Genomic DNA, 72,089 nt, shown 5'->3' with positions numbered 1-72,089 from the left:
AGGACTAAGTCATCCATGATTGATCAAAGGGATAAGTGGATTTTCCCCATTAAATCTTGAAAGACAAAAGCTTGATATCCAGTATCTTACTGAAGCATCGACTCTAAAGGAATAATTTTCCTACAGTTACACTGATGAAATACTATTAAACGCTAAATCAATATGAGTCTACTATTTTATATTTGGCATTAGTCTTCCCATAACATGTAGTTACTATCAGAGTGAAATAAAGGCAATGTCTTCTTATTAAATGGATACACTTTCCAGTTTACCCCAAGATTTCTTATTTATCACCTGCTGTTATGCAGCCTTCATGGGTCATCATCATTGGGTAAGGAAATACATATTTAGGTATTTTAAGATCTTTTGCTGTATACGAATTCCTCTAATTTTGGATAATTTTCTTCTGTTCCTTAAAAAAAGTTCTTCCTACTATGAGTATCTGTCTAGTAACGATGTTCTCAGAACCACACTGCATTAACACATCCACAGGGTAAAAAATTTGCCTTTGTTCCATAAGGTAAAACTTCTGAGTTGAGCCTCAGATCATATGCAGTTTTTTGTTACTGTGCCATATTGCAAGAACAGCTAATCTGCTGTATTCTTTCTCTTCACACTGGAGTACACAGTTGTTTTGCTAATTCTAAAAAATCATGGCTAGTTTCCACAAATTTTGCCAGCTAAGGCAGAGCTTCTAATCTTGTTGTTGGGGAAGGTTTTGTTTAGTCAATTAATTTGTCATTTGATTTAATATAAGTATCTATTTTGTAGAAAATTTTGGTGATGATCATGGGAGAGAGTGAATTTTTTTTTTTTTTTTTTAGCTTGAGGAGGCTGAAGGAATAAGCAGCTCATCCTATCTCAGTCACATTAAGGGCAGGACTGACTCCGCTAGAAAGCTTTAAAAAAAATGCATATAGAGTAATCTGTCAACAGGGCAGCAACCATCAATTTGCTTGTCAGTTAGGAGAGTCATATTAGAGAGATGGGATTTGTTTCTTTCTTATATTAGGAAATGTTAAGGTAGATGGAGAGGGCAGCTATAGCACCAGCGAGGGAAATACCAGATATGGCACATAGCTCCTCATACAAGATATTTCCTGACAGAGCTGCTGGAGGAGAAGTTTCAGGTCCTGGAAGTGTAAATGAAGACAATGATAGACCTCAGACAGAGTTTTAGGGATGTGATAGAAAGCTGAGATGATTTGCAGATACCTGGCATACAAGAGGACCCAAAAGGAAAATTTGTATAGAAGAAAGGGGACCACTGGCATTACGTGGCTATGAGTAAAACACCTGACTGTGTGCAAGAGAACCCAAGCACTGGATCAGGCTCACTCCGTCAAGGAAAAAAGGGAGCAGCATGATATAATGGGATAGCAAGAAAGGAGAAAAGAAATAGTCTGAAGTGAACAGACAACAAGACAATAGAAGCCTTCAGTGACAACATCCAGGAAAGATAGAAGAATACTCCAGAGACATTCAAAGACAGGATGAAGTACGGAAAGAAATATGAGCAGAAGAAAGAATACCAAGGAGAAATAGAGGTGTCTCTTGTTAGTGCCAGTGCATCACTAAAGCCTCAGCACTGAGAGGAGTAAGTAGGCTGTCTCCTGGGGGAGAGCACATTAGCTAGACTCAGGACTGAAGAGGAAGCTGACATAAAGGGGAAAAAGGCCACTGGTTGCTCTTCATGTCAGAGCAGGCAGCCAGGTTCTTGCCATATACAAAAAAATGTTTAATCTGATGGGGAAATATACTCAAGGAATGGAAGGCTTGGGCATTATTCCTGTCCTGAAAGAAGGACAAAAAGGACTCAAGATTTTGGAGAGCAATAGATGATTTCCTGGTGATAATGGTATATTCAAACATTCACGGGTACAGTATGTTTTCTTAAATGAGATTGAGTTTGACATTACTTTTCCAAAAGGGTACAAGCCAGGTAATTGCCAGAGGAAGTTGAGAGAGTCTCAGATCACCTCTACTCCCTGTACAAATACCATGAGAAGTTGAAACAATCTATATGCTGTGATCATATGACTCTATTTCAAAGATTCAGCTGCGAGTAAAGGAACACACAAAAACATACATATTCCAGCTGGGAGCTCAGGTCTGGGTTGGTGGAAACCACTGAAAGGTTTTATGCTTTCAAGGAGACTGAGATTCTTGGAAAGGTTGTGAAACCAGACATTGCAGGAAAAGTGAGAAAATAGAGGAAAGGCAGGGCTAACGGGAATGAAAGCATTGATACATTCAGAAAAGAGAAATGAGAGAGGTGGTTGTGCTGGGTGTTAGTTAAGTAGCTGATGGAATGAACTGCACTGTAGCAGCAAGGATAAAATGAAATCTTTTCTGATAAAGATTACCCCTAAGAAGGGTGCTAAGAACAGTATTACAGATTTTTCAGACCTGGATATGGATCTAGCTAATAATGAGAGCAATGCATACAAAGAAATTGTATCTAATACAAAGATTAGAGGAAATTTCAGCTTCTCAAATACATACTGGAGAAAAAAAAACACAAAAAAACCCAAACCACACAAAGCACCAAACATGATAAGGCCCAGACATCTGGGATATTATATTTAGCAAACTTTTTGACAAATAGTCAGTGAAACAGTAATGCTATTTTAGATTTGGATTTCATGAGCAGCAAAAAAGTCATAGAATAAATGCTTATAGAAAATAATTCTGGGTTGAGTAAATGTGACTGATTTTGATTTTTTGAACACAAAGATAGAAAAATTAGGGCAAAACAGTGTGTGACTTTCTAAGGGTAAATGTAAAGAAACAGGAAGTTAGTTTACAAGGCTGATGGCAATTAAACTCAAGGATTTCCTTGGGAAGGGGATAGAATTGCTTTAGGTCTGCAGTGCAATACTTTGAGTTTTTATTAAGTAAGAGGGAAAAAACAACAAAGAAGAAATACAATTACCCTGGAAAAAATATAGAAAAGGAATGAATTAGCAAGAAAATTATATTTTTATAGTTAAAATGTACAGAAAAGCAAAATGTAAAAGAAACTGAGGTGAGTCTTGAAAGGAAAATTGAAAGAAATTGCTACAAGGAGGGGAATATAGAATAAACTTCAGGCAGTTTTGCATTAAGTATCTTCTGTACAGCAATTTTGGAGGCCAAGACTCTGAGCCAGATGGTCCCTTCAAACTCTCCCTCTCCTTTCCACTCAATTTCTACACTTTCTGTCTGGCAACACGAGGAGGAAAATAGTGGAAAATTAATTCTAACATTAGCTAGCTTTTGTCTCTGTGTCTGGCCCCATTAAGTCAGCCTGCAGACGTGAATGTACCAACAAATTAGAATAATGTTGCTAGCAGCATTGCCAGGAAATACTCTCCTATTTAGGGACAAAAGGTTCATTCTGATGCTAATGAATCCACTAAATATTCAGCCGAGTTGTCTGCATGATACCAATGGCTCAGGTATACAGCACAGCAGCTGCATGAAATAGTCACCACGCCTTTCTTTCAGACAGATCCAAAAGGCCCATCCATGATGGTCAAAAGGCACATTCTGAGGTGCTTCTGTACGCACAGAAGTTTCACAAAGCTGAGTCCTATGTCTTGTCTTCTTCAGTATATACAGTAGCCCTGTCAATGAAACGGACATTACATGCTCATGTGTCCACCAAGTAGCGTCCATCCTCATATCATCAGTAAAATAAGGGTCTTGCCTACCTGCTGCAACTCTAAAAGGGGATCATTTCTTAACAACACACAGTTCAATCCAGTATTACCAAAATATTTACCATTATTTTTCAGCTTTGAAACGGAAAAACAGTGCAGTGGAAACCTAACTCATGTAAGACTGTAGAAACTAGCGAAAAAGTGGTTCACCTCCGGGTCTAGGATGCTACTAAGCTACCGGACTATCCTTCCTTCCCAACAGGAACAGTATGGCATAGGTGTAAACTACTGAGATTGGAGCATTAATGCCCTCCATCCCCTGCTCTGTGTAGTGCTGCTTGTCTTCATAACAATTAACAGGGAGACTTTTAAAAGTTAACAGTTTTGACCACTCCCACAGAATATTGAAACCAGACATAATTCTACTTGATTTGTGATTCAGATTAGGGAGTGGCCGGAAACACCCTGATTTCACTTTTGATTGACAAGAGGACTGTGCGTCTTCCCCTTACTGAAATAAGCACATTATATCTGTTACTCATCAACTGGGAAGCTGCTACCTCCAGCTACTGTAAATTTATGCATGTATATTTTTTTTTTCTTACAGTTACAGTGATCAGGAGCATAACACCGATTTTCTGGAATTAATATTATTTCCACATACAATCCGGATGCACCATATGGTCATAATCTTCATCATTATAGACAAAACCCTAGCTGCTAGAATGGATTTATTTCAACCACCCTTCTGTATTTCACCAAAGATATTGTGCTCAGTAAGATGGGTACATTTCAGAGACTTTAGAAAGAAATTAGCTCTAGCTGAGGTAGAGTTTTATGAGTGGACACAGGCTTGATAGAGCCCCAAAACACAGTAGGAAAAGCTTTATGAAAATTATGAGTGGTTATTAAGGAAATGTCTCATTCTTCCTTGGAGAGTTTAAGGAAAGACACTCTCTAATTAATACCCCCCTCCCCCCCCCCCTCCCCCAGTTTCTAGTTTTGTAGATTCAGCAGTACCCGACTGTACTGGTGAATCCATGACTTTAATTTTTATGCTTATTAAAACAAAGGCTGGATAAAGACCTCTTTTAAAACTATAGTTCAAAATGACAGCTGTTGTTTTGTTGTGTGATTTATCCCCAACACAAACTCTAAACCTGAAACTACATTTTGAGCTGTAATGTAACCAGACAGCTCAGATAATAAAAGATCATCTTCATTAGTGGCTGTATAGTTGATTAGTCTCTTCAGTGAAAGAAAGGGTCATGAATGACATTTACAAGTGCATAAAGGCATTAGCTAGATAACAGAACAAATAAAAATAAAGACGTTCTTCTGTCCTTGTGTCTAAACAGACAACAAATAAATTTGAGGTAAAAAGTCGCTAACATTTAAAGAATTGATTGATTCGCTTTAGGGAATAGATGCAATGACAATCACTCCAGAGAAAGAATATCACCTCAGCTGGAATCTACCGACTCTATTCATATTTGATAAGCAGTGAGACTATATACGGCAGAAAATACTCCCAGTAAGTGGAAGTGTTTCAACTGCCCCTTGACCTTTATATTTACCATGGACAAATAGAGCTGAACAACTTTAAGAGAGTGCATTTGCTACAAAATGTTTACCACTGTTTTATATAGCTTTGTCAGTTTATTTTAATGCATTATCATTATCATAACTTTCATTTCTGGACTGTTTCAGAGGCACTGAATAATGATGTACTACGACGCCAAAAGTCATGTCTTAATCTTGACAGCTGATGTTTCCAATGTCTTGCTTCCCAGAATACTTATACAGTTTTTCAAATCTCCTGGGTTGAAGTTTGCTCTGTTAGTGTATATGTCCATTCATTTAAATCCAGAAAAAAATTACCATCTTCAGCAACATTATCCTGAAATTACAAAGATGAACCTGAGAGCAGAATGAGGCTCACTCCATTTCAGAAAGATCTCCTCCACATAAAAATTAAATTTTATTAATAATATTTTTACAAGACTTCTGTGAGCTTCCATTTTCATACATGGCTGAAAACACTTAAAGTAGAAATGGTTGGGAAAAAAAAAAATCCTTGATAATTCCCCTCCATCTTTTGTCAACAGTTGAATGCAACTGAAATTTTTCCATGTTTGTAAATTTTGGATGGCATATTTTTAATTCTAATAATATTCTCTATTGTAGTACTACAGCAACTCTTTTGGTTTTCATTCTTTACATGATACGAAGGAAAGCCTTCAGGAGTAAAATTTAGCATATTTCGCATGTGCACCCACTTGTACACATTTCACAGCCTCAGGAAGAAAGTGCATTTACTTCTTTCCTACTAGTGAGCATAGGAGGTTTTGATTTTTTTTTCTCCTACCATTGAATAGTGCTTTTGAAACCAAAAGGCAACACAGAATTTTAAATGTATGAATTCTGCACATGCTAGTTGTTTGCCATCAAATCCAGACTTGCTGACATAGGTTTGGTATTATTCATGTCCAGGATTCTGCCTTTGAATAGCTATTTTATATTAAAGGTAAATTTCTGAATGGGTCTTTCCATGCAAATCTCTTGCTGCTATATTGCTAATGCTCACTAGAAGCCAGCTGAATTAATCTCAAGCACAGCAGAACCTTCTGTAATGTCATATGAAGAATTTGTCACAGTGACATTCTTGATTCTTTCCGACAGTTGAATGACACACAGCATTGCTAATTCACAAAGTAATGCTGGGCACTTTTATGCAATGTGACTTTTCATCTTCCCCACAATTGCTTGCTCACATATTTTGTTCCATATTAAATTACTCATATGCGTAACTGATATAATCTCCTTTCTGCATTCACATGTGTCTACAAGATTTAGTTATTATCCTGTCTGGAATGAAGTCTGGACTCCTCTCTTACAATTAAACAATTATTCTGGCATTTTATATCTCCCTACATTAGGTGCAAAGGAACACATTATAAAAATTGCTCTAACCTATATTAAGGGAGCTTCCTAATTTCCATTCCATTACCCTTATATTCTGGATGAAAGCTAGATGTCTTGGGCTACATCCAAGTAAAACAGAGGTGGTGATTACTGGCAGGTGCATATATATGACAGAATCAATATACTTTATTAATGTCTTCCCTTAGCTTGATTTCCTGAAGGTAAAGCTTTGGCCATTTTTAGCACATGATGCAAGATCCATTTTTGTCTAAGCACGGAGCCTGGGACCTCCCTGGTGACTAATCTCTAAATCTTTGCTCATAGCCCTTGTGGTGTGGCTTATTTGATAGCAGAGCAGGCGCATGGTCCGTGTGAGACTCTGGAGAACGTTGAAACTTGGAGAGCACGTTTGCGGCCACATCTGAGGGGAAACTTGAGACACAGTCCTTGTGAAGATTTGCTTAGCTTTCGAGGCATGTTCACTTCCATTACTTTTGCAGGCTGTAAGTGTTTGTATGTCTCTCCAATATTCCAGTGATTCAAATTAATGACAGGAGTGAGCCCAGAACTGCCGTGTTCTAAGTGAACATTACAGCCTAATAAAGAAAAAGGGGCTTCATATTAATAAGGTCTGGTGCAGGCAAAGAGCTTTGAAGAGCCCTGCTTGATCAAACAAGGGCCAGAAAATATCAAGCCGTGGGGAGAAACCTATATATGAAATAAAAATGGGCTGGATTTAGAATATTCACTATGAACTACTCATAAATCAGCCACAGATACAGAGCTCTCGCTCAGCTGGTTTTGAATCACACCATACTGAGGAAAATCACAGCGTGTGCTTTCAGCAGCCTCCAGCCTGCAGAGGTAGTATCTGCTAGGCACCTTCACAGCAGCAACTTGTGACAAATGATGTGTCCATTATAAACTCCTTGCTGTCCTATTAAAAGAGCAAGGGAGAGTCAGGCATGTGGGAAATCATTGTCTGCCCAGTCGCAGTGTCATGGGCTTGGTGCTGAGTGAGAAGGTCTCGTGTATAGACTGGAGGGTCTCTGCAGCAGCGGAATATAGGCTTGGCTCTAGATACCAATACACTCTGGAACCAAGGAGCATTTTCCAGCTCTCAGGTCTGCAATGAATAGTAAGTCCTGGTGGCATATCAGGACAAACTCTTCATGTGTGCTATTCCTCTTTCTCCATCCTTCCTCCCCACATCTACCCTTCCTTTGAAAGGGAATATTATAATAGGGACATTTCAGTCAGTCCCCTGGTCAGCTCCTGCCCCACAGTGGGTGAAACAACATGTAAGTTTTGTCTAATCAGGGTTTAAATTGAGGTTTTACAATGCACGCTAGTGCAATATCTCTCTCTCTCACGTTCATATTTATGGTTTCTTTTAGTTAATCATCCTAATCAATCCACCTGTTTGGAGGAATAAACCAACAGGATCTAAATCAATCCCTAAAATGTCTGGTCATGGTGGGGAAGAAAGGGACTCTGATAATACCTGGTAACATCTCACATGTCTGGGCATGAGGAGTCTCAGCAGAGCATATTCCAGCTGTACCACGTTACCCCACGATGCAAATCCCCACGTTGCTGCCCTGTCTCTGAGTTGGTTGCCTTAGCATTTGTACTTGACAGAGATTTCTGACTGACTAAAAATCAGCTATTGCAAAACTCACGGCTCCCACAGATGGTCTAGTAAAACCAAAGTATTTTCTCTCTCTTAGAGTTTCCGCCAATCCCACCAAGGCTGTGTGTGACAGATGCAGTTACAGTTGAGATACTTTTTAGTGGTTACTATATTTTCACTGTCGGCACCAGTCCCTACTGTGCCGCCACATGTAACTTTTCAGTGGCTCCCTTTGTACAGTGTCGAGTTCATCAAAGGCAAAGTCATGTCGTCATGAATGAATAATGTCTTCACGGCACATGGTACTCTGCATTTTATTTTGATTCTCAGTGAGTAACTCCTGCAAAGGGATTTTTCTAATGTACTATATTTGTTTAATAGGCTTCTCATGGCAGTTTTGAACACATGTAGTTAATTTAATTGATTATGCTCCTATTAAAAATAGTCATACACCAGTGACAGTCTTGACAGCCCAGCTGTAAACAACAGAAGCTATTTAAACCCAGCACTATAATGCTAATTGGTAAAAGACTACTTGTGGCTGCATATGAATCTCTTGAGTGAAATCCTCACACATTCACCATATAGGATGTATTAGGGTAATGGACATGCAATTCTCCTCTAGAAATCCTCCAGGCATGAGGAGCACCTTTGCAAGGCAGGAGCCTGTGATAAAAAGAGGTGTTTTGGCTTGGCTTTGCTGGCTGGTAGCCTTATGCTCACAGAAGCACAGGCTGGTGATTGCTGCAGCATATGTCCAGTACAAGCATTGCCCTTTCCCTTTGGCCGTTTCCCACCCCACACGCCAGCAGTGAGCAGAAGGGCAGGAATACCTGCACTTCCAGATCTGTTGAACTGCCACAATTTCCCCTTACATTATGGTGGTCTTTCTGGGCCAAATAAACAGACTTTATATGGGAAATTTGACTGGGCTGTAGCACAAAGTAGGTACATTGTAACAGTAAAACCCCAGCATCACCCCTGCAGCTCTCTCAGGTATAGTATCACTCTTTTAAGGGAGAAAAGATGACACAAAAAGGAAGAGCTGGACTCTGAACAGCTTTCATTTGACAGCTCCCTTGCCACCACTGGAATGACAATGATTTACGCTGGCTGAGGGTGTAGGACACTGAATTCTTCCTTGCATAACTAACAAAAGATTTTCCTCTTAATCTAATTCCTTCTTCCCTCTTAACTCTCCCTTCACTCTAGAGCTTCTGCTTTGAGAGGGTTTTAAGGTTTATTGAAGAAAAAATGCAAGTGCACAGACTTCATGTTAAAAAAGAAAATTTGATGTCAAGTACCAAGCAAGCACTCATGGAAAGCTACCTCTCTGACTCCTGAACATAAGCTAAGGGACCAACCATGCTTTTGGGACCAAGCCTCAGAGGTGCTAAGTATCTGTGAAACCCACCGAAACAGGATGAGTCAACAGAAACTTCCAGGTTCTAGCCTTTATTTCCAAAATAGTTCTTTGAGGGGATGTCTTCATTTTTCTCCAAGACACTTTTCAATGTTGAAGAAAGCCATAGTTCAGTGACATTCTCTAAATTTCCAGTTTTCAATTTAATTTTGGTTCTTTGAAAATGTATTTGACAAAATTCCTGTGCATGATTTATCTGAACTAAATAACAGGAAACATACCTCATATTTAAAGGAAATCCTTCAACCCCTGTTGGGAGGTACTGACTGATATTGTAGTATGGATCAATACTTCTATTACCAGTACAGTATGAACTGATAAGACATTTCCTGCCTATTTTTTTACATTTCTCTTTTTTTTTGAGTAATATGGAATTGTCACATTACTTACAGAGTCACCAGTTACAACGTGTATTTGTATAGATCCATTTTTGTTTTTCTTTTGCTCACACACACAAGCCACTAGGCAAGCTTTTCATTTTTGTTAGAAATTGGAGCACAGGGAAATTGCATCAGAGAATTTACCACAAATCACCACTGCAACATATCATTATGCTTAAATCCACGTTAGCCATTGTAGCGACTTATTCGTCCATTAATGGCTGACTGCAATGCGTGTGTATCCGGCACTTACAACTTCTGCTTTCTTCTCTCTTTCAGTAATGACTTCATCCTGAACCTTTTCACAGTGTAGTATTATTCAGAGTAAAAAAACTTTCCAATACTTGTCCAGCAGTTGCTGTAGTCTATCATCGCAGCATATGCAAACTATTACATTTTAAAATGTTTATAGACACAAGTGGCCTAAATCTGTGCTTCCCAAGCAGCCCCTAAACAGCAATGAAGCTCTGTATCCTGAAATCTTTGTGGTTGCAACAAATATCTAAAATGCAGTGTATGTGTGGTATTATACCTATTGGTTTAACTGTTTTGCTGAGACATGCCAAGAACTCTAACGGTTCCTCTTATTTCTTTTTCTTTTTAGAAGCAAAACTTTTCTCTGTAAGATAAAACTTTTATCATGTTTATCAAGATAAACCTGAATAGTTGACAACACATTTTTTTGGTTGGTTGGTTCGTTCGTTTTTGTTTTGTCAATGGTCTGTGACACCTAAGACTGCTATAGGGCATGTGATACACACTGACCAGGCAAAGAGTGTTTTTTCTTGATCTAGACGCTTTACTCAACACAGCATTCACTAAAGCTTATATGTCACCTACACTTTGCCATTCAGATTTCTATTTACTTTTTGGCACTTAGCCCCCACCCTTCCACTTTAGGCCCCTGCCACCTTTAATTACCCAACTCATCTGTCAAAGTGCTGCACTTTCTATTTTTTTTGTTGAAAGCTTGCCCACAACTTCTCCCTGAAAGCATACTTATTGAAAACTAAGCCACTATTTTATACAAACACCCCCAGCAGAGGCGTTCCTTGAAGGTTGCTGCCCAAGGACGGGAGCAGCCGATCAGCCAGCTGGCCAGGGCTGGCTGCACGGAGGTGAGGGTTTTCAAAAGTGCCCTAGAGCTGAACGCTCAGATCCCAGTTGAAAGGAATGTTTTGGGCATGTATTTGCTTTTTTTCTCCGTCGAAACTCCAGTCAAACTGATGTATTTAACCAAAGTTAATTCTGAAGGCCTGTGTACACACAAATCATGCCAGTATATTTAAATGGACGCCTTTAAATGAGTCTATATAGATTTAGCTGGCTTTAGTAAGTCTGTCAAGAAACAGTGTTTATTTTTCTACATCCAGGCCCACCAGTGGAAGGGGTTACTTCCTCCTTGCTCCTCATTACTCCTGCATATCTGACCGGGAAGCTGCATCTGTCCTAGCTGACATTTCATACTCCTATGCCAGAAGGATTTTTCCTCTCCTCTCCTACTGCTTGTTCACTCTCGCCTTGTAGCTCCATCCCCACTGTATCCACGTGGTACAGTCTTGGCGATATCCATAACCTGACTTGCAACAGTCCTGGGAAACCTGCTATAGTTGACTCTGGCTTGAGCAAGGACCTGGACTAGACGATTTCCGCAAGTGCCTTCCAAACCAAATGATTCTGCAACTCTGTGCTATCTGCTCTGTGGTTTAGACACATCAGTCACAATCTTCCTGTCTTTCTCAATTCAAACTTCTAGTTTTACACAGATTACCAGAACACAAGCAAAGGATCACATACCTCATGTTCTGTCTTCATGATGTGTGAGGTTTTTCAGGGTTTTTTTGTTCGCTTGTTTGCTTGCTAAGGGAAAGGAAAGATTTTTGGTACTTTACTCTTCCCTCTTTTGGGTCATCTTCCCTCAAATCTAGTAGAGTAGGTAAGGAATCACAGAATCATAGAATATCTCAAGTTGGAAGAGACCCTAAGGATCATCTAGTCCAACTCCCTGTTTGTTGCAGGACTACCGAAAACTAAACTATATGACTAAGGAGTCCTAATAAATTGTTAGGAGGTAAAGGACAAACTGATAGAAGGTGTAATTGTTGAAGAGAGGAAATACCATTTTGAGACCCCTCCCATAGTTCTCTGCTTAGATCTCACATGTGCTCCCAAAAGCACTTCAAGCACCACCAGGCTTTTGTGATGCTGAGAAGGCTTTGTGTGCAATGGGTAGTTTTTATGATATAAGAAAGAATATTGTGGGCACCAACAGATAACAGGCCACCAAGATAGCTGAAGTTGGGGCAGTTGGGGTTGTCTCCCCACAGCTGTCTGCCCTCTATCATGGCATGAAAGTCAGAGCTAGTTGTCAGTGTCTCTTTATGCTATAAGCTTGAAGGTTTCAAAAGCCGATTGACAAGCAGAAGTGGGACGGGTCACTAGGTGTTGGTAACGTCAACAACTGAGAAACCGGGCTGCATAGGGGGGCTGGAGTCATCATCCAAAGCAAGCCAGTAGCTAAACAAGGCAAACAAGCCCATTAATGCCTTACTACTCGATTTAATTGAGTCAAAGGGATCTCCTGCAGGCTGGGGTCACCTCTACGAACAGCCCATTTCCATAACGCACAGAAAGATCTCCTTCTTAACAGGCTTCCATGTGCTCTTCGGCAAGTGGGCAAGTGGTACAAGAGGCTTTACTGAATTTCCCTGAGAAGGAGGAAGGGAACATGAAGAGTCGGGGAAGCCCTGAAGAGTCTCATATATAACTGCCCATGTCTAGGGGTACGGTTTTTTGCGTTGTGCCCATACACTCAGGCTGTGCAATGTTCTGCTTTGGTGTGTCAGGTTTAGCAGAAAGCTGCTCTGGGTCCCAGAACCATTGTGTAGGTCTCTTGGCTGAGGATAAGCTGGGAAGGGAGAAACTGGAAGGGATGACTGAGTACAGGTTAAGTTGCAGGCAGCGCGAGCAATGTATTTCTCCCTTTCACATTCAAAATCTTATTTCTCTGACTAGCAAGTCTTCACTTCTCCATCTTCTGGATGGAGTAAAACTACATTTGATACCTATCTCTGAACAAGTGAGATCTCTGTGGGAAACTGATTCATGCAGGGCATGCTTCCCACGGGGGCAGCTAATCTGTGCAGCAGGCAGGGTGGTCCGGGAGGGGTCTGTCATCCAGCCTGGATTGTAGGTTTGAGGCAGACACTATGCACTTACCATTGCATCATGGTATTATTCATACAAGGCAGTAATCCTCCTCAGAGAATAATTATGCACAGTCTGCTGAGCTCCCAAAACGTAATTACCTCTCTATGGGGCTGGGTTATGTTCACAGGCTGAGCCAGGACATGACTCTCCCTTTCAGGGCCTGGGTGCCCTATACTCTGCCAAGATTTTTTTTCTTTTGTTCCTTCCTGACAGGTAAACAGGGGGAGTGAAAGATAAACATTTTCCTAACACAGGCATCAGCTGTACCGAGACGACTGTGGTGTGGATCTGAATAATATGATTTTCTGCCCCTTATAGGCTTGATAAGCTGCAAAAAATGTGCCATGGTTTGAAATGCAAAAAAAGACTCCCACATAGATTTCACTGGCCTCATCCAGTTGAGAAATGGGGCTTGGGCTTTTCAAGGGACCTCAGACAACTTTCACTTTCCAGATTATGGGATATAAAGCACTGGCTGCAGGGACAAAATACATTATCAAAGCCTGTCGTTAAATCTCATGGGGACAATCTAAAAGGTTTGTGAAAAAAGAACTGGGACTCTCGTTGGATGTTTTGTTGTAACTTTCTCCCTCCTGCTGCTTATCTCTGCTCCTGAACTCTGCCCGTGCTACTTAGCTACTGAAGGAGGGGTATCTGTCAAGTTTCCAGACACAGGTGATTCTGAAGTTTTTTTTTCCAATATCTTCTAATAATTTGTCCCGCTGCACGCACACCGTTCTTGGCTGTGGGCCAGGAAAATCCAGAGTGTTTCCAGGGAGATTTGAGCTCTTCTGAGTGCCAGTAGGCTTGAAGAGAATAAATCCAATATTTTTATGGAACAGTTTAGATACGGGAACAGGCAAATTGCCACACTAACACATTCCCTGTCTCCGAAGGGAGGCAAGTGAAATATTCGCTCAGCCTTTGATGAGCTTCCTATCCTCCATCATTGTAAAAACCTTCCAGTCAAGAAAATGTGCATGGTGCTGGGTCTTAGCTGCTCACCTCTGCTGTTTCTCAGCAGGGAACAGCAGGCTGTCCTACATGCATCCAGGGCAGTCTTGAGGCCATCTTCCCCGAGCAGAATAGCCAAATGGCTTACCAGCTGCTTGACTGCTTTGGAGATGCATATTCGTGATACCCTTAGCCTTATCGAGGGGATGAGAGGACACCCTGGGTAGGGCTGAGCTGAGGAAGGCACCTACTTCTTGTAGGTGGTTACTTGAGATGATACGGAGATCCTCACTTGCTTTAGGAAAGCCAACTGCTTTGGCAATAATTAGGGCATGAGTTTTTGTCCCTCTGCAAGACTCTGTTATAGATCAACATGTTATTAACACAAAGTTGGATTTTTGCATTTCACCTAGACTGGGAGACAAATGATGCCTGCAGATTAAAAATCCCACTTTCTTGCTTTATATTCTTGGTCTTTTGCTTTGTCTTACCCCATATTACAAGCTCTATGGTGATCCATTTTGGTAGTCAAGGTGTGAGTTACACAACTGAATCTCTGAATATGGAAGCATTTCACTGCCATTTTCAAGGTTAACAATTAAAAGAATGGTTAATTCCATATGAAAAAAAAAACAATTGTATTTGATCCTCAGGGAGTTATACTCAGCTGCTAACCGTACAGTGGCTTAATATAAAATGCATCAACTCCTCCCTGTTATTTTTAGCATAGCCAATAAAGCTTTGATGCACCGTTACATGCTTCAGCCACAACGTAAACTCTGTCATCACACTTTTTTTATTACTGGGGGTCTAGCCACCCCTTCCATTGGATTGATGAGGGCTTTTTTTTCCTGCTTCTGTTGCCGCCAGAACTACAGTAGTAGTTCAATTAATAGGGCAGGAAGAGGCCTCCGTGCTGCACCATGTGTTCGTGTGCCTCCACCCGGGTGACAGGCAGCTGTCCTGCTACCATCGGAGAGACTCAAGCTGGCTTGGAAGGAAGGAATAAAAATTGCTTTTTATTAGCAAGGGGAAGGTGTATAAAATTCGCTCGGTATTTTACTGTGTGCCTAGGTGCATGAGAAACTCATAGTCTTCATCTTTATCGCTCTGAAAGAAGATTCTCCAGAAGATGACAAGCTCGGCAAACGATGAGCTATGAGTGGTGCTGAGGCTGCTGGCTCTCCTGGTGGAGCACTTCTGCTGTGTTACGTACCTGCATACTCCCCAACGCACAGCAGACAAGCCTCATCTTCAAGGACCCCTCCCAGAAGTCAACATGGACGTGGTCTCCTGGCCTTGCACAGTTCTCCTCCTGCAACCACTATTCCTCCAACCTCTCCTCTTCCACTGGGCAATCGAGGCCAAACTGCGGGCAGGGCAATTTTCTGCTGCTACATTCTGTATAAGGCTGTGGTTAAAATGAAATAGCACTTGAAATGGAAAATTTTCAGGTCTCGTTTTTTAAAAGTTTACAAAGCTCCAACCTTAAAAACCTCTTTTTTGATTATTGCTTCAGAAATATCTTTTTAACAGTCCTGACAGCTTTCAGAAACAAAAGAGCCTTCCAAGAGAATTTTGAAGAGTTTTTTGAAAACACTTTTGCCTTTGTATTTGAGAGAGGCTTTGGCAGCACTATAGAACAGCAGTGCTTCTCTTCGCTCCCTCTTCTCTTTGTCAATCATCTGAATTTACACTGCATTTAGAGTTTGTCACATAAAGTACTGGAGACCTTAAAATCATTCCTTCCAAACTGGTAATTTTTGTATGGAAAATCTTGCTGTGAGGCCATGCGAAACTGAATCAAACAAAAGAATAACTTGGAGAATTATGACATTCTGAATGTAAATATACTAAAGAGCAAACACTTTTTCTACTCTTCCTTCTAACAACAGGTTTTTTGTTCTTTTACTAAAAATATACAACTGGTAGGCATTGCTGAAAGAAACTGCTGGTAAGGTAACTGCACATGTTTTTTCCAAAATGGATTTTTGCTGTAAAGAATTTGATTGAAACTCCCATATGAAAGCAAGAACAGAATTCCTGATTGACCTTTGTTTGGAGACAACGTAAATGAGAAGTAACTCCACCAATTCATTAGGAATGCACCAGGGTCAGCATTATGTATGTAAGAGACGGCCAAAAGAGGCAATGCAATCAATTGCACTCACTAATGCAAGTGATATTGAACTGGAAGCCTATTTTACAGCCCAGTAAGGAATACGTACCTCTTCCAGCAACCAGTCAGTCCTTCCTTCTTTGTTTCCCTCCCTGTAAGTGTGGAACATTTCTGCACCAAAACTATAGAAAACAGAAGTGTGGTTCAGCTAGTCAAGCACATCTCTAATGTGACTTCATAGCTATCATAAAGAAAAGCTAAACTTTCTGCCTTTGTTCATCTGTACAGTCTTTATTAAGTATACATTTAGCAGAACTTTAAAGCCGTTTACGACATAAAATACTTCATGGAGCATATACAGCTTCTGACAGCATAAACAGTAGGTGAACTGGGTCTGTAAAGCACAAGCATTCAAGTGATTGCATGGAAAATGTAGTAACTATGAGTGTACATCTTGACACTGGTAAACACATTAATACTTATATTTTAGTGTTTACATGTATTCCCACAATTTTTAACAATGTTTTGTGTTAGTGTATTGGTTTATTGAAAATATAGCTTTTGTGCATAATTAATAAAACACAGTAAAAACATTTTTCACATTCTGTTTGTGACTAATAAGACAAAATTACAGTATCACACCAAAAGACGTGCATAGCCAAACAAAAACTGTAGAGGTTAATTTGACCAGAATTTCCTTTGCTGCATACTCACAGTAAGGAAACTGGAAATGTATTCAGACAGGCACACTGGACTGGGATTCATCTGGTTACATGTAGATGCTTACATATGTGCTAGCAGTTTATACTCCCTTTATTGTAAATGAAAAGAAATGGACATTTCTAGGATGCAATTAATCCTTTTTAAAGATGGACATCTAAAAAATAGACATCTAAAATAAGTTAGATTGATTTCATCCTAGAAATGCTTATTTCTGTAACTTAACAGCAGAGGGAATTTAGCTCCAACATAAATATTGGTTAAGCAAGATCATTCTCACCCTTTAAAATCTTGTCTATTGCTGAAGAATAGGAAGGATAAGGTCCTGCCTCCCTTGAAGTTAACAGCAAAAATTCCTTTCATTTTACTGAAGCCAACATTTTACCCAAAATTAATAAATCAACATTAATAAACCCTTAATAGCTACTAATTTTTCCTGCTACTCACCTTAACTAAAGGAAAAATATTCTTTGTATATTCTCTAAATAATTTTTCAGGATCAAAACGTATTCTTGTTATCTCTCTGTCTCTCAGGAATCTGCATTTTGGAGTTCTTCGGGAGATGCTTATTGAAGCCTGATGACTTTCTACTACCATGCTTAAAGAGTCACCGAAACAGGGAATGCAGGCTTACATCAGCTGTCTGGGGGAGGGGGGAAAGATTTGCAAAACCAGTAATGTAATTCTAGCATCTCCACTGAAGCCCATACTCTTGTGTAGGTTACTGTCAGTTTATTAGATGTCTGAAAAAAGTATTGCAATGCAGAACTAAATGCAGATTTTCTGGGACATTTCCGCTGGACCCCAGACCAAGATGTGCAGGATGGCTTGGGTCCTCACTTCTCTAGAGCAGGCTGGCCTCATGCAACCGCCTCACTACATAGCATTCAACCCTGTGTGTCCTCCAAGACCTTTACTTCCCATGGACATAAATATTACTCCTAGGGGCTCTTTCAACTAATAACATGAGGAATGCATTGCAGCCCAACAGACAAGTCGTTTTTGGCATGAACCTGAATTGCATACCCAGACACAGTTGAGATAGATAGCCAAACACAGAGCAGTCTCAGCCATTATGGCTGGTAGGAGGCATTCCTGGACGGAGCTATTCCCACAACTGTATCAGGGTTTGTTTTGGACAGAGATTCAAATAAGAGCCTGGAAATGAACTAACTTCCCTGCACTGTGAGCAGAACCCAGAATTAAACTGTGAAACGAGGTTTTTTGGTGGTGTAGAGTCACCGTTAGCTTTGGCACTTCTGTTACGTGAAATTATTTTTTAGTGAGTTCCTTAAGTTCTTTTTGTTAGCTTGGGGTTTTACTCTAGAGGCAGCTGGTATGGGTATGGGTATCTTTTAGAAGGTCTGACCAACTTAGGTGCTGGATTAGTGGCTGCTGTGGTATGAAAACTTCTGCTGTAGGAGCTGACAAAATGACCAGGTATCTTTTAGCATGGATCCCAAATTCTCTCACCATGTTACACTCAGTATAGTTGAAACACAGCAAATATGATTGCTTTTGCTGTCTGTAGGTACTACACCGGAAACTCATTTCTCAGATCAATTTTCACCCTGTGCAAAGCATTGAGATAACACAATAGATAGAGAAAAAAATTGGTCTTAAGTTGTCTTCTTAATGATTCATATAATGAACGGCATGCCACTGCCGCCTTCTCTCCACTGTCTATACAAGGTGCCTACAACAATTTGTTCATATGTAAATGTCTACACTGTTGACATCTTTATTTAATAAAACAAATCCAACACTTTGTTTCCCTTTCCATGCTTAAAATTTGTGTATTTTTTTGTATTCTGCATATAAAAGACCACCTCTTAATAGTATCTTGCGGTAATTGGTTGATGGATGGACACCTTTCTCTCTGTGTGCTGTGTGATTGTGAAACTGCACAGTGGGTGCTGAAGATCAGAAGTGAACTCTGTAGATGAGCTGAGGAAATCCACAGGAGCGCACAGCAATAGAGTTTTTTTTTCTCATACTGTTCCTGAAGTTGCAGTAAGTAATACTAAGTAAGGTATTTTTAAATAAGTGAATTTTGGGTTTTTTGCAGTTAGAAATGCGGAAGGAAATCAAAGCCTGTGTTCTGATAGAACCATTTTATAAAAAAAGCCTCATAAAACATTTTCTTTGGAAGAAAATCAGGGGCCTCCAATAAAACATGTTACCATGACGATGTGATCACCACTGTCCCACACCTGTGCACATGGTGAACTTTTCAGGTAGCCTTTTGGGCCGTCTGGGGCAGTTTTGCTACATTGGAAAATACTGTTGATCAGCTAGAATAGCACAGAACAAAGGGAGGCTCAGCTCAGCCATCCTGTGTTTCTGCAGGGTTTTTTCCTTTCCTTGCAGAGCCCTACTAAACAGAAAGCGATGCAGGATTTGTAGGGAGGGGTGCTACCTTTTATTAAATGGATGGATGTAAGTGTCTCAGTTCTGTCTGTTTTTAAGTCACAGAGTCCCTGCCGTAAATGCCAAATTTCAGTATCCTCCTTATTGCAGGATATGGAAATTGTTCTTATGAAAATAATGCTTTTCTCAACAAACCTTGCCCCCCTTATCATTTTAGACCACCACTAATCAGCAAGAGGTAAAAGCAAGTATCTTTTAGCAAGAATGCTTTTTTCAAGCAACCTCAGACTTCGTATTAGCAGTGTTACCTGCTCCAATAGTGAGAAATCTGAAACATTACTTCTAAGGAGCCCATTGAGTACCGGTAACAAGCAGTGGTGAGCTGGTTACTGATCCTCCTGTTTCCAGTACAGAAACTGAAAACTGTTCTTAGAGAAGCAAACTGAAGAAATTGCCAGAAGAGTGAGACACAAAAGGCATCACCAAGACAAAATAATTTGAGAGCGTCCCAGTATGCAGAATTACTCTTTTACCATTAATCAGCACTCATTGCTATTAATTATCACTGGGCTTAAAATGGATCCCCGAACAATGTCCCATTAAATGATTTTTCTGATTAAGCACATCCCGATTAAGTAGAGTGCACTGTACCGTACTTGAAAACCGGAACCATTTATCTACAAATCGAATACAAATAGAGTACTTTTCAGATCCCCAATTAAGGAACCATTTGCTGACATCAGAATATTCTCTTATTGGCACTCTGTTGTGATTATAGAAGAAAAAAAGAGAATGATCTGATTGGGATAATAAAGATGAGGCAAAGGGGATGGTGATTTTATTTCTCCTGTCACCTGCCATGGAACAAGATAATTTGCAAGGAGTCGGTATTCAGGGAGCCCTGGGTGGCTCTTTCAGCTGATGAAACAAAGAATAAAATTGCTAGATGATCACACGGAGAGATGAGCTCGTGGTGCAGAACGCTAGAATTTTTACTTTCAATTCTTCAGGTTTAGGCATTTAGTAACACTTTATCAGAACCTTGCAAGTAAGTTGAAGACACTTCTTAAAATGTTCATCATAGCTTTATACTGCTTTTCTAGCAGGTGCTTTTTAAATCACTGTAACAGCTAACCTGCTATTATTTTCATAATGTATTAATAATGGCTATAATATGAGGTAATAAGCTTTTCTCCTAAAAGAGATGAAATTGATGCATAGTATCAGTCTCTGCATGTAAAGACTGTGCAGGGAACAAGAAACACATTATTTCCCAGAAAAAATTTTTGGTGATGTCATTCAGATTTTACAAGAAGCTATTTACAGGAGCTTAAAAGCTTCATGTAATGAGTGTGAAATTTACTTACCTTTTTGAATACAGGTTCAGCCGGGTACTTTACCACTTGATTCATTTACCAAAAAAAGTCCCAGAGATATTGATCTGTGGTTAATTATGTCAATGAAGAAATAATTAGAATGGAAGCTGCCCAACTTCCTAGACCTCTACATATATCCTGTACTGATCACCATTCAAAGTACTATTTCATTCTTCAAGCTTTTGTATTGCTGGGTAACCTCTAATGCTAACGATTTGTTGTGGTTTTCTTTTCTTTGGGGAAATCATATAACAGATATTTTTTTAGTTAATCTTGGCTGTGGTCCATAGTTTTAGAAAGACAGTAATGCCACAGTTCTGTGCAGAGGTATCAGTGGGAGCCTTTGACACAGACTGCATCAAACCCAACACGTAACTTAGAAACATTGTGTGAATTCTAGTAAGCAGATTTTCTTCTGGAAGGTGCTGGTTTGGGATCTGTCTGAGCAAAACACAATGCTGCTTTATCTGAGCGTTTGAGACCTGAAAGTACTGATAGAGCAGAAATGCAGTACGTGACTGGCCTTTGGCATTTTCTAGGAGGAGAATATCTGTATATATGCAAAAACTAGAGTTTTAGCAAATCATCTGCAAGCTGCTGGTGCGTGTGTTTTCACAAGTGACAAACTGAGGACATGGTTGTGTTGGAGCTTTCGGATGATACTTACATGCATGGGAAACAAGGACAAAAGCCCCTCAGTTTTTCTCTCTGAGCTAGATTCTTCTTTGGCTTGTCCTAGTCAAAAGACAGAAACAAACAGTGATATCCTTCAGTCTCCATTCAGCCATTTCTTTAGTTGCCCTATCACACTGCACTCTACGGCTGTCTAATCACTGAGTGCCTTAGAGGAGAAGAGCCTTGCACAACCTAGAATTGAGTCCACCAGGAACTTTTTAAATGTAAAAAAGTTTTAAAAATATCACTTATTGGAACTTCCAATTGCAGATCAAGTCTGTGCCTCAGAATCATTCCTTGCTTCTACCTTTGCCATTCCAGTGACTTTGGGAAGGTATTTTACGGGTAAGGAAATGTGAGCAGAATTTGTAAGAAGAGGCAGAAATGATGCAAACTTTACAGATCAAGTTATACTCTGAAAATGTTCCAGTCTGGTTTTGTAGGCTTGAGAGATTCAGATGGTTCAAGAAATCATTGGGATGTTTATCTAAACCTTCCCAGCCCATCAAAGCTTCCGAGGTGTAGCCACCACTTCTTGAAAACACCCTATTGGAACTTAAAATCACAGGGCCTGACTCTGCCCTTACAGTGTGAAATACATGGAGCAGACAATGAATTTGGCACGGTGTAAAACTAGAGAAATTTAAGACATTGACACAGCACTAACATAACATAATCAAAATCATACTCAAAGTCATATGCAAAATATCTCTAATTTGACTTACAGTTGCTATGGTGATGTACGCTATATGCTTGACTCAAGTAAAGTGGCATGATATGACTGCAATACAGCGTGGTGGTGTACCAGTGCACAGAAACTTGGAAATGTTTTTAAATCTGGAAACAATACAAAGAAATATCAAGCCATAGTAATATCTATGTGCAGAACCTTCTTGTACTGGTCTGCCCAGAACATCTCAGTACTCATAAGCATCGCTGTAAATTAATCTATTTATATGAAAACATTTTACTGCTGTTGTTTTTTAATGTCATAGTTATTAATATAAGAACTTAAAATACATTCATAACTTTTGGCCTATTCTTCGACCTTGGACAGCCTGTCAAAAATACAAGAACTCCAATCAGAACCCATAGGAGTTCAGATATCTCTCAAATCCATGCTCCACCTATGCAAGAACCACTCAATACTAGTTATTATGATGTTTGAATGGTGTGAAGCAGAGCTAATAACCATGACCTGGGTTTGATCTAAATATCTTTGAAATTTGCTATGAATTCTAGAAAGAACAATTTAAGACCTGTTAAAATACAATAGGAGACCTCCAAAATAGAAGGAAACCAGTCTAACAGAGAGATTATCTCAGCCTTATTCTAATACACTGTGATTTTAAAATCATCAATGCCCCAAATCTAATTTTTTCCCCAGAAGCTATCATTATTTATCAAGCATGTTTTGTGAACAATTTCTAAGATCAGACTAGTAAACAATAAAAAAGTTTCATTCTTACGTAGCAGAGAATAGAACAACAGATGTCCTATAATTCAGCTTTCTGGCAAAAAAACCCAACAAACCAATATTTCTTTTAAGACTGCTAAGATTTCATTAGCTATTTATTTAAGCAGTTTTTATTTTTATTTGCTGATGCAGTGAAGAAATAAAGGAGACTGGAAAATGTAAAACTCTAATACTGATACATTGCTACAAATATAGGGTCTGAGTTTTCTATTAATTATTTTATAAAATCAACATATCATGTATGATGTACCACTCTCTCTTGCACTCTCCTCTAAGTGATAAAAGCTGTTGTTTCTCTTAGGGTAAGTTGCTATTCTCTGTGGTCTGCCTTAGAGAACAATATTTATTGGTATATATTGGTGTCACAGAAAAATATGGACAGTAGCAGTAAGAGAAAATGTGTGCAGTTCAATAGAGAAAGTGGGAAGTGCCCCTTAGTTATTGAAAATAAAAATAGATCTCACAGAAAGGATGCTTTTATTAACCCTACACTTCTAACAAAGCACATCTTAGATTTCCTGGCAAGGCTGCACGCCACCCATGATCTTGTTCAATTCCCGCTCACATCAGCAAAAAGAAATCCTGATACTTTTTAGGTTAGTGTCTGGTGGTATGGCTTCTTATGTATCTGCTTTGATATCACAGAACCACAGAATCGCTGGGGCTGGAAGACACTTCTGAAGATCTTCCAGTCCAACCCCCCGATGAAGCAGGGTCGGTTACCCAGGGCTATATCCAGTCAGGGTTTGAACATTTCCACTCCACTACCTCCCTGGGCCACATGCTCCAGTGTTTGATCACTCTCACAGTAAAACAGTTTTTTCTTATGTTTCAGTCCAATTGTCTCTATTTAGTATCTAACTAAAGCCTGAATAAAACTCCTGCTAATATTTATTATTAGGTACAGTCACAGGACAGTAACAAATGATACAAAAATACATAACAGAGGATATTTACTGCTTGGAAAAAAGCTATTATACAGCTAATATAAAGATTTAAAAACAATCACTTAAACAGTGAATTTAAAGTGTGCTGCATGTTTTCTTTTTCACTTTCCATAAAGTAGAATGCTTGTCTTTTTCATTCCTGTTCACCACTCGTGAAGAACTGAAAATACCAATAAATGTCATGGAAACAACTGTGAGATCTCCATGGTGATACTGGTTGGGTCTACACTAACTATTCTGTACCCTTCAGCCTGTGCGTCGAGGCCACACACCTTGGTCCCAGCCTTACACTGACCCAGGGGACTTTGGTATGCACCATCTCTGTGTCCTTTGGGAGGAAAACTGGATTTGCAGAAGTGTGATGTACTCCATTAACTCTCTTTATCAGATGACGACTGTGGAATTGGGACAGATCTCTTTCTGCCCACGGAGCTTTTTGCCCCACAGTTTAACAACAGCCATTGAAACCCATGTTGTAAGACAAAGCTAAGTAATAACCTTCTTGTCTAATGGCTCTCAGTAACCATGATTACAAGCAATTCAAGTGCCACCCTCTTGCTGGAACAAGAGCCTGAATGATTTCCCTTTCTCTGTATTCACACCAGAAGAAGAAGGGTCTTCATTACTCAGACCCTGTTTGCAGGGCTGATGGCTCTTGAAGTGTCTGTAATGAGTGATGTGCCGATACAACACAGGCTGAAAGGCATTTAATAAACTATTCAACCAGTAGCAAACCATATCAATGGATCATCAAGACAAGACGTAATAGTGCACAGAGTCAAAAGACACTGAAATTTCGTTCCCTCGTTGCAGCTCGAGCTACAAGCACATAATACAGGACCAGTTATATTTTAAAAATTGATTCAGCCGTGTGTCCCGAAATTTCCAAGGGGCAATTAGGAGGAGCCTAAGCCAGAAATACTTGGGAAATCATTCAGGAAAGTCGTAAAAGGAGAGAACTATTAAAAATGAAAGAACTTAGATCTTGCTTGTCCCATTGTCTCCTTTCCAGATTTTTTTAGGACAATAGTAAAGCTCTAATAAACCTTAGGGTTTTTTTTTAATTAGTTTTTAATTAGTTATTAATATTATTATATTTTTTTTAATCATACATCCTCAGACAAGGAGGGATTCCATCAAAATCAGTAATATCTCTCTGGCACAAAATTAGCATTGGTAAGAGAAAGTGCAGCCCACCTCCTATCTTATTTTACCCTGAGAGTGTTTTAGACTTAACAGTTATACTTTGATACTGACTATTCTATCCTAAGAGTACTAAATGAGAAATGCCCTTCTGGGTAGAGACAGCTTTTGTCTTAAGGCATTGCTCCTAAGAACATGGGACTGGAAGGACCCTCTTTCATGCCAGTCCCTGGATCACCGCTGGACATGCAATAAGTAATGCCTTCATAAAGTAATCATCTATCTCTGTCTTAGGAATTACTTGGCTCACTTATTGCTTCAGCTCCAGCTGGAATCTTATTCTAGAACATCACTGCCTTAGTGGTAGGAGACTTATGATTTCCAGTCTAAATTTATTCAGAGCCAGTTATTGTGCTTAAAGAGCTTTTCTTCCTCCCAAGGGGAAGCTTATTCAGTGATCTGTGTTCCCTTATTTACTCAGATCTTATTCACAAAAGGAAGTTGTCTCTCCTCCAAGCCTTCCCTGGTTGGCTTAAATAACCAAGATCTTTCTGTCACCTCTTCTTTGCCTTTTTTTAGGAATCTCGCTATAAATTACTGAAACTACAAGGCATAAATGCTGACAATCAGCATTTAATAGTTTCTTTAAAGCAAAATTGGGATGTTTCTGGCAGTGCTTAGGATCTACTGAATGAGAGGCCAGACTCCCTGTGATTTCCTCTAATGGATGAAGAGAGCACATAGATATTTTTTAATACATCTATACATTTTTTTAATGACAATTTGTTACTGGAATTCAGCCTGACCCAGCTGCTTCAGTGTATGCGAACGCATTACTGTCTCATGGATGAGAACAAGAAAACCTCTCAGAAAGTGAAACTACTTCCTATAGCAGGTAAAAAATATATAGCTATAGGAGGTAGTCTCAAAAAATACATCAGTCAGCTTTAATTTAAAGGCTGGAGCTGTGTGTCTCTGCCCAACATAAGGGGCCCACCCTGAAGGAATACTGAAGGGAAAATCCTGTAAGGAGGAAGGTCTGCAACTGAGGGGAAAATCCTGTACTGAAGAGAAAATCTTGTAAGGACGTTAAGAGGGATCACTTAATTTTTAAAAAAAAAAAAAAAGGAAATTAAAAAAAAAGAAAAAAAAAAGACGACATAGAATCATAGAATCATAGAAGCATTAAGGTTGAAAAAGACCTCTGAGTTGGACCCCCCATCGTGTCAAACTGTCAACCCAACACACCATGCCCACTACACCATGTCCCTCATCTACACGTCTTTTAAATACTTCCAGGGATGGGGACTCAACTACTTCCCTGGGCAGCCTGTTCCAAGACCTGACCACTCTTTCAGCAAAGAAATTTCTCCTAATGTCCAATCTAAACCTCCCTTGGCGCAACTTGAGGCCATCTTATCTCGTCCTATCGCTAGTTACTTGGCAGAAGAGACCAACACCCACCTCACTACAACCTCCTTTCAGGTAGTTGTAGAGCGCGATGAGGTCTCCCCTCAGCCTCCTCTTCTCCAGGCTAAACAACCCCAGTTCCCTCAGCTGCTCCTCATAAGACATACTCCCATTCCACCACTGCTCCATTTGATGATATAAGGTTTTTGTCCCTGTACCAACGACATGAAATAAAACCTTTCTTTTTACTTTAGTGAGGAAGGAGAGGGATTTTTTTTTTTTGGAAATACAGAATGGGAAACTCAAACAGGTTGTTTGCAAATTGATGGGCATATTTTTTTTTTTGCTTCCCAGGAAAGAAACTCCAGAGTGCTTTAAACCACTGCTCAGTTTGTCGGTGTCCAGTGGAAAAACCAGGGTCACTCCTAGAGAGTGTCACACAGCTCTGCACCCACACGACTTCCATGGGAATTGTGATCACTGATGAGATCATACAGAAAGGCATTACATATTTTTCCCTGCTCATGAATTTCTGGGCTGTTTTATTTTGTTCTGTTCTGCTTTTACATTCTTTTAATAAATCCCAAGGCCTTTCATCACTAATGCAGCACTAGACAAAACAAGTGGGAAGGATTATAAGAAATTTGATCAACTGCAACAAAAAACCAATTTAACTGAGGGGTTACTGCTCTGCTTGTGGTGTTTTAACTTTTGTGACAGGCAGAGGCTTAGTTTACACTGAGATGTCCTGCATGATTTACAAAGCAGGAGTGAAACCCCTCACATCCATTCTGACAGATCTCCCCCTTCATCCATCAGTGCTGACAGCGCTACTCTGTGAAGAATTAGTGACCTAAAAGTTCAAGTCAGCTATTCCCTTCATCTGGCTATAACACAATTCATGGAAACTGTATATTAAAGGTACCAATAAATGTCAGTGTGCAATGTGAACAAAAATGATTGATTGTACATTTTTGCATGAGAAAGTGTTTTAGAACAAAAAGCCCGATTATCAAATCATCGGCATAAAAATGGGAATGCAGATGATGGAGTCTTCTGTGAAGAACTTCATTTTTGCTAGCTAAATTGTTTCTGTTCTCCTTTCAAATGGCACAGTTTGATCAGAATTAGATGGCAGCCCTTACATCACACCATAGACGGTGTCTATCTACGAGTCAGCTTGCAATTTCATGTGAGACACCTGATTCCTCGATGGACTAAAAGCATAGCTAGTGTGGAGCTGGGGAGGATCAGCTATGTCCAATTCATAAATGAATTGGTTTAGCGGCACAGCATAGACCAAGGAAGTCACACTGATTTTGGAGACCCAAAATGCCTGTGATTGGCTCCTTTCTGATTGAACTTGGGAATATCTGCTGCCTCCAGCTGATCGTTTCAAAGGGTCCTAACTGATGTAACTATTGAAGCCATGAGCTGGAGTTGATGTGCACAGCACAAAGACAAGACATATAAATCTTCAGTCCTTCCATGAAGAAAAGCAGCATATTTTCTCGGCAGGTAAATATATGAGGTACGGTTACTGTACTGCTACAGGGAGATCAGAAACACAGGTTTTACTGCTTCTCCCCTCCATGGCTGCAAAACATGCAGACTGAAGAAAAGAAACTGTTCAAGCAGCAAGGCCAATAGTTCCTGACATTTTTTTGTCCTTCTATAGTCTGAGTTATAACAAAACAATGAAACTGCTGACTAGACCTCACAGTCATCCAACTTTTTTTTCAATAAATTAGTTGACTAATAAAGCTGGGAGATGAAAGGTAAAAAACATGCAGGTAGCAGTAACTAGGGAATGCAGCATGCCAGTTGTCCTTTTCTCATCCCTGAAGTACCCTTTTAGGCTCCTGAGGACATTTATTAACATTTGCACCCCAGTGCCTATTTGGGGGAAGCTAGGCTAACCCTAGGTGGGGGCAAATAGTGTGCTTGCTCTGGGGTACTGCCTTCTACAGGAGGTTCCCTGAAACTTCTTGGCTGCATTTCAGCCAACAACTCCTCCTTCACAGTCTTGGGCTCTATTTCTCTCTCTTTTCTGTCAAAAGTTGTTCCGAACAGAATGGGTTTGACTTTTATAGGACGTCAGTGCAGGCCTGTCCAACACTTATCTCTTCAAAACCCTGTCTGGACTAGACTTAGGAGAAATTGTTCCTGAATGAAATTTAAATGTCTGTTTAAAGAGTTCATAACCTGACAAGGAGAAATACTTCACAGTGGCATAGCTCCTGCAATGCTGGACAGCTGGTCCTGCCAGTTTTGTTGGGGTAGCTATAGAAAAGTACTCAAGCATGTCTCTCATACTAAGGTATGTCTGGGGTTGCAGGATCTGGCCACATCTTATCACAGAGCCAAAATGTCACCCAGATCCCTTGGCGGAAGCAAATTGATTCATGCTGTTGTGGAAGAGTCACTCGGGACTTCTACTGTGAACTCCTGCCTTCTTGTTTCCTCCAGTACTACCTTGATTTGATGTCTTGAATTACCATAAGATTTTGGCTATCTGGAAGATCCTAACACTTGTGTGCTCATTTTCACAGTCTCCTGCCAATGATGAAGCTTTATTTCATGGTGGAATAGGAAGATTGCAGAAAAATAAGTGTCAAAAGAGTGCTGAAAATGAGCTTGAGAACAGCAGATACATTTCACATGAAGAGAGGCTGTGTGGGTTGGAGGTCCTTGAAAGACAGGAGAGAGATTTTAGATGATATTCAATAGGCTTGACATATTTCCCTTTTGATAAAAGATACATCACAGGTCCCAGAAAACTGGATTTTAAAGCCAATAGGACAAGCCTTTCCCTTCCTCACAAATCCCAACTCAGGACAAGGTAGAGGGTGGGAAATCATTATCTACTGAGAGAAAATGATGTGACCAGCATACCCCAAGGCAATGCTCACATATCAAAAGAAGAGAAGTCTTTAATGTGTTCACATATTGACAGTTGCAGTAAGGAGAGGCTCAGAGCAGATGGTGTCAGAGAGCAGCACTTTTCTGCAATGCCTCTTGAGTGTGCGCCTAGGTAGTCTAGATTGGAAGGAAAAGAGGATGGCTGTCTGCCTGGGACAATGAAGGGTAGAAAAAGGCCTTTCTCTCTTAGCAATCTACAGTTTGATTTATGCTTTATTCCTGCAATGACTTCTAAAACTGTTTTTAAATATATGGTGGGAATTGGCATGAGATGGCAGAAAGAAATGCAACAGAATGTATCTTTAATATTTAACTCAAAATTAGTCCCACAAGAATGTGCTTTCTCAGCTCAACCTAGAAAGATTATTTGTGGACATGAAGATTCCAAATTTAGCAATAAGTATAGCTCTGTGTACACAAATGCATACACATACATAACAGTACCCAAAACACAGCTCCTATTTCACAGCCCAACAGTCTGGGATTGGCAGCAATGATTTTATTTATCATCATTTTGAAATTAGAGCTTGAAGAATGAAATTTACATTTTCTTAATTAGGTCCCATAAGAACAGCAAGTATTCAGACATTCTTTTAAGCATTGGTCTTTTAAGCTCAAATCAGTAAGTAGGGGTTAATTTTATTGGATTTTAAGGCAACTTCAAAAATCCTTCGGATGAAAAGGATACATGGAAAGCATCAAGACAAATCCTGACAGGAAAGCTAGTCTGTCATATTTCCTTCAGTCGTAAGATCTATGAGAAAATGGGATGAAAAGTCATTTTTGCTGCAATTAAAACCTTTGGAGAAAAAGGCTACTGAAAAAAAAACTGTCTTGGAGAAATATATGAACTAAATTTGTGCCTCAAAGAAATAACTAATATCAATTCCCTCATCTCCCTGGAACTCAAATCACAGTTCCTGAGTGACCAAACTGGATTGGCTACGTAGTGGGTAATAGGATGGGCATATTCTTGTTGCCCAAGGACAATTTGCAGAACATCCACACAACCTTTTCATGACTGCTGCTGCAACTTCTTTGATTTGATACCTGTGACTTTGACAATACACTGAAACCCTCTGAATTTACAGGGCGTGATCATCTGTTTTAGGTGATTATGCCATCAACAGTGTCTCTGGCCTGTTTCAAACTGACACCAAAATCATAATGAATACATTTAAGAATAAAATTATGCACAAAAAAGATATCATGTTTTTACTAATGTTGATAATAATGTTATTTTAATAGGAAATGATTGTGATAAGAAACCACAACTGTTAACCAAAGAGGTTGCCCAGTATTTAACTGAACATATGTGAGTGAAGTTTTATGGCAAGAAACACATCTTTCTTAATGCTCTATATTATTGCTGAAAACAAAAGACTGGCACATTTCAGCTGTAATGTACTTTCTTCTGGGAAAGCATTCCTAGCATTTCTGTACAACATCTAATTTATTTCATTCATGCAAATTCTCAAAGGTGGCATTGTAAATCTCCAAGAAACACTGCTTACATCACCATATGTTCAGAACAAGATGTTATTGGCAAATTTTTCTGTTTTCATGTACAGCAATGCAGTTGCAACAAAAAAGTGTATGTCTTTAAACTTTATCCACTGTCCAGCACTACTTTCTAACCAAGCTGTCTCATACTTCTTTTGCATATTTTTTTCTTTGAAACATCAACTTACGTAACATGTAAAGGAAGTGAGAAGAAGCATTTCTGTTAATATATAAATATTCAAATGTCATATTTACTATTTCAACTTCTAGTCATCTGAATCCCATCTCTCTCTCTACGTATAACAGTCATACATACCTGCAATACATGTATTCATATAGAGAATTGTCTTTGAATACTAAATTTTCTCTTTCTCTCTCTATATATGTATATGTATGTATGTATATAGTCATAATTTTATATATATGTTCAAGATCATAACCAGATCTTTTTTGCCAAATTCCTTGTGATCTAAGCCTAAAAGCATTCATTTCTAAAAGGAAATTCCAGAGGAGTAAAAATGCAATTGCAAAGGCTTGCTGTAGGAAACACAGCCTGAGGTACGTAGCTATAATTTAGCCTTCCACCTTAAATGGAAATTTTGAGAGAGAAAATGGCCATTTCAAGCAAAGTAACACACTGTTGGTGTTATTTCTTATGAAGGAAGATACATTTATTGAGTAGCTAAACTTAACTGATGACAAGGAACAAGAGCTGGCACAATCTGTCAAGAGAACTTTAAAAATCTGAGTCAATTTAATTAGGATGAGCTATGGTACAGTGCAATAATTTTCTGGTCTTTTAGTGTGTCAGCAGATAAGTTTTGCACTGAAGTTCTCTGGTATTTCCACAGCAAGAAAATCACCCTGGAATATACAGTTAATGTCTAGAGAAGCTTAACTAAAGTTCCCAGGAGAACCACTGAACACTTGCAACTGTGTCATTCATAACAGGCCTCTCTTGTTGTCTAGGCTTCTTGTATTGTACAATAAATTAAGAGCCATCAGAGAGTGGATTCTCTGGCTTGGTCAATTTGGAGGTTTTCATGACCTCTTGATTAGATGAGTTCCTTTAGATCCCAAGTCAACAGAGGACACTTTTACTACACCCTTGAGAAGTCAACTAGTTTTGAAACCCATAAGGAGCAATGAGATGTATTTGCAGACTGTCTTATAACAATTTTTCCAAGAATCATATTGGGCCATTTTGAAATGTAGTTGAAGCAAGAACACTAGTTCGGTACTATATCGTGCTTTCTCCAGGGTACTTGTGGACTTCATTAGAAATAGGAAGCCAGAATACAGTGGTCGGTAGATGAAGATTGGCAGAAGATACGTTGCCAGTGAGAAGCCTTGATGCTACTTATGTTTTCAGAATTAAAATGAAAAAACAGAGGCTTATACAGAAGACAGAAACTACTTGCGGTGAGTAACTTGAACAGTATGATTGCTTCAGTTGCTGTAAAGGTTGAGGTCTTCTGCAACAATGGTTAACTATAAGGGAAAGGTTTGACCTACAAAAATTTCTTTCGTGAAAGTTGAGCTGATCTTTCCATATTTTTATTTGATCAATTCATTTACAGCTTCAGCTGAGACTTGACACTACAGAAGTTTGTGAGAGCTTTAACCTTGACTTCATTGGGCTCTTCACTGGAGAAGAACTGTTAAAGGTCATTGCTCTGAAGGATGAGAGCAAATGGAAATGTAGGTGCTTCCCAGTCAAGTTTGAGACTTTGAAAATTTGTGTTTAAGGAGTAATTCATATACTCCTATTCCTTTGTTACAAAAAATGCTTGAACTGAGGACCTGAGAAAATACTTACATGACATCCTTTGTACTTATAGAAAGAGATTGTTCCTTCAGCAAAACTTAGTTCTTCCTCTGTGTTAGGTCTGCAAAGCTAGTGAGCTAGTTACTACTTAGCATTAAGAAATATATCCAGAAGGTTCTACTTACTTGTCGTTCAAACCAAAGGAAGGGGGAGAAAGTCTAGCCATCAGGTTTCTTGACAGTTGAAATATTGTACTATTAGCAACATCTAAATAAATAACAGATATTGTGGAAATGATACTGCAAGTGACTATTGACAACATTTCAAACTGAGGCAGCTGGGGAAGAAATGAAAACATTACAGAAATAATAAAAAGAGAAAAGCAGTAACTCAAGGTAGATTACTAAAATTAAAGACAGAGTTTCTACAGAGACAATGGCAAACCAAATGTGTTCACAACATCCTCATTTATGGAAAGGGCCATACACTTAAATATTTCTTCTTTTTACCAGATGGGTGCTTACTCGGGAAAGGAGAAGTTTTTTCTGAGCTTTCACTTAAGATGTATGTGTATACATAAACTCTGTGTCAACGTCAAACTTTTAGCAAATTGAAATCCATAATCCACAATTAATTGTTAATGTTCTATTCCTCATACTCCTGATAAATTTAACTGACATTCCATAACCACTCCCCTCATTGTAAATGACACGGTATTTTCCTGTGAAGAGTGGGAATTTTAGGGAGGCTTGTCTTGCTGTTTAAGTGAACTCCGATTTTCATACTTAATAATGCCCTAGGTGAATACTAGACAATTGCTGCTTCAGTCCAGCCTGCAGTCCAAAGCAATACAACAATCCCCCTGCAGACAGTGCTTAGAGTAACTCGATGAGATGAATGAGGAGCTCGGTTGGCAAAGAAACCAAATTACAACTCCAGCCTGGGAACCAAGGTGGAGGTCATCGGTGGGGCAAAGTGATTACTGTGGCATAATTACAATAGTCAGGGATAATCAATCTGTTTCATTTCAAGTGATGGCAAGACCTCAATCTTTGTATCTACAAGCAAACTGATACACAAAATTAAGTCAGGGGTAGGGGTGGAAAAAAAGAATATATTGTTAGAAGGCAATTGCATTTATAAATGTTTCACAGATAGCATCTAATTAAGTGATACAGGGAAATTGTTGTCGCAGCTTTGCAAATCCGACCCGGATATGTCCTACTTTGGATATAAGCCTGTATTCAGCAGTAACAGTGTGTCTGCTATGAAATGAATTGCATTAAAAACACACGTCTTTGTTAAGTAGGAAGGAATAAATGTCATAAGAAGGCACAGTCCCTAAGGCAATGTTTGGTTATCAACTGAAGAAAAAACCTACTGTCACTGAAATATCTTAAGTCAATCTTGAAAAAGGGGAAAAGCATGCTAATTACGCCTTCACTAATATTTCTGCATCTGTTTGCTTGCTCAAATCAATGCTGTCTTAAAACCTAGTGATGTAAATTGACATGTTTAGAAAAAAATCAATCAGAAAAGAACTTAACATGGTATTTTTTTCTTTAATGATGATGGCAGGAGATCGATCTTCAAGTTTAAATAGCCCAATTATTGGTTTATTACACCAGTCATCCCCATGACTCTGTGAAGTCGGCACTACGAGAAACAGGGTGGCAAATGAAAATGTATCCGTCAAAACATCTTTCACTCTAGAACTAAAAGTGATCATCATTCATTATTAGTAGCCAACTACTGGAAGAACGGCTCCCAGGCTGCCGTTCCCACAGAGTACTTTTCTGTATCAGTAAATATTGATGTGCTGTGCTGGTGGGATGTGTCTCTCTGTTCCCAGCAGAGAAAAGCATGGTGACCCTGGAGAGTCCATGCTTGAGTGTGTGAGGGCCTGAAGTGCATTAGGTGGAGCACCAGTTCCCCCTCATCCCGTGGCAACCACAGACAAAGGCTGCGAAAAGAGAATTTAAGGGAATGAGAGAAAAAAGAAATTGGAAAAAGTGAGAGGGAGGGAGAGAGAGAGGGAGGGACACATCTGAGAATGAAGGCAGAAGAGGGTTTAGGGTATGGGAACTTGGTCAAGGGCTGTGCAACAAAGAAGGGGAAGAGAACAGCAAAACATGAGAAAGGAGAGAGAAAAAATTGAACTTAGAGATGGGAAAGGAATGATAGAAAAAGAGCGTGAGAGGTGCGATGGGGAGCAGTTATAAAAGAAGCAAATAAAAAATGGAGCTTTTCAGGTTTAAACTCCTGTGTTAATTACATAGCTAATCTTAATTTTGCTGAATTTATCTTGCAAAAATTATTAGGTATTAGTTTACTTCTGCTGCCAACTACAAAATCCAGACAAAAGGGTAAAAAGCAGATGGCCCACAAGGAAGTGAAGGAGGAGGAATAATTATTTACAACCATCACCTCACATTGCAGTCACTGATAGGAGGACTGGTATCTTGGTTTGGAAATAGGCTAAGACAAATTCCTCGTTAGTACTTGAAGACAGCATTGCCCTCAAGACTCAACACTGTTTGGTTGCCCATCTGCTGATAAGACGTGCCCTGACATCTTATACATACAGCCCCCTTAATGTCAGTCACATCTCCAACCTCTGTCAGCATTTTTACAGGGCTGACTGAAACACAAATCCTCCTACACGCTGTTATACCTCATGTTTAGAGCAGTTTGAATGTTGGTAACTCTGAAAATGAAAAGTAAGGTCTGTCATATATGTATGTACAACCAGGACTAGAGCTTTTACCCTCAGAGTGTTTGTTTGGTTTCCTTACTGTCCCAGGAAATCTCTTTTTGCTATTACTGGTATCTGCCCTTGTTTCCCTCACACTGTGTAATCATTCACTTACCATGCCGGGTGTCTGACATCTCCTGGTGAATTTGGCAGCGCAATACACTGGTCCACTGATTTGAAATTGAGGACCAGAAATATGCAGAGAAAACCAATTTACCTATATCTGGAATAACCAATTATGTTAATATCACAGACATCTCGTTATTGCATTACCCTCTACAACTCACCAACAGTGTAACCAAACCCAGGTGGGGGTTACAGAAGTCTCAGAAATTTTTTGTGTTGTAATCGGTATCGCTGTTCCAATGAGGGCATCGTGAACTTTAAAAAAGTGAGCAGACCCTGCAGAAATGGACCTCAACCAGATTTGAATGCTGTTCAAATTAAGGCTAGTTAACAGTTTAACTACATTTTGCAGCTTCTTCACTAGCAACGGCATTCCAGCTTACTTATACCAAATCTCATCCCTGTTATGTGGAGCCCATGTTTGTGAAAACAGTTATTTGCCTGTTGAGGTTGTATTGAGGAAAAGCCTTGCTCCAAAGTCAAGATATAGTAGAAAGCACCAAACATTGTTGTTTGTTTGCGGTTGTTCAGCAACAGTTCTGTGTACAGTGGTGGATATGTAGGCATACAAATTATATAGATATCTGTTGGGATACACAGCTGGCAAAGTGCCTTGGGAATCTCGGGTTTAGGAGGCTAAATCTCTTATAGATTTAGGTCTAAAAATTCTGTTGATGTTAGCAACAGCCTGGATGAGTCCTTATTTTGCCGTAGCCTGTATCTGTGAGATGCAGAGGGCTCCTGATTCTGACTTTAATAAGGGTTGTGGATTCTGGGCATGCCCCAGGATCAGAGCCGTAATAATTTGACTCTAACTGCACAGTATATTCCATACTCACAGCTGTCTGATCCCTCTAATATGTCCATTCCTTTCTCTGTTCCCAGGGGAAGCGTGCAAGAAAATTAGAAATACAGATAATGGCAAAGCAATTTAACTTAAAAAGAGCAGAAGTGTAAGGACCTTTTCTCCAAATGAACAGGGCTCAAATTAGACAGCTACTGTCTTTCATTGGCTTATGTATACACTTAGCCCTACCGATCCCTTCCTCATTCACATAAACATACCTCAAAGCCAGTATGCCATGGCATTTAAAAAATTAACTATTTATCCAAAATGTCAGCACCTGAATGGAATCCTGTGCCCATTCTGAAAGACACACCAGACATGGGGGCACCTGCCAGTGTGAGGCAACTTACAGAACTGCTGTTTTAATTTTTCATCCTGCAAGAGTTTGCTAAATGTCATCACTCATTGGAACGGGCCTGCTGACCTCTCTGGACCACTCACCTGAATAATGAGTTAAGTCTCCAGGTCTTTTAGAAAAACCCAACAGCACTGAACTTTGGATACTTTTTTAATAACATTTTACTGAGAAAGAATAAAAACTTCCAGAATAACCAGAAATATTTCTACTCTCTCCCCACCCCCTATATTATCTCATTTTTCTTTATAAAGGCAGAGTGTTCAGTTTCCTTGAAATTGGTCTCTTTAGAAATGTAGCACATTTCTTGGAAAATAAAAAAAAATAAGGTTAGCTAAAGGAATAGCAATTTGTCTGGGGTGTTTCAGCAAATGTGGCAGTTTTCTCCTGTGCCACCAGTTTATTTCAGCTGTGGGAATACAACCAACCAATAGGTTTCTGAAGCATCAGTGAATAAGAGCCCATAAAAAAAATCCATCTGTAAGCACGGAATCAATCAGTGCTGCTGTAGTCAAAAAAGACAGATTTTTCTCATAGTTAGAGAAAGTGTTTCAGATTACTACAGACCCAGAAGTTAAGCATGCTAAAGGTAAAATCCAAGATCGGTGTGAATGAATCAGTTTCTATGGGAATGTAACACATACTATGAAGAAAGCTTTTCATAGCACAGTTTAATTGAAGGGATTAACTCTAGGATAAAACACAGGTATATACATGACACCATCATGTTAATAAAGGAGACAGATCCATTCCTTGCACTTGGTGTTTTGCTGAAGGATGGTGGTTGCTGAGTGAGCTATTACCACTTGTGAACAACTGCATATCATGCAGTTTCAGGTGGTTTCATGGATCATCTGGACTCATCCTATCTGAACAGAGACATACCACCTTGTATGCTTAGAAGATATAAGGCTGAGGATGGGAAGTCGTTCAGTGGTTTGTTCCTCACTTCGGTTGTCATGGTCGTTAGTCTGTGAATTTATTTCTTTGTAAGAAGGTGTTGGCCTTACCAGAGGTGCTTCTCTTAAGTCTAAAACACTGAAGTGATTCAGGTGCCTAAACACAGGCTTTCTCTACCATGTGAGGTGCTCTGCTGTGTGACCTGGGATGTCCCCTACATGTGACTGATCTATCTTCCGTCTCCTGCTTCACCTTTCTGACATGCAGTCTCCTCCCCAGGAGTGGCCCAAACCCTCTTTCAGAAAATATTGTACAGGAGACCGCTAAGTGGAACTAATAAATACCCAATAAAAACTCACAAGAGCCACACTAAACATCATCCTTTAGCCACTGGCTTCTTGTTCTCCCTTCCATCTTTATGTTGTCTGATTAATCTGCAATCTCTCAGTACTGTAAACATGATGATGATAATTATTAACGATTGTGTGCTGGCTCTCTTTGTGGAGCAATAGCCAGACATGCAGTCTCAGTGACTTGAATTAGTAACCATTTCTCAAAAAGGAAAGGTATTTTCATTATGTGACTTCAGTAGAGCTGTTGAAGGTGGAAACAACTTCCCTTCGTTTCTCTAACCTTGCTTTAACCTTCTCTTGAGGCCCTTAGGAATAAACAAAAAAGGACAAACTATTGACTTCATTGGGAAATGTCACCATTATTTTCAATTAGAATTTTTAAAAGTGAGGAATAGGTTTTTCTCATGTCCTACACTGCAAGTCTGATTTCCAAGACTGTGTGTGAAGGACTAAACACTTGCACTGTGTGGTTGGTGGGCCAGCACAGTAAAGTACAGAAAGTACAGAAAGCATGTACCTGCACAGTAAAGTACAGAAAGCCATGAGCTCTACCTCTATTTCATCACAGGATCTGAACAGACCTGGATACCACTTGTACAGCAGGCTAATTATCCCGCTGTTCAGGAAACCAGATTTTTCCTCTGTGAAAGAACTCATCTCACACTGTTTTAGTCTAACTTTTCCAAATAATGTCTCGATCTCCCACAAAAAGGTAAAAAAGAATGGCGATCCCTGAAAATGAAGCTACCCATTATTTTGTATCATCATGATGTAATAGCCAGAGCCATATTCTTGGTCACCTTTCTCACTTGGCCATTGACACCATGTTCAAGCTGGGTGCAAATTGCTACACGGAATGCTAATGCTTATATAACATGCAAGGTAACAGGGAATCTGGCCCAGTCTGCTTTAGGTACAAGACACATAATAATAAAACTGAAATTGATTTTTTATGTCTTGAAAGCAAAGCATTTTCTTTACACAACCAACACCACACTGAAGACAGCATTGCAATCAATCATGGTAGCTGGCATTCCTAAGCTTTGCTCACGTGGATAATTCTTAGACATTTCCATTGTTCTGTTGAAATCCATGGGACGGTTTAGCTGAATAAAAGTTGGCAGGAACAGGCCTCTGGTTTTCAGTTGGATTTTCTCCTGGGAGTAAAATACAAGCAAACAATCAAAGAAACTCTATGAAAAACACATTAATTCATTTGGTTTTACACTTAGTACTGCTTAAAATGCTTTGCATTGGCTTGGTGAACAGCTTGACGCTTCCATAACAACTGTATAATAACGTTACTAGTAAGGGCATCTAAAATTGGTGTGTTACATACATAAAGAGGAAATAATTAATAGCTGTTACCTCTCACTTTTTTATACTTCCTTTCTTCAAAATCTCTTTATCTACTTTCTTTTGAAGCACCTTCAATTACTCCACTGGGCAATAGATACTGGGAGAAACACAGTCAAGAAGCATTCTGTGTTGAGAAAATTACTTTTGTAAATACAGTAGGAATTACTAGATGCAAGATAAAATAATTTTATAGCACTGGATTTTGATCTCTTTAAACAGTGGTGATTGGAAAGGAACATGTTGAACCATCTGATAAATACTACTTGATCTCATGGAGTTAGTGTTTTGACCCACTGAGATCTGTCTTACAAAGTGGGAACCGTTGGTCCCAATGACATCTCTCCGTTTCCAAGGTATAAAGATGAATCATAGGAAAACCTCATAGTTGCTGTTAATAGCAGACTACTCTGTTACTAGAGGGTGTACACGAAAAGTTAGATCAGTGATGGCAGAACCACACATGCAGTTTAGAAATATCTTGCCATGGTGGTCCTTTGAAAGATGCCTCCCCTTAGGCCAGGTCAGCCACTTCTCCACCCTTCTTTTCAGCAAGACCTCCACACATGTTAGCCACTGCTGGAGTTAGAGTAACATGCATGTTGCTTGGTCTGGGTGCCATCCAAAAGTTCTCCATCAGCATCCAGCCCCGTTTTGGCTGATGCCTGTAAGGGAAATGCCACAGGCTTAAGAGGCTGTCCTCCTGCATGGACACTCTCCATGCTACTGCACTGGATCCCAACCTGCTCAGCTTGTAGTTTCTCACATTTTCCATTACTTGTGCACTGCTTTTCATTTTCTATTTTTTTTAGCACATTTCCTGGGCACAGGCTGGTTTTTGGTCACTTCTTCAGGGAAATGAAATTCCGGAGCATGCAAGTTCCCTGCCCTAGGCCAGCACAGCCTTTCCCGTTGCCATCTGCAAGTTCTATGTTATCTTCAACTTCAAGTCCATTGGGTATATCTTCAGGGGCGTTTAAAATCTGGAATCAATAACACAGGCGCACAGACACACAGCCTGTAGGGCGGAAAAATGAATTTGCTGGTAATGATGTTTAAAGCCAGCTAGTCTTCCCAGGCTTCAGTCAGCCCACTGGCTTGTCTGACCCAAATTATGAAGGTTAGCCCTCTGTTCTCCCCAGTCGCTCAGCAAGCAGAGAAGTCCAAACCCCCACAGCAGCCTTTTCAAAGCAACAGCTTCTGCAGGTCAGCCAGAATTCATAAGTTGCATGTAGTTGGATTACTCTGGTCATCACATTTCATGCCCTTTTAGGCTGATATCCTCAAGGGAGATGCCTATGGATACCAACCTTCCCTGTCATGCCTGCTGCAGCAGAATGTGCACTCCACCACAGGAGATGGCTGTCTTTGCCAGAGCGCTCTTGTGCGGCACGAAAGACAGTGTAGACATATCCTGACCGCATCTACTGCTGCTGGCAGGCTTTTTCTCCTTCCCTGTGCCGCTGCTTAGCCTGAAGCTAAATCCTGCCCTGTCTTTCCTCAGTGAGCTTCACTGTTTTGTGAAAAATGTGAAGTGGAAGATTTGCATTCAGGAATTTAAATTTGGCTTTCTGGCATGCCTCACATCAAGCCTTGCTGCACCTCTGGAAGTGCTGAGCACCCAGGAGATTTAGTCGTATTCTTTTTATGCCTGGCTAGTAGCAGAGGGCATTACTACTTCTTCAGTACTGTAGGCTTATATAGAGAAGAAGGAAGAAAGGATCAACCATAAATTATATTTAAAATTTACAACATATTCAATTATGTTGCTGGGGATTTATCATTGTCTTCTAAATGCTCTTATTATCTGATCTTTCTATGCCTTTTATTCCTCTGTGGACTCATGTCTGACAAAAACAACAACCCTACACATGAATTCTTTGAGCGGAAATATAAACCCATAGTTAAGTGCATAGCAACATGGTGAATTTAAACCCAATCTTTAAAAAAATGCCTAGAGCATGCACAGGCAGTGTTGGGGGAATTAACTGAAAACAAAAGGAATGAACTGATGTAGCAGCATTTTGTTCCTCTGTTACACTTTTCTCAGATACATAGATGCTCTGCTGGTGTAAGCTGGACTAATTCAATTTTTACCATTTTTAGCTAAAGATCTACTCCAAATATTTTGACTGCTGTGTATATTCTCTTCATATAAGGAGTAACTTTGCACTATTTTACCTAGGACTGAGTAAGCAATAAAGGAGGACTTTTCTTACAATGCCCTATTTGTCTAGTTAGGATAATCTCAAGTCTTCTCAGGCTTTCAAGCTTTTCAGACACCAGGTAGAATGTATTTAGATTTGTACTTATTCAGAAACCAAAACCCCCTCAAGTACTAATGCCTTAATTTATATTTCATAGAATAAAAAATGTTAAAGAGTAGGATTTTCTAAGCTGAGTAAACCTTTATCAACTCTTCTTGTGCTTTTGGCATTATTTCTTCTCATCCCTTTCCCTCAGGGAGACAATAAAAATAGATAATGTTATTTTTCTTCCCCAGTTCTTGCTTCTGCTTCTTCTGTTCAACTTTTATCTGGCAATCCAGCTTCCATGGTAGTCAGAGTATGATTTTGATGCCTATTAGCTCGCTTTCTGGTGGCTGTTAATCGTATTCTCTCCCTTGCTGTAGGTCTCATCATATGGCCTTGTGCCACCACTGGTTGTGTCCTGGCTAACAATACAAGGTTTGGTTCAAAGGCAAAGGTGTCTCTTCATTGGGACAACTATTTACCAAGGCATGGCAAGATGCAACTATTGCTCCAGTGGTAGAGAGAGACTGACTCCCGCAACTACCCCTCACCTCCTCCTGGAAGTCCTTCCCCTAAGCTCCTTGCAGTGTGCTGTGGTGTTATGGGGCAGAGGCAACACAGGGCATCAGTTATGGCCCAGCAAACTTTGGTACGCCTGAGAAGGACGCGCATAGTCATAGGATGTTAGCAGACGCCAGCCTGGATTTGTGTCATGCAAGAAGGTCAGCCTGGGATGTCAGGTTAACTGTAGGAAGTTTATTTGTACTTTGCCTAAAAAGAATAGTTTTGTTTGGTATGACCTTGATCTAGTCTATGATGTCTCCTTTTTTCAACCACCATTTTTTCAGTCAAATCACATTCACGTTGGCTGTGCACGTACTTCTGTGTCTGGGAGCACAAATGAGCTCCTGTGCACAGGTGCAAATCCAGGCTACATCCCAACACCCCATTAGGGCAAGACTCCTCTTCCTCCATGCCCTACTTTCTGCACAAAGGTGGGCCAAGCACATGGACAGAAGCTGCAACATTACCCAAGTGGTAGATAACCTCTGCCTCTAAGCATAACCACTGCATGAACGTGCCAAATACCCATCTGCCCCCTGCATTACACATACGTTGCTCTCCTTGGTTTACTCACCTTCACCTGGGTGATATGGTGGACCCTGCTCTGTGCTTAATCCATGTCTTTGTGTTGTTTTCCTGTGAGCTTAGGCTCAGACTAGACTGAAGTGAGGATTCCTGACCCTTTTCCCCTCCTTCATGTTGTCAGCCTCATCATCTTTGACAAGAACTGGGATTATCAGTGTGATTATCCTTTACATAAAAGGAACAACAGTGAAAACCTGTTTTTACCTTTCTCTAGGAAACAGAAAAATTAACACTTAGAAAGTGGTTGATTTTTTTCTCCAGGACTTTCCTCTGTGATAATCTAAGGGAACAGCTCCAGGATGTTTCAAATCAGGCTTGTTGTAGAGGTACTTCATTTCCTGATGATGAAGTACATTGTTCCCTGCTGATTAAACTTTATATAGGGCAATGTATAAAGCAAAAACAATCTTAAAGGCATTTGTGACTGCAGAGAGTTGCAATGCAGTACACTACCTCAGAGATACTGTCCTGTTTTGGCTGGGATAGAGTTAAATTTCTTCCTAGTGCTGTGTTTTGGATTTAATATGAAAAAAGTTTGCAGTTGTTGCTTAGTACACTGCTAGTCAAGGACATTCAGCTCAAGAAAAAAACAAAACAAAACAAAACAAGGGTTGGGAGGGAGCACAGCCAGGACAGCCAGCCCAGCTGGCCAATGGGGTATTCCATACCATGTGACGTCATGCTCAGTATATGAATGGTAGGCGTGATCCAGGAAGTAGCGATCGCTATTTGGTTATCGGTCAGCGCGGGTGGTGAGCAATTGCATTGTACATCACTCATTTTGTATATTTTATCATTATCATTATTATTTTCCCTTTTCTGTTCTGTTAAACTGTCTTTATCTCAACCCACGAGTTTTTCTCACTCTTACCCTTCCGATTCTCTCCCCACTCCACTGGGGCTATCTTTTGGAAACTATTAATAATTACACTTTTTACCTCTTCACCTAGGAGAATGAATTTAGGGGGGAGACAGGATGGGACACTTTCTCCCACTTGTTCATCTTCCCTCCCATATCTTCAGAAACTCCTTTTTATTCTGTCCTCTTCATGAAGACATCCACAATATTGCCTGAGAATTTTGAATATCCTTGGGATGTTCAAACAAGCACGTTCATATGTCTCCTAAATGTGGTTCAGGTCTTGTTTAGGGTTAAACAACTATTCAGGAATACTGTCCAGAGATCAGCCCTCAACAGGTATGCTCATGTATGATTTTATGACAGATTGCCCTGGGCTAACGTTTCCCTGCTGCTGAAAAGGAGAATTCTTGCACCCCTCCCCATTTTCCACCCCTCCCTTACGCAGTCCGGTGCTGGCTCTGACAATCTGCTGTACTCGGAGTAAACCCATTCTGATCACTCACTCGGGGACATACCATCCACTTTATATGCTGGGCAAATTTTCTGCCATTTAATGATGTGTTGAACCTCTTATTGTGCAGTCAGATGAGACCCAGCTCTGGCTCAATATATGCCACAAAAGTAGCAGCGGGGCAAGGAGGTGGAAGGGGGTGACCAGACTGTCCCTTTTGGCAGAGATAAGCTGATAATTCATCTCATGTCGTATCATGAAACCATGCACTATTAGGCACATCCCAGACATTTTAGCAATTGCCCCACAGTTATGGCACTCGGGTCTGGAAGGCATCAGCACAACCGCACATCTCAGCACTTCCAAAGCAAACAGTACAACCCATGTTTGTAGCTTTCTTTTCCTGTCACGCTTACGTGACTCTTCTCCATCAAGCACAGCAGCAACACCCACACATGCTTGTTAGCCACCACCACAGCCATCCGGAGTCAGGAGAGGGGAACAAGCTCCTTTAGGTCCCTTGGGACTTACTGCTACAGCAGCTTGATGGGGACAGAGGAGGAACCTAAACAGATCCGCTGCCAGATCAGTTAACGGGGGTGCTAGCACAAGCGGTCTAATGGAGGGGAATGAAATTTGCCAATGTGTTCAAAATGCACGGAGCAGTAAAGCAAGCCATGCGGTGTGGCGGTCGCCTGCCAGAGCAAAGCATGGGGAGAAATTGCTGGAAAAACACTGGACTCGGCAGCCGACCACTTCTATGCCCACCTCACTTGTTTGTGCTGCTGTTTCTGCATGCTTCACAGAGGCTTTTTGCTAGCGGTCACCTCCCTGGGACAGCTGTGCTCCTGGTATTAGGTTAGTACTTCCTTTCCTAACGTCCTTCTTTTCTACTTCTCAGGTATTTTAATATGTCCACTCAATGGCAATTACCATGCAAACTGTTTTTCTGCCTCCTCAGATTTGAATAGGCTGTGAGGGCCATTAAAACTCCCCAAATGCAAATAAGAAAGTGGAAACCCAGTTTAGGGTTTGCTTTCAGTAACTGGTGAGCTACTATTTGGGTTTCCATAACTCAGCTCTTAGTCTTCGTAGCAGAAACAGACAGCTTTATATGTGCTGAGGGCCTGTCCGGTGTCAGACTTAGTCTGTCTTTCAAGCTGCTAGGTCAGGCAATGTAAGGATAGAAGTCCACCGCAATGGGACCCTGAGTCAGCCAGAGCTTCTGAATGGATCTGCCTAGAATTTTCCTTATCATGAACACCTGAGAAAAACCCACAACAGAACACCTTTTCAACTCAATTACTCAGGTTGTATTGAAGTACATCAAGATTAATATGTGTGTTTTCTTTTAAACCCAGAAAAAACAAATACAAAGGGTTTTCTCCCTGTCCAGTTCCTCCTGGAAACTCTATAATTCTATAATTCTAATTCTGACTCTATAATTCTAATTAGTTAATAAACATTATTGTGAATTATGTTTCTCTTCAGCTGACACAAGCAGTGCATTAGTGCTGATACATAATTCAAAAAATGGTCATTTGCCATCAACTTCTTCCACTTATGGAGAAACAGTCTGTTCAGAATAATGGCTTCAAAATGCCAGTGGTACAAAGTGTAGCCTGGACACCTTGAGAGTGATACAGCCTCACCTTGAGGTTTGGGTTCTGCAATGACATTGCAGAAGTTCCTGCCGGTGGCATATGGACTTAAAAAAGCCATAAGGCAATATTTATATGTACAAAAACTTGGGGTGTTAGGTAGTATTTTTGGTTTTTTACATACTACCCTAGATTTGACAACACTAGCTTGATTAATTTTGTGTTGTGGACCAGACTTGTTATGGGTGCAAATTGATAGTAACTACACTGACATTAGGTTTACCTGGATGCAAATGAGAAGACAATATAAGCATTATCATAAAAATTCCCCACCTCCCTTCCATAAATTGCCTTTAATTAATGGGATAAAATCTTACAGTGTGACATTAACATGTACATGCTTAATTTTGGCAAGTCTAACACACGTAAAAATTACTGCTTGAAAGACAGGCTGTGTCTGTATCTTTGCACTGTAAAATGATTAGAGTTTTGTGAGAAAGGAGGGAAAGGGGATGGCTATGTCTGCAGAAGTCAGCTTTATCTAAGCTATCACCACAAAAAGTGAAATGCTTTCCTTAGGACAGTATGTCTGTGGTGTCACTTGCAGGGCAGAGGTTGTTTGCATGCACAAGTTATGTATTTTCATATCTCAGACCATTCAGCTTTCTTTTAATTGTAAAAGCAATACCAATTCTCCTGTGTTAGTAATACTGATCCTGGAGTAATTCTGACATCATTATAAAACTTGTGCTGATACCTGCTCCCTTAGTGTAACCTTTCTGGACAATCAGTCATGCATGGAGAGTGTTTGGAGGAAGATGAAGAGACAGAGGAAAAAACATCATTAGGACATGTTAGCACCAGTCAGTACCCACTCCACACTGACTGCCAAAGTATCATGTGCCCTATTAGATACATCTTATTATTTTCAGACAGTAAGCAAGATATCAGTGTGTAAAACTCCTAGTTGATAATGATGGAAAGCAGCATCCACACAAGACATACAAAAAACCTTATATCACCCCCATCCTCCAGTGTATTAAGTGCACATTTCAGTTCAGAGGTGTATTTAAAGCAAAATGTTGCACATCCGAGGGAAAATGAGAGCTGTTTCTTTAAGAACCTGCTTCTACTGGGGGTCAATGGCTTTACTGTTACACATTAAAAGTTAAGTACAGTTATTGACAGGCAAACCACAGAAATTGGTTTATGTCAATGAAGAATGGCAAATAGACACATGTATGAGGAAAAGAGCCCTAGAGGAAAACTTCTTTGCACAGTAAAATTAGATTCACAGGTCACAGATGATTTGTTAGTTCTTTCCAAGTTGTAGAGCAGTAATTTATGGGAGAGCTCTCCCAGCCTCTTTACCTGCACTACAAAAAGGAATCTTTTTTATTAAAGTGTAAGTTGCATGTCCTCACAAGTGACAACCCGCGGATCTGACTGAATTAATATAATCCCCTAAGAATAGAGCCTTCCTATCATTCTAAAGGTAATACTCATTCTTTGAACCCTTTGTTTCCATTCTTCCCTGTGAAGCCTTCTTTTAGCAAGCCCAGATGGAGGAGTAGCTGGAGGGCTGGAAAGTTTGGTTTTAATGCAAAAAGATGTCAAATGTCAGCTATTCCGGTTGCCCTCACAACATAAACAGATTTCCATTGTCTACTTGTAATTTCTAGAAACAAGCTTTTCAAAAATAACAACTTCAGCTAGTACAGCTCGCAAGGCAGAGATGCTCTACCTATGGCAGATACCTGCAGCTCTTCCCTAAGCCATGCTCTGTCCTACTGTGGTAGTACAGACATACCAGCTATGGGAGCATAGCAATGGGATTTAAGATCCTCATGGTCCTGCAGCAAGGGTGTTTGTGGTGGGGAAGAGCTGGGGCTATCTTTGGGGTACTGACGAGAAGCCCCAATAGTGCTGACAGAGCAGCTCTGACCTTGGGAGAAGCTCTTTGGCATTGCAAGCATCGTAGCTTACCAATCTCCTGGCTGATCTCTCCAAAGGATGAATAGAGAGACTGAGCATACTTTTCGTAAGGGTGAATTTCCACAGCAAATGATGCTAACAGATGCTGAGATGCTGCAATGTACGGGCTGTAGGCAACTAATACTCCCTCCTTTTTATAGCAGGAAAAACAAAGACTTGGAAGTCATGGCTGCTACTCTCTGTGTACTCCAATGACTCCAGATGCTTCCTGAGTTCCTCCACATTGGGGTCCCTTTAGGAATGAGAGGTGCCAGGCAGGGCTGGTCTGTGGCTTAAACACAAGGTTGTATCCATCACCGTGTCTTGTCCATTCTGAGCAAGAAGGAGGCAGGAGCAATGAAGACGAGAAATTTCCATCTTTTCAAGACTTCTGCTACTGAGACAAGTCAAAGCCTAGAAGTAGCCTCCGCCTGAACATTTCATGTTTTATGACTTCCTAATAAACTTGGCAAGACCCCAGAATTATTTGTCTTCGATGAAGAGAAATTAAATACTAAGTACATGCTTTGGAGATTAACAACTGGACACCTATGTGTGAGAACATCCCCTGTAAAAAGGTTAGCAGGTTGAACAAGAGTGTCATGGAGTGTTGCAGAGCATTAATGTGTTTTAGATAGAGCTGTCAATAAGGCAACTCTCTGTTGTGACTGCTTTTTTAATAGGCTTTTGTTAATTATTTTCTCTTCTCCCCATTTCCATCCTTATTTCAAGGTTTCCCTCATACCTCTGAATGGTGGTACCAAGCAACTATCCGTAAAGTCATTGTCACACTGGGGTTCTGCAGAGCTGGCTCTGTGGTGCTGCCTGCATTGCTCATGGGGGCAAAGTCACATTCATATGCCCTGTTTAATTTTTTCACCCTTTTTTCACCTGCTTTACAGATGACCCTGTGGTTACTGTGGTTCTACCAAGATCTGGACAAAGCCATTGCTATCTGGGGAACAAGGCTGTTAGTAAATTAAAGGAAATTGATGATTTTTCCCCCAGTTGTTACTTTTTTTATCGCGTTGTGCATGTGTGTAGGCGGGTGTATGGGTGATTATGTGTGAGAAAGAGAGATGGACTGATGGAGGGAAATCTTCCAGAACACTTTCTTCTTTTAGTTAGGGAGAGGATATATTTTATCTGATTTTTATCAAAGGTGACATCAAAAGTAATGAAAGGATAAATAATTTTAAAGCTTCAGAGAAAGAGGATTTTTTAATAAAGAAAGGATCTGTCTTGGAGATTTAACTTTCTTAAATCCTTCAAATCCCTTTGCCAAATGCAATAATATTCCAAAATTTTATGACAGTTTTTACTTCATGTGTATTAGGAGCAAGTAACCATCATCACTGACTGACAGACTGGACACTCATTCCTTGTGGATTGGGCACATTGGACACCATACATTTGCTCTCTGTAAAATATTTCCAAGTTCAGGAGTTCCATTATAAATCCTCCTATTAATTTACATGTGGTATTGTTTTTTTCCCTTAATGGTGTATGTAGGTACAAAAAGGCAGTGATGTGTATTTACTAAACTGTTACCTTCCCAGTTAGTTAATTGCTTAGCACAGATGCTTTTTTTCATGAGTACTGTCATTAAATGCATGAAATTATTGATCTAAACTGCTTTCCTGAGAGGCTGCTCCTTATAAAGAGCACAGTCAGGTCTCCTTTTGGCTGCAAACAAGGCTGAATTTCACAATAAAACTTTCATCATAAAAAGAAAAAAAAAAATCAAAACTCCAAACAACAATAACCTCCCTGTGATACGTCAATAGCTAAATATTGGAGAGAGCTGGCTTTAATTTTTCTTGGGGAAAAAAAAAAAGAGAGGAAGAGAGTAGGAACGATGCAGTGTTTCTTGTAAGGGACTCCTTTTTGAAGAAATCATGCTTAAAAGGCTGCTAAAGGGATCTTTTGCTGCTGTAATTTGTAGAAAGGAGCTCTCTTAATTATAGTCAGAGTTTATTGCATCTCTCCCTCTCTCTCCCCCACTGTCTCCCCCCCGCCCAATGTGTGTGTATGCAGAGAGCTAGAGAAAGCTGGCAGCACTACCTGAATAGCTATTGAAAGAGTGAGACTTCTCAGTTCCTGCTTCATTACTGGGTAGCAGCTATTCCAGTGTGTGAGAGCGCCTAACTGCATTCTCCCATCGAAAAGCCCTTGGTAAGTCCCCTTAGCCGGCAGAGCTGCGGATTAACTCAGCAAAAGGCAGGAGGGGGGTGGCAGGGAGCTGTGGGAGCACTCACAGCCTGTGTGCAGCTTAAGATCTATTAGATTTTAAAGATTTTCTGCACTAAATGTGTAAGATCTTCTGTGGATTGCTGGGATGCGAAGGCAATTGCGAGGAATGTTTTGTGTGCTCAAGAGCAGCGCTAAGTACGTTCAGGAGTGCCTGAAACAGAGCAGAATTTTTCTACGGGAGATGAGATTGGTAAATGCTTCTCAGAACTGCAAGAAGAGTGGTTTGGTTTGGTTTTGTTTCCCCCTATCATTATCTTCTTGTTTTTCTCTCCCCTTTTATTGTGTAGAACGTGTTAATAGGCTCAGAAAGAAGAAACTATATCTTCCTGCTGATTGATGGCTTTTGAAATGTAGAACTTTTATCAGGAGAGGGATGAGAGCTGAACATATGTGAGGAGATATGTGTGCTTTTTATTTGCATGTACGTTCTTGTCCATGTTTCTGGTGTTGATTGTATAGATTTACTATGCTCAGGAAAAGTCCAAAAAGCTAGGCAATGCACATTTACTGCTCAAGATGCCGATGTTTGTGCTTGTTAAATGTGCTAGTATCACATGTTTTATTAGTCATCCGCCTGACAAGTGGCGCTCTCCAGGTAGCTCCTTTCAGTATATGTAGCAAAAAACACTCCCAGACAAGCACTCCTCTTCTTTACCTTGGTCCTATGAATCAAGCTCATTGGGCTCAACAGAAAATGAGAGAGGCCACCGGAGAGGTCAGGCGCAACTCTCCTTGCCCCAGCTGAGCAATGGCATTTGAAACGAGAGGCTGGAATGATGCCATTATCTGAGGGTCCCAGTACCCTGGAGCTGGCTGCGTTTTGATTTGAAAAGTATGAACGAGTTACTCCAGGGACAGGCCGGAGGTTATTGCCTAACAATACAGAGCATTAACAGAACGGCTGCCTCCTGCTGAACCCACATCTACTCCCCTGATGGATAAATCTAATCTAGAAGAGCCAGCTGCCTGACTAGCAGGGCATGGGACCCCTGGCTCATCTGTTACTGTCAGTCCAGTCCAGACCTCTGTTGGCTACAGCTGCCCATTGGATCATATAGGTGACACAGCCATATTTATAACTATGAGGGGGAAAGATGCTCCTTATTTAGAAAACATACACTCGTGATTTGGAACTGCTGCGTAGGTCCCTAGACATCATTTTCTTTGCTACTGAGCAAACATGATAGCTCAAAGGATTAGGTTTTAGTTCTGCAGTGGTTGCTCTCCAGTTAGTGTGAGTAAATTTACATCTCTTCTACAGGTCAAAAGGGCCATACTGACATTTTTTCCCCCTTTCAGAAGACTTCAGTGTTTATTAAGGGACAACTTTTATAAGCTAATGTTAAAACAGAGCTCAGACTTGCAGCCAAGCACAGAATAGGTATTGCTTCCTGAAACTCAGTCATTTTACATTATATTGATAGAGGAATCATACTAAGGGTGCAGATGACTAGGGGATCGATAAGTGATCTTATATAACTTCATGCAATGGAGATTACACGTAGGAATATGCCTCATGTTCCAGGTTTTCAGAAGCAACATTACTTCATCAATAAATTAAAATGTTGTCAAAATTGCATCATTACCTGGGATGCTTCGTGCATTAGATATAATACTGGGGTACAATAAAGAGAATAATAATCTCCAGGAAAAAAAAAAAAAGAAGCTATAAGCAAAGAACGTGTTTGGGGGTTTTTTTTGTATTTGTGTCCATCAACTACATAAGCTTGTTACTAGAATACTCCTGAATACAACTGTGCACTGCCTTTTCTGTTTGTTTTGTTTTCATCATCTGCATAGATGTATGAAAGAGCAGAAATATCTCAATGAAAAGAATTCCAGTGCGGAAGGGGGCAGGAACAGGTAGCTCTATTCACCTCTGTGCCACATCCTTGTATCAAATTCATCCTTGACCACACTCATTTTAGTAAGCGGACTCTGCTATCATCAGTTTGCTATCAGCGTGGCAGGATGTTCTCAAAGCAACTTAATACCAGGTCAGGATGGTAGAAAAATACTGGGGGCCAGATGCCATGACCTTTCTGCCTGCTGGAACTGTTGTGCTCTGTGAGGATGATGCAACCCAGCACAAGAAAAAGGAATTAGGAAAGTGTCTCAGCTGATAAACAAAATCTCTGTTTATCATGGCCAGTGTACGCTCTGCAGAGCCTCACACATGGCACAAGAGATCTGCCTCCCCTCCCTTCTCACAGGAACGTGATGAGGCAGGAACCATTTGTCTCTTCCTATAGAAGGGACTACATGCACCTGACAGACGAGACTACCTTAGTTGTGATCGTGTACCCACACGTATACATAGAGGATACCTTAGGAAGTGGTGGGCAGGAGGTGTTGCCTATGTTTGGGCTAATCCTACTGTGTAGGATGTAGTCAGCATGTGTCTCCAGGCAGTGGCTTACTCCCTTCACCCTACCAGCCCCAGCAGAGTTATTTCTGGAGGATGACCAGGCACGGTCTTAAGTTCTCGCTGATACAAAAAGCCTTCAGACCTAGCCAGCATGAGCCACGGAGATCTACCTGTGGCTAGTACCTTCAAGCCAACCTGGGTTTTCATCAGAAATTCTCTCTGTTGCTTCTCTGACTTGAAATGAGCTCTCCTCCCTGCCCCCATCAAAGATTACAATTCATGAAGCAGAAAATGCCAGACACTCAAACACTGACAGAGTTCTTTTAAATTATGTTTCTAGTTTATCATCCTTTTATATGTCAAAGTTTTCTATTTCCCCTCTCTATTTTTATATATAGCAAAATGTATCAATCCAGGCATTTCAATACCTATCACTAAAGCATGAGGGTCCATATACCCTCATCTACTGAATAAACAGGGATTTTCAAAGGGCGTTCCCTGTGCCGGGGGTAGCTTTTGTTTGCATAACTTGACTATCGTTCTGCTTATAAAATTGCAAAACCAAACCAAGGAAGTAGAGACTGGTGTAATTCATGGATTATTGCCCTAAAAGCCCTCCCTGTTGTCCTCAGATATCTTCCTTCTTTCCTCATTTCCTGTGAAATCACAGTGGGTCTGATTTAGACCGAAGCTCTTTGCAACAGGTATCACATCTCCACTCAGTGCACACCTTTGTGTCTATTACGCTGCATGGAAATATGAAATATTAACCACAGCTAGAGTATTTAGAGTGGATAAAAACCTACTGCAATCTCATGATCCTAACTACTCCTTTTTCTGTAAAACTCCTTGTACCTTAGCAGGGTCAAAAGGAGAGAAACCTATTCAAACCTTCTGCCATTATCTTTTTTTACCACCCCTAGAGAAAGGACTTAAAATCCAAATATCTGTACTTTTTTCCACTGCAGGGCAGTGGTAAGGGTGGAAGGACCTTGAAGAGCCATACTCTTGCAGTTATCAGGGGAATTGTGAAGGAACAATAAGGAGATTTTTCAGCATGGCATTCTCGTGATTAGAATGACTTACAAATTGGTTTTGTCATTGCTAGGACAAGAGTGGAACTGACATTTAGTAGCATATGAATTCCCCAGTAATTGGTGCCCCATAATATAAAATTAGATTACAGGCAGTTTACCAAGTCCCAGTACAGCAAGTTTTCATTTTACTGTTCTCTCAAAGGAAGATAATCTACAATCTACATTTTAGAAGACAACTGCAGCGTAGGGGAGATACAACCCTACATGAAAAAAAGTGATGACTTCAATAGGACTTTGTAGTCCAAATTCCTTGCTGTCTTAAAGAAGAATATCTGCATCCAGAAATGATGCAGACACTGAGTCTGAGTGTTTCTTTTACGATGTTTTTTGTGTTAACTCTGCTAAATAATTAAGGAGAAGAGAGCAGAACAATAACTGGGTAATAGCAGGCATGACCACAAGTAGCCTGCCCATTCCTTTAATGCTGGATCCAAGTTCTTTGACTTGAAATTGGAGTTTTTTCACTGAGAAACTGTGGCAGGATATGATCCCAGCACTACAACAGATGCTATTAAAGCAGCTTCTTTCCATTACGAAAACAAAGCTGAAGCACTATAACATATGTTGTGTTGATTCATGTCTTAGAAAATATCATTCCATGCAGATATATTTGATAAATGCAATAAAAAAGCAGCTGATTCCTTGGAAAAATACATTTGACTGAGCATTCGCCACTTGCATATTGTACTTGACAAACACTCAGATGTGATATGTTTTAATACATTGCCATAACACCTAAGGATTTTCATTCAGATGCAACACTATTCCTTTCTCTTCCTGAATGTTTTAAAAGTTGCTACTTGCAAATGAAAAACATTGGTAAACAATTCCTTTTATGGGAATCTGGCCCTGACGTTCAGTTGTTAGCGTTCAGACCTTAAGATTGTATGGTTTCTCATCTGCAAAAGAGAGATAATATTTCTGCCTCCTCTCCATGTATACACCCTTCATTTGTCTTCTTTGCTTATACTGCATATTGAGGGCAGAGACTGTGCCTTACTATATGCACAATACCTACACAGTCAGCACCTACACAGTTCTTGGCTGCAGCCTGTAGATGCTCCTGTAAAATAATTTTCCCCACATACCACTGACTGATATTCTCAGTATCAGTCTCAGCCAACTGGATGGTGCCAATGATGCTGGTGGTGTTTCCCTCCAGAGTACCGAGCCTAGAAGCACCTGTGGGCTTCAAACCCCTTCCAGGACTGGCACCGTGATCCCCGAGGCCTTCAGGTCCCCCATCTACTACTTTGACCGTCTTAATAAAATCTCTTCCTCATGCAAGTATTAGAAGAAGAGACTTAGCATACCATTTCTGGAATCAGTGTCTGGGAAAGGACATGGCAATTATATCAAGGATACTGAGAAATACCAATTTCTTTGACAGTTATATCGGCTCCACAGAACTGACTACAGTAAGTGTTTGTTTCTGACACTTGACTAGATAAGGTGAATCCATAGGGAGCTGATAGATGCCCTAACAAGGTATATTCTTGCAGCACTTTCTTTCTGACCAGAAACCCACTCATATCACTGACAGCTGGCACCTTCAGTAAAATTCAACACAAAACAATCAAAATAACAACAGCCCATCTTACTGATGCATCTATGTCCCAAGCCTAACTCGGTGCATTTGGCTGGAACAGGCTGTGTGAAACAGGAGCAGATTTTGGAGAACTGCCTGCTCTTATCTTTCTGCTTAGTATATTTTATACTAAAATATATTTTAACAAAATTTGAAGGGTGTTCTCTGCCCCCTTTAAAAAGCAACAAACCATCTCTCAGCTGAAGTAAAAGTATTTAGTGAATTGATCCTTGATTATTTTTATCCACTTTAGAGGGGTTAAACCCGGCTGTAGGGACAGAACAGAGTAGACAAGGACTCTTTCAGCGGGCAGGGAGCCTGTACAGAGCAGCTGTTCTAGGTCCTTGTCTGTCTCATTGCTCCACTGGGATCACAGGGAGGAGGATACAAGTTACAGCAGTCCAGCACAGGACAGGGGGAAGAGTCAAAATATTGGTCCAAAAAACAACAAAAGGTTTTATGGAGAATTATTTTTTATACTGTTCTTCTTCAGAAAGACAGAATAAATCTGACCACCTCTCTAGCTCAACTAAAAACCTAATTTCTGATAACAGTCTTAAAAAGAAAACTCAAATAGATAGGTGCAAAAAGGTGTCTTTCATTGTCTTCAAACTGAATTGTTGTAGAATGCCTTCAGATAAAGCCAAATCTGCCCATCTCATAAACCTCTGTTGTCCTTTAGCTGCATTCAACCAGAGGTCAACAAGGTGACTCAAGCCAAGACTCAGCACAGAAGAGAAAAACTCCCAAGAGCTTTTTTTCCAAGCTGCTATCTTCTTTCTTTAATCATCTCCCTAGATCTTATTATCAGAGCAAGCACCCCGACTCTGGCTCATGTCTTTTCCCTACAGTTGGGAAATCTGGCAGCCCCATGTGTTGAGATTACAGCTCTGATTCTCTTTTTGGGGCACCGCTGGTGCCAAGTTGCTTCCTGTTGCAGAGCCCAAATGTCCCTGTTCAGCGTCTCTGAGATTAGATCCTGGGAGGTGCAGTTCTTACTTCTATGGTTATCCACAAACCCACTGACGGAGCTCCAGGGAAATAATTATAGTGCGTGGTTCTCTGCTCCCCATGCTTTCAGATTCCAGATTTCTTTTTCTCTCAAGTGACACAGTGTGGTTGGCCACTTTCACAACATTAAACAAAGTCATTTGATGGTGAAATCACTCAGCAACAGAGGAGCTTATTTATTGACTGAACTCCGGAAAGATGTTACCTGACATTGCTGAAGTTTATAGGATCTGTTGTTTGTGCCAGCAAATTGCAGTACATAGTCTTAGAAATTGTAAGTAGGTGCAATGTTATATTTAAAAATGAAAAATCGATTTCTTCATGAGAATGGTATGCAAAGCAGGCAAGCATTCATTCTGCTTTGCTCATTGGGAAGCACCATTGGCTTATGCTTTCCAAGGCATTACAGATAGCAATACAGATGCGAGGTACTGCCTTACTTTCACCACAGATCCCCTTTGAATTCTCTGAACATATTTTTCTAGCTCGATATCCTGCTGCCAGGTGTGTCTGAGGTCAGAGCTCAGCACCTCTGTTATTCAGCTAGCTGCCGTAGTTTTTAGCTTGGCCTCCCCGCTGAAGTGACTTGTAATAAAAGCAAGCTAAAAGGCAAAGAATAAGGGCACTTGCATGTCCTTCCTTGCTAAGATTTGATTCTTTTGGCTTAGGGTTGGGACTATATTAAAACAAAACTGATATTTTCTTTGGCTAGCAGTGGGATATCTGGACTGGGTTGGGAACAGGCTAGTGAAGGGAGGGGAGAACGTGCATCGTGGTAGTATGTCACTTGCATTGTGATCCAGACAAAATATCTGAAAAGTTATCAGGCTTTTGCCATCTGTTCAATTTTTGGAACGCTTCCAGGAAAGGACAATGCCTGTAAAGACGGTGTCCATTTTAGCTAACAGATTCCACTCTCTTTTCAAGCACAAATCACATACATTTCACTTGTGGTCATGGATGCAGGCATATGTGTCTGAGTTTGCATGAACACGGCTATTGGGAGGCAGAAGGCTTACTCCTCATAATATGCAACTAATCCACCCAGCTATACATGGACTTCTAAGCAAACAACTCTACATCTCTGTAAAGAGTATGTTATTTATTAGAGTTGGCTAAGCCTGCCTGGTTTAAATCTGGATTTAATCTTATCTTAAGATATTCAGTGTTGTAATTTTGGTTCGGCAAAGTGTCAGGATAAACATATATATATATATATTGCTGTGTCTGGAAGTACCCACTCTACAGCTGTGTTCCAAAGCTGTTGCCCCAGAAACACGCAACACCTGTATGTGAGTACAGCTCTCATTTTTCATTTTTAACAAGTAGCATCTGAGAGCATACCAGAGTGACCAGCTACTGCGTATAGATTACATGAACTGCCAGCTTTGTGAAGTCTGCTTAAACCAGTGACACTCAAAGGAAAAAATTGACCATCACATTTCCAGATAATGTATCTTAAGGTCTGATCTCATAATACAAGGGTCAGATGGAATCAAAACGCTGTTTACAGCAGTGCTCTGTCTTCTCAGCTCTTCAGTTATTAAAGGCATTTAGCCTGAATTAATTAAAAAAAAAAAGAAAACTGCTCTTGACTAGCTTAAGGAGTAACATGTGGTATGTAATTTGGATTTCTGAGTGATTTAGACAAGTAAGCTGCATTACTCATCCGTCTCATTTAAGATATGTAGATTCTGTAATCTTCCATCTGGATTTTCAGCCAAACTTTGGGTTGCTTTTTGGTTGTTTGAAGAAGGCTGGAGAAGAAGTTTCACCTTAGAATGGACAAAGAAGGGTGAAAATTATCCGACTAGAAAAAAATGAGCACATAACAGAAAGTGACCCTGGGCTACAGCAATGTATGGGAACCTTCAATTTATTTTCAGTGACAGAATGATTCTTTTGCTTTCTTTCCCACAGCAATCAATCCCTCTGTATTTAGTGCAGGATTCATTTAGAACCAGAGTGGCACATTGGTATATGACACCCACAAGCTTTGTCCAGTCCCTTTGTTCCAGCTACAATATCATCATACGAACACATCAGTGATGATAGCATGAGAGATCAGACTGGAAGACATCCATGGGCAAGCAAACCTTCTACTCTCAGGGGAAAAAAAAAAAAAAAAAAAACAAACAATTTTTAAGGGAATTTAAGAGAAAAACCATGCCATCTTTATCTGTGATCCTGCAGTGCCAACACCATTCATTTGAACATGGAGACATGGAGTACAGATAATGCCCAGTTGCTTGCATAACTGTTAGTTCTAGCAGTTCAAATCTATGTGTTCCCTTTCATTAACTAGTGTATTGGGGCTATCCCCAGACATTCTCTACCATGACTCAATGGAGGCCAATCTGTCCAAGCCAACATTAGATCTGTCTATCAGTACAGGTGAGAAAAAAACTTCCTGTGATAAGCCTGCAGCTGATACAATTGGATCAATTCTGAAATGAAATGATGAACTGAATAAAATAAAATAAAATAAAATAAAATAAAATAAAATAAATGTTTTTCAGAAAGATATTTACAAACTCCAGCGTCAAATCTAGCAAAGGCAGTTGAGCCATGTTCATATGAAATTTATCAGAGGGACAGGACCAATGTCTATCTAATTTGATAGGCTTTGGAAAACAACTGCAAAAAATCCTTAGCCAAGATCATCTATGGGAACAGATGCTCCACAGAGATAGAGAGAGGTGCATACAAGCACCATTTTCCTCCCCCTGCCTCAAATGAAAGAACAGTAAATAGGAGTGGCAGCTTCTTCAGGCCCATTTTTCCCTTGGCAGATTTCTCTGGCAGCAGAAGCCCAGCCAGGTCCTGATAGACCTTATAGGAAGCCTGGAATATCTGTTACTTGAAAACGGATCTTTGTGTGGGGCTTTGTTTCTAAACAGACTACTACGGAGAGTGTCTGGAAGGACACCGTTAATGGCTCCATGATGGGTCCAGTTCAAGTAGAGCTCCGCATTGGCTTTATAATTCAAAGGATCAAGGGATAAACTTGAGCATTTAAAAAAAAATAAATATCAGTGTTACAGCCAAGCAATATGAGGTACTTTTGGCACCATTTGTTCATTTGGCAGACTGGCACAGGGCAAGGTGAGATCAGCTTTGTGCAGCTGAACCACCAACCTAATGTCTTGCCAAGTCCCTGGTACTGTTCTAAACACATCAGACCCCAGAGACTGCTGAAGCCTGGGAAGGCTGGATGTGACTGACAGCACACCCACACCAAGAGCCAGGGGCAGCCTCTCGCTGAGGGTCAGGTGGCTTTACAGTGGGAGAGGACTGGCCCAGCTAGGAGTGATGTTAACACAAGCTACCATGGGACAGAAGATCTCAGTTCTGTGGCACGGCAAGCCATCCATCTGAGCCAGAGAAATGCTGAAGGCAGCATCAAACTACACCTCTTCGCCTTGATTCAAGTTTTTCCATTTTTCTTATTGCCTTAAGGAGGGTCTGAAGGGCCATGTGTTCCCCATGGGTGGTGGTGGGTCCTGCTCCTTATGCAGGCTCCCTTTTGCAGCAGCAGCGGCATCAACTGGCAGCTCTGTGGGGCCAAGACCACCCTGTAGAGCAGAGCAGGTGGTGACTGTTCTCTCTGTCTCCCACCTCATCCCACGGGGCTTGGCAGTGTGGGTGAAACAAGGCACCACTTTTCACAGGCTGGGGTTTGCATAAAGCATAAAGTGAGAGCTACGGCATTAGCTTATGCATCAGACATGCCTCCAGAGCTGCAGAAAGTAAGATGTTACCAGTGAGATTACCAGAACTGCTAAGACACACATTAAAGTTTGCACCCTAGGTCTTGGGGGTAAAAACGTGGAGGATGGAGGTGATGCCTGCCCAGAACAATCAAGTTGCAACTGAACCCAAGACGTACAGTGCTTTAGGCCAGGCAATGAAGGTTGACTCCAAAGTAAAGGAAACAGAATTTTTGTAGAAAGCATAAAAATCAGATGTGTGAAAAAGTGGTACGACCAGATTAGAGCTATTACCATTTAACAAAGAAAGAGCAACCACACAGAAACTCTTTCGCTCCTGGTGGACCAGAAACAAGAAGAGAGACTTTACTCCCAGCACAATTTCTCAAGCCAAGTGGTTCAGAAATTGACAGCCCCACACATGCAGCAAACACCGACACATCAGAACGAATTCGAAGCTGTTATTCCACAGATCCAGAACAAAAAAATAAATATAAGAAGGTGTTACTAGTGTGAGCCCTGGGGAATTTGTGTTTGACTTGGCACCAAAAACGTGCTGTGAGATTCTTGACCTGACAGCATCAGCTGTGATCTTTTATTGAGAAGATTTATGCAGCCCTGAAAGTGAGGATTTGGCAATTAACAGGAACAAGTTTGTCAACTGTGCTGCCTTGTTTAGACATTGTAGAAAATTATGTACACACCATGTGAAAAAACATGTATCCCATTGGTGGCAAGAGGGCATTCAGAAGATGTCACGATTAATGTTGCATTCGTGAAATTTCCAGTTTCAGAGCTGATGTTTTCATTGCTGGGAAGGTACAAGCTTTGAATAATCACAGAAAAATGAGATGGAGCAAGCAAAAATGTGAAGTAGCTCCACGTAGAAGAATTTAGACAACATTTCACTCTCATTTTAATTTATTACAGTTTATTAATGTTTTTTAGAGTAGGGTCACCCCTTTTAAACAGGACGTAATCTGTTTGAAAAAAAAAGGACTACTGTGAGTAAGGTTTTCAAAAATAGGAATCCAAACACAGACTTCTGAAAGGCATCTATATCGGCACCTACATATATAAAACTACTAAATTCTGAATATGGCTTTCTGCGTTTACCAATAGGGTGCAATATTGAGTTGCTGAAAGTAACACAGCTGCATTTGAAGGGACCTCTTTAACAGCACCATGCTGCTTCCAGGGTACATGCTAGCCTGGATACCTTTACATAGCCCTGTGTTATGCCACGCAAATGCATCCAAACAAGCCCAGCTTGAAAATGCGACATCCAGGTTAGCAGCTAATGTTTGTTTTTCCCATGTGTGCTTGAGGACAGTCACATTTCTTATCATCACTATAGTGGAAATTTAGGAAGCACAAGTGTTTCGTCCTTCAAGGCTCGGCTCATATGACTAGTAAAAGCTAGTAGGAACAGCATGGATAATGGTTAACTGCATAAGCAGCATCCTCTTTATTTAGTTCCTGATCTGGGCTATTTTTGAACAACTACTGCTGTTTGTTGTCATTATTGGGTTCAAAAACTGACTTGCTTTGTTCTTTTTCCAAGGGACAGAGTAAATGAGTTCTGACATTTGAAGCAGTGTATTTACGGCAGTACGAAGCATGTGGCTCTGGAGCGTGGCTGCAATGAAAAACAGAGCGGCAAAAGCCCCTGGATGCATTAATCACCCAGGGGAACTGGAAAGGGGTGTGGCTTCCTCACCATCTCCTTTTTCCTCCTTTTTTTGTAAAAATATTTTGAAATGGAGTCTTAAAACGTGTTGCTCTCTTTTCAGATCTAAACCCAAGGAATTTCCCATGGCGGTGTTAGTAACCGAATATGTCATCCACATTGGATGGATTTTGTCCCTGTCTCCTGTCTCCCCGGGAAGGGAGGAAACACCAGTTGTCACCACTTCATTAATTGTTCCTTTTCTTCCAGTGGTAAAGGGGCAAATTTTAAATGCCAACTGGCACAGTTTGCAAGGGTGTATAACTTATGAGGTGCGTGTGAGAAACTGGAAAGATAGCTACAATCAATATGAGCATAAGCAAAACATTCAACTTGCAATCTCTGCCACACAGCATGGCTGCCCATGCTTAGTTATCACTCTGTGCATATTTTTTACTTTCCTAAACTGTAATTCTCAAGATTTGGTTGTTTGTTGTTGGGTTTTTTTTAAAGACTACATATTTTCTTAGGCTGGAAGGTTTCTCAAGGGAAAGAGGGAGAGTCTGGAAAAAAAAAGATTGAAAAGGTGTAAAAAATCATATATCTTGCCAAAAACAGATCAACACCTTTGAATATTGTGGAGAGTGGAGGGGATGTGAAAGCAGAGGTAGGATTCTCACACAAGACAGCTTTTACTGGAAATGGAAATGGTCTGAGGAAAGATGGGCAAGGCAGCCTTTCACAAACAACAGGGGAGAGGAAAGGAAAGCAGAAATGTAGGAACCTTGGATACAGATAGCTACTGCTATTAGTTTTTAACTTTTCTAACCAAGCTATCTGCACTACTGGCAATATCATCAGAACAAAAGCCAGGTGTCTGCAGATTTGCATAAATCTAGATATGTTTAGAGATAGATGAATCGTTGTGCAAAAGCATATCTGATCATATACAAAAGGGAAAATGGAAATACAGAAATACTTCAGGGTTTAAATTCATTTTTCTGCATATGTATTCTCCTTCTTTCTGCCTGTGTGTTCCCTTTCCTCCCTTCCAGCAGGAGACTTTCATGCCAGTATCACATCACCCTAAAAAAGTTTCACTTGACGAACAACTCCACAGCCACGTCTCCTCTCTTAAGTTTACTATACTGTCTCCCACAGAAAATCAGGAATTCCAGACCACTCCTAAAGTAAACCAGCCTTGAGCTCCGTACATCTTGGCCAGATGAGAACACAGATAACATTAGTTTCTTACTGCTATATGTTTCCAATCACTTTCTTAAACAAGAAGCATCTGGCTTAAACAGCACAAAGCGCTGGTGCCAGCATCGCTAGGAGGGGTTTGGCAAGGACTGTAGTCTCTGTTCTTGGAGGTGCCACGGGCTGCCGACAAGGATTTATGTTGTCATGTAAAGAGCGCTGGCCTGGCATACAGTATGTTCGTGCAATTCTCCATTACATATCTCTATTTATGCAGAATTTTTTTCTGGGGGTGAAGAACTGAACAAAAGGCGAGGCAGACTTCAGCTCAGCATCTCCAGTGTGTGTGCATGTGTGCATGCGTGAAAGGTGACACCTTAATCTGTGCAGCTGCGTGTCCTCAGAGGTACCTTGACCTGTGGTGATCCCCTCACCAAATAAATACTGGCTGGTTGGGAGCAAAAGCAGGCGAAAGGGCCACAAGGCCAGTGCTTAAGGTAGACCTCACTCACAGTTAAGAGTTGAAGCACTCTCACAGACAATGGAGATTATTTGATTTTGTCTCCATCACCTCTTGCAGAATAATTTAAAAATCTATTTAGCTTGGCTTAATATATTTTTTATGTGTATCTGAATTTCACCTTTAAGTGAAAATAATGTTCAGGAGTCTTTCCCATTAAAACTATATACATATCTCTAGAACATAAAATACACACTCGGGAGTCTGAAGATAGATTCGTTAGACTATCTTTCCTGCTGGAACTATTTCTAATTGGGGCGGCAGACTTAGGTTTCCAGATTGTAGTCCACGCATTATTCTTCTATATCGTACAAGGATAGCAGGCAGGGTGATAGCACATAGAGTTATTTATCAGGATGAATATAATTAAGTCTTGAAGTGAAAAGTGCAAGAAAGGAAAAAAAAAATCCAGTAGAGCAATATGGACTAGGATTGTTATTTAGTGAAAAGATATGAGAAAATACTAAAGAAAAAGCATGAAAGAAAAAAATTATTATCTTCTCCCAGTGCAAGTAATAGTTTTAGCAAAGCTGCTGTCAGAAAATGTTTCCCAAACTAGTTTTATTTAAAAAGTCTCCGAAAGGGCAAATTGTCTAGTAATCAAGTAATTTCATGACTTAATTTACCTTGATTAGCATGGTACTTTTCAAAAAGTGCTAATCAATTTTAGCTTCTAGTAAACTGAAAACACCACATAAATTGCTGTCACAGTCTTAAACTGCTAATCAATTTTGAAAATCTAAATCAATGTGCATTTTTACACTATTATTTTTCAGGCATTGGCTGGAATGCCTTTCTTGACCTTGAAGTGTGAGAGAAGAATTTCCATGGAAAATAATTAGAGAAAAAGATGTCACACTTCAGCATTGCAGTTTTTAGTTAAAATATTGAATATATAAGAACTATGAAGGGCAAAAATGTTTTTAGTAAGTAAGGTCATCATAAGGTGACTTTTTTTTTTCCTCCAAAGAAGAGCATTCTTATGTGTTAGGACCCCGTGTTCTTTGAGCATACAGTGTATATTTACTCTGCATAATGCAAACTGCTGGGCATGTTATAGTAACAGGTTTTTTGAAAAGCTGCAACCAAAAAAATACTTATGTTATATGATCCTTGTGTTTTGCAAGCGTAAAAGTATCCCAGAGAATACCATGAAATAATTGATAGTGCAGCCATATAAGAGTTTTCTATATTATTATGCATCTCTTTTATTTTCCATGTTGCCACAAATAAACTTATCACAGATCTTTAGACAGTGTAACTGAGCCTGGAAATTGTGAGTTTTCAGATGTTAAAGGCTTAGACATTTTTTAGCAACCAAATCTAAGCACCAGCCATCTGGAGCTTCTTTCACTTATATGTATATTAGAAGAATAGAGAGACCTGCTCTCTTCTGTAAAGAAGAAAAATCTCAATCCTAAATCCATTGATATATCCTATAGTTTTTTCCTCTGTATGTTTCTGAAAGAGACCCATAAAACTTACCAGCAGAAAGCAGGCCATCACATATATCCATCTGACAAAAAACCCCGGGCTGGATCTGGATATCATTCTTTAGACTGGAAGGAAAATGGCACAAGACGGGCCAAGTTCTGGGAAAAAAATGGCAAAGAGCCCTATGTCATGTGGAACAGCAGCAGAGCAGTGCTGGCTTCCCCCAGCAGTGCTGGCTTCCCCCAGGTCCCCTAGCTTCCCCCATAGCTAGAGGACTATGTCTTCTGGCTTACGAAGCAGTAAGTAAAGTAAGGCAGCCAGAGGCCGGACAATTGTGCCCCTATGGTCCCACAAATGATACCCAGTAAGGAATAAGATATGTTAAATGTACCTGTAGTTATATAGATGCCTACATTTGGAGCTAAGTTACCCTGATTCTCCTAGACAGCTCACGGAAAAGTTCAGAGTATTCTTTTTAGGATATAGTGCCTTTTGCAGGAGAAATCTTCTCCATTTGACTGCACGTAGAGCGTAGGAAGTCAACTCAGTTAAGAGCTTGTAGTTACATGATGTACAGACTTCTCCTTGAGACATCTAGTAACGTTTGAGCACCATTTAGATCCTTGCAATTATCTATCTTGGCTTGTGTCCCTGTGTGACATTGCTGCACACTTGGGGCCTGTGTACTGGGGATCATTCCCAAGATATTCCCGTTGCTCCCAGTTGTGGTCTACCAGTAGAGAGTTTTCAACTCCATCTCCTCAGATATGTTGTCCTCGTGCTTGAACATCCTATGTTATCTCTGCCTTGACTGATTCATACATAACTTACCTGACATGTATTAATACAGGACCTATGACCCGCCTTTCACTTGGTTCTGCAGTTCCCATATGCACAGGGTGATTTTCTCAATATCCTTGCTTCATAAGCCAGTTCCCATTAATTTCTGTTTTTATGTAGTGTATCACTCCTGGCTGACTGAGTGAGCCCAAGCTGTCTGCCACTGTACCACTGCTATTTACTGGAGACATCTAGGGCATAACGAAATGTAAACTAAAAAGCTTTCTTCTGGTGCTATTTTTGTGCTATTTTCGTGCTATTTTCTTTCCACAAACTGGACCCTCAGGTCCAGCTCTATTGCAGCTTGGGCAGCAGAAGGCATGAGAACTTGTGGATCCTTCACATACAGCAACACACAAGAGAAATTGAGTGTCCTTCATTTATTAAAAGCAATGTGATTTCCAACTTCCCAAACACTGGTAAATATAGTTTAGAAAAAGAGTTTGTGTCCCAAAATAATTATTGTTAGGAGGACTCATTTTTTTGTCAGCAACTTTTGTAAAACACATGTAAAGAAACACTGGCAATATAAAATACTAGAATGCTGTTAATAAATATTTGATGTTCACAAACTGACAGTAAGCATGCTAATAAATTTTTCAGAAAAGAAGGACCCATCCCATAGTGTCAGACAAACGGCAGGGCTCATCTATGCTTTGGGACGTGAAAGATCAGTACTGAAGGGAGCTACACAGGTGACCCTGATGGCTCGAAATGCTAGTCAAAACCCTGGGTGATGTTCCATTTGTGGAGAAAAATTAGGTGGAATACGGTTGTTCTTTGATGTGAGCCCATGTATTTGGCACACAAAGTCCTGTTTCCCTCAATAAAGCAGAGGCAGATCAACAGAGAAATGTGACCAAATTTCCAAGATTTTCTCGTCTACCATTCAGCCCAAAGTACCTCTCCTTCATGCCCGTCCCTTAGACCATGCTCTCAGTGCCTGCTCAGGCTGTGTCTCATGCCTCCGTCCAACTTCTCATTGCTTCCTACCACCAATATGCAACACCATAACCAGCGGAAAGCAGCTCATCCACCACGTGCCTTGCATGTCCCTTCATTTTGGAGAATAGTTGAATGCCTACATATGGAGTGAAGGTCGCCTTTCTTCATAAAGGAGAGTAACTGGTTTCCATGCCTACCTTAAGTGAAGGGCATCAGCATCATTGTTCCCCTCCAATTCAGTGGATGGGATTCCTCTTGCTTGTATCTCAGTTCAGAAAAACAGTTTCAGGTGCAAATCATCTGACTATTTTACCTTGGGATGAGATGACTTGTATGCTAAAATGTTTACAGTGGGAACCTTGGGTGACCTGCTTAGACATAAACAACTGTACTCTAAGTATCTGAATTTGGTCAGATTAACTCATTCAGTGGCAGTCTGAGGAGATATGCTGAAGCACCACTAAAACACAAATGTAACTCAGGATACAGGTATGTCATCAGCCCTAAGGAAATATTGAACTTTGAAGATATACCATCACTGTCATGCCAGGAAATTGGAGGCTTGAAGAGACACTTATGCCCTGAAAGCTGATAAATGTGGGTTCTGTCAGGAAATGGATATGTGGAGAAATACATGCGTGGGACAAACGCTGACTCCTGAAATGCTCTGCTCTGTTCATGGACAGAGATTATGAGTCTAAGTGCATTCACCTCTCTCAACAACATGAGAAAAGCTATGAAAATTGCATCCAAAGATACTGCTGGAGCCAAATTAATCATCATTAGACTATTGGTCATACAGCAAAAATATAAGCATTGTGTGTATTTGAAAGATGAGGCAGAGGAAGAGAAAATGAAAGTAAGAAATTAAACTGAACTAAGTTGAAGGAGGTTGAAAAAGGAGAGGAATTACAGAAGAATGGATAAGAGCAGAGGAGACAGGAATTCAAGGGAATGGGCAATAGAAAAGCGAGAGGGCACACAACAATGTAAGAATTGTCATACCAGATCTGAGCCACTGCTCTTGGTGCCCAGCATCTTGTTTCTACTAGAAACCAGGATTAGATGCTTCAGAGGATGGTGCAAGAAAACCATCTATTGAAAACCTGTGATGTAATCAGCCTGTCAAAGAAGTTTCCTCCTAACTCTTGTCAAACAGAGATTACTTGAAGTCCTGAAACACGAAGGAGGGGTGACAACTGTGGTGAAAATAAAAACATAAGGTGACGAGAATGGAAGGAGTGAGGAAAAGAACAAACTGGGATAGAAGATGAGCCTAGAGGATCAGGATTGATTTTCCTCCAGTGCTGTGCTGAATAGGGAATCCACCTCAAGGTCTTCATGTTGGGCTTCTGTATAACATACAGGAGAGCACATTATCTTTGACGAGAATGTTTTCTGTATTTTTATGTGATGCTTGGCAAAGTTGCAGGATTTCTAAGTTCCTTCTTGCAATTCAGATTTTTTTTCAAACAAATGAACTACACTTGTTCACTCCTTAATCCTCACAAAAACTTTTGAAAAATGGTTCCTGTCCCTTTCTCGTATCTTTTCTGCTTCTTATCAAAAGTAATCTGAAATACATGGACTTGGCTATACGAGCTGCCCAGATTTGGATACCCAAGCTGTTCATTGTCCTTTAAAGCTCTCATTTCAAATCTATCAAATATTTGTACAGTTAATATGAAGTACACACTCTGAAGTGTGCTGTCAGGGTGGGAAGCTTTCTCAACCAATATGGACTAGGTATAGAGAGCTACCAAGCAACTCCACCACAAGTGCTCACCAGCAAAGGTGCAGAAGAGTGGCAATTGTCCCAGGGCAGCTCCAGGAGGAATCTTAGCTCAGGCAACCCCAGTTTTCCCTAATGCTTTCTGTCATGGCGGGGGAGTCTGTTCAGTGCTACACCTCTCCAGAGAGCAGAGCAGATGCTGCACTTCATGCTTACTTAGCTAGCGCTGGTACCTGAAATAAGATAAACAGAGCTCAGAGAGAATGCAGGAACGGCGTTATCCAAGTATTTTTACCTTAGTAATTCAAGACAATGCAAGACCCAGAAATCCCTTTCCCCTACTACCCTATTACTCCAGATGAGTTCCTCTCATGATGGCCCTAGCACCAGGATGTGAAGTAGAAGTGACAACCAGACCAGGCCTTGGGCACCTCTGCATGTCAGAGATTTCTCGAGGAGGAGGGGGACTGGGGAAGAGAAGCTGCTGCCTAACAGCATTCACCCTGAGTGGATAGAAGGGAACATATTTGAATGTTTTAGTACAAATACATCAGCTCCTTGCAGGATATTGAAACCGATCAGCAGACTCTGTGATCAGCGTATCAGAGCTGACTGATGTGTCAGTAGTGTCAGCCTGTTGTCAGGGATAAGTTTTTATTGTTTATGTTTGTCACTTCAGCTGGAGATTAAATATGAGACCTACTAAATTTGCAGCATTGTTGTATTGCTGTGGACATAAGCTTTGGAATGTGCCTTGGACAAAAAATATTCTTACACAGGAGAAAATGGTTCCTATGCATCTCCTATATGGCCCATATTGCTTTAGTTTCTACATCTTAATTTGGTTACCCTGTAGTGGAAACTTTACTTTCAGGGGAGTAATGGGAATACCATCTTATCAGGGAATCCTGTTCAAGAAAGCATGCAATTTCCTCATCTTCAGAGAAATAACACCCTTTAAAGAAGTGACAAGGTAAAAAAAGAGAGTAGCTGGCAAAACTTCCCATGCTCCCATAGCAGACCGACCCTTTACATTGCTGATTTAAATGGCATGCCTCTTTTCATATTGCATTAGTGTTTCAACTTCTGCCCCTCCTTGAATTTAGCTTCTGGGATTTTGCAATTTATAGTCCAGTGTTCTGCTTTTCTGTTTCTAGTCTTGTGTTGCTTATTTTGCCCAAGCCTGTAAAACTAGATGACCATCTTGCTCTGACAAATTTGCTCAGGGTCAGCAGGGTAAAAAGTCTGACAGAGGAATTATAAAGAAAAAAAAATGCACAAAGACATGGACAGAGTTTCTCCTCAAGCACAGCTAAGTCAGCTCTAGACTCAGTCTTTGTTTACGGCATAGCTACCACTGTTTGTGCTTTGGGGAGGGAAGTGAAGTAGTACTGGAGGAATTTGAATATGCTGCACAGAGAACACACTTGTTTGCCGTGGCACCTGATAGAACCCCTCATCACACAAACGTCTGAGTGTAACAGATTGCTTTTTCTCTGAGATTCAGCTTGGAAATGCTTGGCAGACAAAATAAAAGAATGAATGTTTTCTAAAAATAGTCGATCTGTTTTTTCTGTGACAAACAAAGATTTATGTAGACCCAAATTAATAACAATATGTTTCACATTTCCTGGTCTGACTGCTATGTGTATCTCATCAATTGATATCTTTATTCATAGGATGCAAAAATAAAAGTGCAAGAGTAGCATTTTTCAGAGGATGAAAGAAAGAGGATGGTGTTTCTAGAAAATAAGTTGTGCTTTGTTCAAGGAAGGGGATTGCTGGGGAACAGGAAGAGGGATGCTGTGTACCAACTCTCTTCCCTCGAAAGTGAGGTGTGAACATTTATGTCTGGTTTAAGGCAAAGACTGGTGACGTATTAACCTCTCATGATCTGGAGAAGAAAGGTACTTTTGTGGAATAGGTGGTAAACCAGGACTCAGAAAAACCCCCACGCTCAATCCTTGACAGGTTTCCTGTGTGATATTGAGCATATCACTTTGGGAAAGGCTTATCCCAGCTGCCTTCAGCCACGTAAAAGTTAGTCATCTCCTTTAAACTACTTAAAAGGGAGAGATATGGGCATGTCCAATAAGCAATTAATTCCACTGATCTGAGACACCTCCTAAAGTCGGGATGATCTGCCCAGCAGACCATCTGGCAGCTGCAGTCTAGTGTCCGGCTAACCCCCACTGCGGTCTGCCTGCACCGAGCGGGCAGCTGGCCAGCTCTCCATCCTCCCCGGGACAGGACTGTCTGCTCAGGCTGGCAGCTCCTCAGGACGGACTCTGCCTCTCACAGCATGCCCATATAGCACCGGGTATAACAGGCCCCTGGATCTCCTGTGAGACTGTTAAGCAATTCTGCAGTAATAAGTGAATAATAGCAGCAGATAGTTGCTTCAGGCTTGGTAAACTTCAAGTTTTATAGCAGGAGGCGTCTCAATTCAGAGAACTATGGCATGTGAACAGCCATCCTAACAGAGCATCCTCTATTGTTTTGTGTCTCAACTTCTGTAATTTAGAAATCCAGTGACAATAAAAACAGGAAAACTGGCCCCACTGAGTGAAATATGCACGGCCCTCTGTCTTTTTTTGCCTGTCATGCTAGGAAGCCCAGTGCGATGTATCTGACAAGGTAAAGTTTTCCAGACTTCTGTTATGTTGGTTTCTCCATTGATCCTGATGGCATCCACAAAAGCACACCGGGAGTGCAGTGTGCCTGAGCACATCCAGAGGGCTTTCATGGGCTGCTCAATCACACTGAAAAGTCCTATGGGAGTAGTTTAATTAAACAGAAATTTATCTTTGCATTTAACCACTTCTCATGCTCCACCCCGCCGTACCGCTGAGCCCCACGGGTATTTAAGCCAGGAAAAGGCTAGTTTGAGACAAGGACTGTGTTCCCAGGAGCACGGCTGACCCACAGCACCCCATCTGAGGGAGGGCAGCCAGCGGAGGCTGCCATGGAGCAGCTGTGCTCTGGTTCCTATAGCCACGTACACATTCCCAGCCTGTTGCAAAAGCACAGGAAAACCTGTTCACAGCGAGCACCGAGACAGTGGCTTCAGCAGAGGCATGCTACTCTGCAGCTGAGGTGGGAGAGGAGCGTTGGCACCGCAGCGGCTGATGAAGCCTCAGCTGGCAAGCGGAGTGGACAGACCGCTTCTGCTCATGAGAACAGCCCTGAGGACGTCGGGGAGACGTTCAGAGCACAGCACCAGCCTCTGCCCAGGCTTTCTGCGCATCCTTGGCCAAGGTTCACCTGCCCCATCTCCCCATCTGCAAAAGAGGAGCATGAAATCATTTTCTTTCTTCCTTCCCTGCCTGTTTTCTCTGTCTGCCTTGGAGGCCTGTCCTCTTCCCCTTGGCACGCACAGCACCCAGATGGGGTCACTGCTGAAATGGAAAGAGTTAGGGTTCATTATAGCCCCACTGCTTTAACCTGGCTGGTCCCTGCTTCCCGGGGTCAGACTCACCAAAATCCTGTGCTTTACAGTTCCCATCTCCGTCATGGACCAATCTGGAGCAAGCGTGGCTCTCTTTCAGATCTGACACAGATCACGAGCAAGGCGACTTTGGCAAGCTCAGTCTAATCCCTCATGGGCTCTCCTCTCGGGAAGGTCGTGACAGCGTGCAGTTTGGCTCTAGCTGTATTAATGGGAGTCAACACTTAGCAAATTCAAGGCAGAGGAGCAGCAGCAGGTTTTCAGATCAGGCTACTCCAGCAGCATACTCAGGGGAAATTTGCTCTGCTTCTCTACAGCTCCACGTGCTTAATTCTTGTTAGTGGTGCTCGCTTTTCACAGGCAAAACTGAGGCACACAAATCGGGCTGAGAAGAAGTGTTTGCCCCTATCACAGAGGAAGATTTCTGATCCAAATCATTGCTCTTGAGCTGGCGTTGAAATTTTCAAACCCTTCTCGTGTAAGTTGACATTCACCCCATTTTTTTTTCTGCCTCCATTCTTGGAGAAATTAAATTTTACAGAAATAAAAGAAGCACATTGAGAATGGATGCACGTTTCATTTACTCTAATTATGCACAGTGAAAAGTTTCCATTTCAACAAACCTCATTGATATTCTGCTGTGAACTTGACTCGGGGAATAAAAAAAGAACACAAAAGGAGATTTTACCAGTCA

The 72,089-nt window shown here is 40.7% G+C and overlaps 1 long non-coding RNA gene across 1 annotated transcript; it reads right to left on the bottom strand.

The window, feature by feature from the left end:
• Positions 1-36,819: 36,819 nt before the first annotated feature.
• LOC142076005 (uncharacterized) lies at positions 36,820-71,724 on the bottom strand. The gene is made up of 3 exons (XR_012671077.1): positions 71,426-71,724; positions 64,482-64,588; positions 36,820-39,092 (listed from the first exon to the last, which is right to left on the bottom strand). It is a non-coding gene; the product is annotated as an uncharacterized LOC142076005 (long non-coding RNA).
• Positions 71,725-72,089: the final 365 nt, after the last annotated feature.

This window comes from Calonectris borealis, chromosome 1 (genome assembly GCF_964195595.1).
Source record: "Calonectris borealis chromosome 1, bCalBor7.hap1.2, whole genome shotgun sequence".
Lineage (NCBI taxonomy): Eukaryota > Metazoa > Chordata > Aves > Procellariiformes > Procellariidae > Calonectris > Calonectris borealis.
This window is presented reverse-complemented; position numbering and strand designations above follow the sequence as displayed.